General features: G+C 39.0%; 3 protein-coding genes across 4 annotated transcripts in view; all 3 read left to right on the plus strand.

The window, feature by feature from the left end:
• LOC136847438 (protein ILRUN) overlaps positions 1-1,897 on the plus strand; it is a 17,224-nt gene extending 15,327 nt beyond the window's left edge. Inside the window, exon 4 of the mRNA XM_067119132.1 lies at positions 221-1,897. Within this exon, the coding sequence (XP_066975233.1) occupies positions 221-546 (326 nt within the window). The 3' untranslated portion in view covers positions 547-1,897. The remainder of the gene's footprint in view (positions 1-220) is intronic.
• Positions 1,898-8,834: 6,937 nt separating this feature from the next.
• Positions 8,835-60,360, plus strand: FRG1 (FSHD region gene 1). The gene is made up of 6 exons (XM_067119133.1): positions 8,835-9,029; positions 27,802-27,934; positions 42,172-42,268; positions 47,014-47,180; positions 50,974-51,101; positions 59,901-60,360. Exons 1-6 carry the CDS (start codon positions 8,971-8,973, stop codon positions 60,118-60,120), a joined length of 804 nt encoding a protein of 267 aa, XP_066975234.1. The 5' UTR covers positions 8,835-8,970; the 3' UTR covers positions 60,121-60,360.
• A 9,058-nt stretch (positions 60,361-69,418) lies between these two features.
• The window catches only part of Sac1 (Sac1 phosphatase), a 13,054-nt gene continuing 10,383 nt past the window's right edge, over positions 69,419-72,089 (plus strand). The window contains exon 1 of one of the 2 annotated variants that reach the window (XM_067119135.1): positions 69,419-69,582. Coding sequence is in view for 1 of the 2 variants with exons in the window: in XM_067119134.1 (XP_066975235.1) it covers positions 71,589-71,597 (9 nt within the window). In the remaining variant the exon portion in view is untranslated. Of the gene's footprint in view, positions 69,583-71,533; positions 71,598-72,089 lie in introns of those variants that run through there. The other variant, XM_067119134.1, reaches the window with a different exon arrangement.

A 72,089-nucleotide genomic window follows, 5' to 3' on the forward strand; every position in this document is an offset into this window, starting at 1 on the left:
GTATTTAGTTTTTCTTTGATAGCAGATAATTGTGTATTGAAATGGGAAGATTCAGTGATTTTGTGTTGTTATTTATTGAGAAATATTCCTATGATTGTTCATTGTAAAAAATCCTCAAGAGTCCCATTTTAAAATTATGTAATTGAAGTGCTACATGCTTGTTTTGCTCTACTCTATTTAACCAGGTATTTTCCTTTAACTTTATTGCTTTTGTTTACAGATACAATATGGGTGATATTACCTGTTGATTCAGGTGGAACATTAGCTTTAATGCAGCAAATGGTAAACTTAAAAGAATTAGGTTCTCCCACTGCTATTACGCAGTGTGCGCCAGCAGAAAGACTCTCAAATCCATTTGCTCCTTTACATTTGAACCAACAGCACCCCCAACAGCAAGATTCACAGGAAGATCAACAGCAGCAGCCGCAGCAACAGCAACAGCACGTTAATGGAAACCTAAATAATCTAGTTAATGAAGTTCCTGCAGGTGGTCCGCCTACTCCAAAGTGTTTAGAGGATGGGGATGGTGATATAGGAATGAGCTAGTTCAAAAGTTTAGGGCTGAAATCTGTTTGTCCCTTTTCAAGTACAGTACATAAAAGTCCTGTTTGTATATTATACTCAATTTCTGAAGAAAGTGGTACTGTTGGTTCATATCAAATAGTCATAAACTCACTCATTCACAGAAAGAGATAGCATCAACAACTGAATACATTACCATACCATTAAACTTACTCACTTCAAGGTATTAATATCAGTACCTGTACTGCCTTCTGTGTTCTACACGCAGCAGTCCATGAATTGAATAGTATAGTACTTTCTTTAGCAAACTGACTGATATGTGATATTTTAATATTGATAAGAAAACTTTATACAGATTTTGAGTGAACAGCAGATAATAGTCAGTGTTCCTGAGTTGTTGTTTCATGAGGATTGAGTTGAATTGCATTCCAGATGTGAAAGCATATGCAGTCTCATGTCCTACCTCAGTTGCTTCAAATGGATTTTATTACTGAGTAGTGATACCCGTCGCCAAAAAACAATTGAAAAATATGAAACATACCTTTAGTGTGTTATTTTGGATTTGATGAACCACTTTGTGACCATAACTGGTTGCTGACTACTATAAATGAATTGCTGTTTCATTTTCAATTTGTATACTGTACTTATTTTTTATATGAAAACTTCGCCTAATTTTCATCCTTTATACAGGCATGATGTATTGAACTGTCAGTATTTTTGTCCTTAGGCATTTTTCAAAGTCACACCAGCTATGGTCCTGTCAGAGGTGGACCATTGAAGTTAGAGACAAGAAAAAGGTTCATTATGGCTTTGTACTGCTTTTGGTATGTTCAAGCATTTTATGAATAGATGACTCTAGCATAGCTGTGTTACATAGTAATGCACTTTGTTTCTTTTTATATATCATATGAGTATATATATAAAAATATAATTATATAGATATATTTCAAGTGAAAATGATATTGTCTTCTCTTCCATATAATATTTTAGATCAGACAAAGGTTATATTTCAGTGCCAAGGTTTTGTGGCAGTGTTGTAAAAGGGAATTTAGTGTGTATGCTTAGGATTTTTTAATAAAACGAAATTAATTTGTTTTTAATTTGTGAATACATATTTAAATATTTCATATTTATTGGGAAAGTTTTCTTTATGAACAGTATTACTTTAATAATTCTTTAAGTTCATTTTTCTGGCTTTTGTTTTTGGGATATATGCTGTTGACTTGAGAAAATGAATATTGATAACTTGCTGTACTTGAGATGGAGTTGTGAATTCAGAGTTTCTTGTTGCTTTATGGCTGTTCGTCTATTCTCAGTACTGTTATGCATATTTTACTGTGGAAGCAGATTTTAAATATACATGTTTTGAGAGAAATTTTTATATTTATTTAGTTCATTTAGATAATAAATAGGATGGGCGAGTTATGGAGCATGCTTCACCTGTCTTTTGTATTTCAAAAGTCTTCAAGGGATGATCCATTGAGGAACATTGTTATTATCCCTTTTTACCAAGCGTCTTCGAGTTTTTAATGTTTGCGAGTGAAGTTTGGACTCAATACATTATGGTGTGCTTCCTCAGCTGCAGGCATTAGACTAGCTGACTTGGCTCAATAAGGATAATTTTGGACTTGATCATTAGCATTGGGATTTTTTTGGTATTTGAGTCCTAAATGTGGAAACTTTGATCAATTCCTCCATTAACACCTTGTGTAATAAAGTTTCACATCATTTACTATGATGTTGAATGGTTGTCATTCCAAATTTATTTGTGTAAGCTAGGGACTGAAGAAATAACTCGCCATGCACCATAAAAATGCTATACAGGTACAGTAATCCTGCAGAACCATATTTTCAGACTCCATTATTACAAAAACCACTGAAACTCATGAGCATGCCCATATTCTGCAGTTCCTCCATTTAGGACTGAAAACTACAGTAGCATCTACTGGATTTAAGAATATTAACCTTTCCCATGTTCTGCAGGTAACTTTTTGGCTCTTGGCTCCTACATTCTCAGATGTGTTAATTAAAAACTAGCCAAATGTAACAAGTCAAATTGAAACTCGTGCATTGCTATGCCCTAAAAGTTCAGTATCATGAAATGATTTTTTTAATCTTGCTAATTGGCAAACAATTGGAATCTGTAGGGCAATTAATATAGTAATTAACAACAGTGAGTTAGTGTTCAACTTCTGTCAGTAGTTATCACAAAGCATACTGTAATCAGTGCAGTACTTAACATTTGTATGTCATACCAAGTGAAATGTGTGTCTGCTTCTGTTGAGGGATAACATAGCATCCAGCATTATTGTGGATTGCTAACGTTTTTGTTAATTTTGAAACTACCATTTGCTTTTTGTCAGGACAAATGACTTTCTATGGAAACCTGAATCACATTAGAATTAAGGCAGAAGATAGTGTGGAGAAAGGTCTGAGAGTGATCTCTGAACTGTGTACCAAATATAGATGTTACAAGAGATACTCTGGAATGCAAAATGTACATGGGGTAAGAGAATTTCAAAGACCAAATTGGATTACAAGAGCATGTGGGGAAGAGAGATTAATGATGCATAAAACAAACTGTGCTAGTCCAAAATAACAGCTATTCACAATGAACAAATGTTCCTATGGAACTACACTACTAGATCAGATACGTGGAAAGCAAGCATCCGAAGAACAGAACACTCATAAAAAAAATTATTCCTCAAAATACCAGACATTATACAGTGCATGAATATTTCACCCATTCCCAACAAGATCAATGGTCAATAGTGAACTAATAGAAGCTCAGCTCTGTTTAAGCAAATGAAGGAGACAAAATATGAATTTCTCATAATGCAATGAATACAGGTACTGGCATAACTAGCATTAGTGGCGCCCGGGACAGACTTTGAAAGTGCCGCCCCATTCCCGTGCTAAAAAGTATGTACTGTAAGTGATGAAAATTATATGCACATTTTAAACCTTAACATCTCGGTCATTTATTTTATTTCATAAAGCTGAAACAAAAACACAGCTGATTTACAACTGAACCCTACGAGCTATGTTGGAAGCAAATTTGCTAATAACAACATCAAAGTCCAATTGATTAGTAATTGCATGCTGTACTGAATACCTGCATAAAAGGTGCCAGAGTGTAACCCGGGCAGACCCCCGCCCAGGTTTCGCCACTGATTAGGGGTGTTTGCACAAGAAACGAGGTTGTTTTTGTCCACCTGGGTTGCTGACTGCTAAGCATTTTTAAAGTTAATACTTGCCTTGTTGAAATACAGAACAGACAATCTGCCACTCCAACTGGAACAATATGGTGAAAGGACTTTAATACAACGTTGAACATCGTGATAACATACTATGGCGGGGGTGTGTTTCGGGGTTGGGAGTCGGGTATGGAGTTGAATTTACACCGGTGAACTACCACAGGCTTGGGCTTGTTTGCTATCAGCAAATCATAGCACGTGTCGAATTATACGGTTAGGTTTTTTCCTCAGATCTCACTCATCCAAAAACTCAACTTGTCATATAAGCAATACTGTAAAGACATTTTGAGATTTTCAAGGAGTAATCCATCTTTATTGTCACATACACACAGTCACAACACTCGGAGAATATGAGTTTTCTATTTTTCCCTGAAAGGTTTAATATTTTCAGGCTTCGTGATTTCAAGTGGGAGTTTACTGTACAAAGTTGGAGCTGCAAATTTAAAGGCTCTAAAACCAAAACTCAAATCATATCTTGCCTCATAACTTGAAACAATCTGCAGCTAAACCTCAGTTAATCCATCCACTAGCTGTGTTATACATAGCAAGCCCTTAAAAATAATTTGGACACCCAGTCTTGATAGCTTGATGAGTCATTTACACATTTTAAACATCATTTTAGCTTTGACAAGGACGCAGTTCAACTCAACAAACGCAGGGATAATCCTGTCCCGAGGTGCCGCTATATGCTACATTATATATTTTGTAGTTCCTAAGTTGCATTTCATGTCGATTATGGTGGATCGAATTGCAATAGTCCACTGTCCCCATGATATAATCTCAAGCTTTTGTGTGTGTGTATGTATGTATGTATGTGTATGTATATATATATATATATATATATATATATATATATATATATATATATATATATATATATATATATATATATATATATAGCACACTCATCAAGATACAGTACTTTTAAAGAAATGCAGTATTACAAAGATGATGGCCAGAAACGTTTACGACATTACAAATTTCAGTACAGTACTCAGAAACAAATTAGAAGTCATTAGCTGCATCTAAGACACCACTTGAGCAGCAGGCAGAACTGAATTACTATTTATATTTTTCCCTCCTTCAAACTTTCAGTTTTATTTTATTTTAATTTTAATTAATTGAGTTTCATCCATTCCTTTACATTGGTAAGAATATAATTTAGTTTTTCGTTTGTATCTTTGATGTCATTCATGGGGCTGCCACTCGTAGGGGATATTAGCCAAAAGTAGGGGATAGGGAATAACTACGGGGAAAATGCAATATGTAGGGGGAAAGTAGGGGATTTTGATATCTAGTAAAATATATATATATATATATATATATATATATATATATATATATATATATATATATATATATATATATATATATATATATTTTTTTTTTTTCAAAAAACTTGTATTTCCCTTGCTGGCAAGAGAAACTAGAGTTGATGTCTTTGTTTTTCCTCATCAAACGCTTGAGGCGCCACCCCACCCGGCCCACCAGCACCATCGTATGTGGCTATAATGTGAGGTAAATGGTGAGAGACATGGTGACGATGATCATTGGTTTGTGAACAGTGACTTTGAAATTTGAAAATGTCTTTTCGTGACCGGTTGAAGAAGGGAGAAGGAAGTAAGTAGGCCTTACAAATAAGTGTACTATTTATTGTCATAGCATAGGCTACAAATAAAATTCATAGCTTACCCTAAGTAAATGATGAGTAATCACTTTGTTAGTAACAGTTGATTGGCATGAAGTGATAGCCTAGGCCAATATGCTTACTTCTATCAGGGAGAAGGCTACGCTATTAGAAGTGCAATTTGGTATTTTGAACCACTGAAACATTTCCCTCTCAAGTCGATGTGAACCCAAGGCTTGCTCACTTGTATAGGCTACCAGTTCAAGAAAAAGCTACATGGACAAGTATGGGCACACAGGAAATGATCAGATCCTTAATGATACAGAGGCTGAATATTTTGTTTGAATTAATCATATACATTATAATTGGTAAAATATACTTACTTTAACCAAGGATTTAGCAAAAAAAAAAAAAGGTGTTAAGAAATGACCATTGAAAAGAGTAGTACCAAGATTAATTTTTCCTTTACTTCTTACGCCAAAAAAAAAAGATACTTTTTATTTGCTTATTACATTTTGATTTATTACTTAGAAATAGCAAAGAATCGATTAAGTTTTCGTTTTCTTCTTTTGCCAAAAATATCCTTTATTTGCTTATCACATACATTCATTTTCTTAAGGAAAATATATTTTTCTCGACATTATTTTGCTATTAAAAATTAATAAAATTTAAATATATAAAAAGTACTTTTACTTAAATCATCCTTGTTAAAAAGCATTGGGAATTTGGGATAATTGGTCAAAGAACTCCAATATTTAGGCTGTATGGGGATATCTTATTATCAACTCGTGTAAATGAATAATATAAAAATCATAATTTTTGGGGTAGGCTGAGCTGTGGGATGGCCGTAGGGGGAAGTAGGGGAAAATGAGCATGCGTGGTAGGGGGAAATGAAATTTTAGAGTGGCAGCCCTGATATTACCCCCACGTACCTTTAGTACACCTGACAATCCAATCGTATTAACGTAAAATAGGATAAAACTTTATACATTTCCTTTGGGTTCTCCTTTTCTTAGTATTTCAGAAGATGACTATGAGTTTCCAATATGTAAACGGTATTTTCTGTAAGATACAGTCTTTCAGATACTCGAAGGTGTCTTCAATAATTACTTGGACTGTAAATGCAAACTAACGCAACGCTGAGATGTAGCAACCACATCAATCATCTCAAGGAGTAGGCTAAAGTCCTGTATAAAAACAATGAAAGTGAAAGTGCAAATTCCCCTGAACATAAAGTTTGGGCGGAAATTATGCATGAACTCCCTTACTTTGGGGCCGTTCAAAAATTACGTAACGCCTTAGTGGGGGAGGGGTGTATGGTGAAGTGTTATGAGTGTGACCTTGGGGGGGCGGGTGTCAGTGGAGGTAGGGGGTGTGTAGCCATAAGTTACATAATATTTTCAGATTATTTTCCTTTGTTTCTTTTCAAAAGATGAAAATGTAGAAGGACAAAAGAGAGACAGTAAAGATTCTGCAATATACTTCTATTATATTTTAGTAATACTGAGAATATGGTATTTATTTATTTTATTTTTTTTTTTTGCATAAATATACGTTTAAAAAAATATCATGACCTCAACCCTTTTCTGAGCTACGACGTTCTCTACTTAATGCGTCAATATGACTTAGTAAAATATCACAAATTAAATTAACCCTCTTCTAAACATTACATAAGAAAACATTTTCATTTCAAATTTATTTGTGATTCTTAAATATCATAACATAAAGGAATTAAGAAAAACCTAAAGGTAACAATTTCCAGGTATTAGGCTAGACTTTGATATATATTTGCGTTACAAAAGGGAAACATACTAATACAGGGGCGGGGGCTACTAGCTGGTGTTGCATAATTTTCTAGGGGGTGTCTGGACAATTGTTATGAAGCGTGACAAAGGGGAGGAGGGGGGGGGAGTAAAACATTAAAAAAAAAATTACGAAATTTATGAGCGGTCCTCAGCCTAGAACCCAAGTTTGGATCAAAGACCTTTATTGCAATGCATCACTGGAAATTTCCAGTTCTCATCCCTTACTGTCATAATAAGAGAGCTCGGCTTGCAGGCTGCAACCTTGCACTCATAGATTGACCGTTGTTCATCTTAGGTAAAATGGGTGTGTGTGCATTTTTCCTTATTCGTTTACCAAAAATTTTTACATCCCAAATAATTTTAAAAGCGAAGTATTTCAGTTAAACATTCAATTTTAGTTTCTTTTTCTTTGTTCTTCATGAATGTAACATAATGTCTGGCCTTCCCATTCAATCTTGCATTGAATGAATCCATCAAAATTAAACTGCCTTTTTAACTGCTGAAAATTCGGGAGACGTCACATACCATAAGTTACATAATATTTTCAGATTATTTTCCTTTGTTTCTTTTCAAAAGATGTAAATGCAGAAGGACAAAAGAGAGTCAGTAAAGATTCTGCAATATACTTTTATTATATTTTAGTAATACTGAGAATATGGTATTTAATTTTTTTGCATAATTAAAGTCCTTCAAAAGAAGGCATCACGGCAACCCCATATAAAAATGGGAACAAGCTGGGAAGAAGAAGATATGTTTAAAAAATATCATGACCTCAACCCTTGTTTGTGTACTTCAGCATTTTTTTACTTTATGTATTATACGACATAGACAGCATAATATCACAAACGCATCCCTTTTCTGAGCTCCGACATTCTCTGCTTAATGCGTTAATATGACTTAGAAAAATATCACAAATTAAATTAACACTCTTCTAAACATTACATAAGAGAACATTTTCATTTCAAATTTATTTGTGATTCTTAAATATCATGACATAAAAGAATTAAGAAAAACCTAAAGGTAATAATTTCCAGGTATTAGGCTAGACTTTAATATATTATTGCATTAAAAAAGGGAAACATACTAATACGGGGGGGGGCCTACTAGCTGGTGTTACATAATTTTCTAGGGGGTGTCTGGACAAGTGTTATGAGGCGTGACAAGGGGGAGGGGGTGGAGTAAAAAATTACCAAAAAAAGTGTTAGGTAATTTTTGAACGGTCCCTTTAGGCTATCCCAAGTTTGGATCAAAGACCTTTATTGCAATGCATAACGGGAAATTTCCAGTTCTCATCTCTTACTGTAATAATAAGACAGCTCGGCTTCCAGGGTGCAACCTTGCACTCATAGATTGACCGTTGCTCATTTGGTACAGTGTGTGTGTGTGTGTGTGTGTGTGTGTGTGTGTGTGTTTTGTGTGTTGTGTTTACCAAAATTTTCACTTCCCAAATAAATTTAAAAGAGAAGTATTTCAGTTAAACATTCAATTTTAGTTTCTTTTTCTTTAGTCTTCATGAATGTAACATAATGTCTGGCCTTCCCATTCAATCTTGCATTGAATGAGTACAGTACATCAAAATTAAACTGCATTTTTGACTGCTGAAAACTTGGGAGACATCACATGCCCTAAGAAAACATACACTAATAGAAAGAAGAAGGTCGGCCGTTTGTTTACATACGTATACCCTATAAATTTATCTTGTAACTTGACAAAGGCACAGAAACTTAGTGTACGATTGGGGAAGGTCATCTCTAAAGATATGTCGTCTGAATATAGTAAAGTGAAAATTGGGAAGCTCAAGCTCAAAGGTGAAAAAAGGTAAGCTAGCTGGTGATTAAGCTAGACAGGGGCCGGAAAATTGTACTTAGCTTATAATCATTGTACCTTTAGCCCATCCACTTTGGACTTGAAGAGTCATTTTCTTGTTTCGACGCTTCAGACGTTCGTTTCGTTAGCAAATGACCAAACCAACTAAACCTAACCAAACCTAGGGTTCTAAGTCCTTAGGCTACCCTGGTGCATGATATTCGGTATTTCTAAGTATTAGCTCCGCACAGACTGTATGGAATGGTTCCGGGAGTACGAGAGACATTAGGGAGCCATATGTTCCAGAAGGGATTCGCCAAGGAAATCTATTATAAAAGGAACCATACTAACCTAATGTACCCTACCTAACCTAGCAGGGTGTGTTACTTAGCTGGGGCTTCTCCCCAGGATGCCCCCCCTCCCCAGTGAAGGAAACTCTGCTTTTTATCAAAAGTTTCCCTATAACAATGCGCAGATGTGATAGCAAAAATATAATCAGTTCTGAGGTTAATTACAGGTGACCAACAAAAAATAACAGTAAAAATCTCTTAGTTTTACCCAGACCACTGAGCTGATTAACAGCTCTTAGCAAGGTAATATCTGACTTGGAGCTAGTACTTTTGTGGAATCCGAACCACATTATAGCGAGAAATGAATTTCTATACCTGATATTCTTTTGAAAACACTCCATGAGGAGCTAGTACTTAGTTCTACCTGATATTCTTTTGAAAATACTCCATGAACTTGACATTTTTATAAGCCTAAGCTAGGCTAATTTGAATGAGGGTAAAATTGCAGACTACTCCTGCAGCCAACTAGCTTGGCAACTACCAGCTGATGTGCAAAATGGGCTTCATGTTGAGTACCAGCTCCTTGGGGATGGATGAAAAACATAAACAAAAGATGGTAAATATCTCGGTTGGTGATGGGTGGGAATCAGACCGCAGTAGCAGTTTTGCCCTAAACGAGAAATGTCAGTGGGATTAAGGTCTTGGTATTTCACTTGTTTTGTGTTTTCCCCTAACTGAAAACATTTCTTTTTCACTGTTGTCCCCCAAATTGTAGGATATATGGGTGGAGTCCACTGTCTCTAAAAGTAGTGATTTTCTAACAAAATGAATATCAGAAATGTTCAAAGCACACATTAAAATAATAGGGATATATTTTCATGTCCAAAATGCAAATGTTATGGTTTGAAGTAAAATAATACCCAACTTGAGCATATCTTTGACAGATATTGATTTCATATTCTTCATCACAATATGTATAATGAAGCTTGGTTGCATGGACATGACCTTTCATGAGGGGATTTAGGAAAATTTGAAGACAACTGCTATGGCCCTGCAACATAAGAAAATGACTAAACAAACAAGAACATAAACAAAAGACCATAAATGTCAGTGGGCAATTGGTAGGAATCAGGTCACAGTAGTAGTCTTCAATTTAACTAGGCTTTATTTATGTAATACAGTACTATGATACTTCAGTTCCTAATAAATAAAACATACTTTTCTGATAGTTATTTTGTGTTTTAAGCACTTCTAATCATTATTGTAGTTGGAAACCACTTTTTTTTTCTTCTCCCATTACATCCAGAAAAGTATGGTGGACTTAGTGGTTGGGTGGGGGGGGACTTAAAACAAGTACCAGAGAGTGGGAAATACATTAATAAGGCAGGAAAAATACAGTTATGTGTATTACTAGTAAGAAGCACCAAAATATTTACTGTGAAAGCATAAAATATTCTTGGTCCTTCATTACCAGGGTAAGGGTGCTTTGTCCTTATGGACCCTGACCTAATCTAACATAGAGTGCCATGAACCTCGGGTGTCAAGCTCGTTTTTGGTTGGGTGTCCCGGAACACCCCCACTTCCCAACCTGACCTAAAGCACTGTAAATCATTAAAGTGAAATACAGAAATTCATCATTCTAACCTTGCACACTGGGTTCTAACTGGTACGGGGCCACCCCCTGTCTCCCCCATTAACATTTTATGGAGCATATTCCTTGAAATTGGGAGTCAATAGCTAGTAAGCACACATTTATTAGGAGTTGATAGCTTGAAAGTATACATTTATTCCTTGAAACTGGAGGTTAATAGATAGAAAGCCCACATTTATTCTATGAAATTGAGAGTTAATAGCTATTAAGCATGCATTCCTTGAAACTGGGAGTTATCAAGGGAGTTAATAGCTAGAAAGCAAACATTTATTCCTAGAAATTGGAAGTTAACATAGAAGGCCCACATTTTCTCTTGTCCCATCCCAAATCCTGGTTACTAACCCTCCCAGCCAAGGCTTGCTTTGTGGAAAGGAATTACTGTACTTCCAGATAGATACAGTTGTTTTAGATCTTTTATAATACTGTATAGAATATATCACTTGAGGTCTTTTATAATACTGTATAGAATATATCACTTGCGGTCTTTTATAATACTGTATAAAATATATCACTTTAGGTCTCAAACAGCACTTCTTTTGCATAAGGCAGCCAGTGTTGAATTGAAGAATCTGGTCCAAAAATTAGGAGTCAGAAAACATCCAGGTACTGTAGCGTAAGAACTTTTGGAGATTTAATGGCCATAAATATAAATGGAAGGTAATTATTATGTAACAGAGAAACAAAAAACTACCATTACAGTTCTGGAATAGTGCATGCTCTAAGTTAAGTATACCTTAGTTTAACCAGACCACTGAGCTGATTAACAGCTCTCCTAGGGCTGGCTGAAGGATTAGATTTATTTTACGTGGCTAAGAACCAACTGGTTACCTAGCAACAGGACCTACAGCTTATTGTGGAATCTGAACCACATTATAACGAGAAATGAATTTCTATCACCAGAAATAAATTTCTCTAATTCTTCATTGGCCAATCGGAGAATCGAATGCGGGCCCAGCAGGGTGCTAGCCGAGAACGATACCAACCTGTCCAATGAGGAACAGCGCATGCTTTAAAAGCACATATCTCCTCCAATTTGGAATGAATATCTTCAAAACAATAACAATGGTCTTGAAAAGTTATGCAATTCTTCATAGTTTTTTTTTTGGATAATGCTAACTCATTATTTACCTGCCTCTTGTAGTCCCTGGTTAACACAAAAATGACCATCATTTGATAATTTCTGATATAGTACATATTAAAGTCTTGCTGCCTAGATAGGAAAGTATTATAAAATTAAATGCTTGCAGATAACATTTTAGTAGTTTGGTACACCATCACAGAGGCTCTTAACAAAAGTTTAGCCTAGTTGTGGTATGTACAAACATATAATTTTTGTACTGTATTTAAAAATTTTTTGTAGAAGCAGAATTTTTGTGATCATATTGTGTTTTCCTTAGGTTAAAACTTCATGTGTCTTATGTAGATGTTCATTAAATATTTAAACATTTTTTGTAGAAGCATAATTTCTTGTGATCATATTGTGTTTCCCTTAGGTTAAAACTTGATGTATGTTATGTAGATGCTCATTAAATAGTACTCCTATGTTCCTCACTGTTTTTACTATTTGTACCTCTACTATTTATAGTTATTGAGTCAGTATTAAGCTATTTTAGGTTTCCTTTTAACTTTTCATGTAAACTGTTATATCTCCATAGTCCTGTTATCTTTTTCTCTTCATCTGCCTCTATATGTCTTCTGTTGTTCCATATTTTTGTTAAGGCTATAGTTTTATATATGTAACTTACCCAGTAATTACATAGCTATTAGTTTCTTTTAAACGGCAGCTTAAAATTTTGAAATTGCGGGTCATGCTAATTTGTTTTGGTTATGGCGAAGTGCCCCGCCCACTTTCGGGTGTAAGAGAAGGTACAACATAGCAAAGAGCTTCAATTTGTTTCTGCCAGCTATGGTTGAAGGACTGTGGTTGGCAGCAGCTTGAATTTTGAAATTTATACTTTGCTGGTTGTTTGCTCTATCTTCGATTGGTGAAATATTTATTTTCTGAGCCTTTCGGCATAATTAAGATATTGTTAGGCAAGTTTTGATCATTGGTTTACAACTCTGCCGTTTTTGGACTTTTATTAGAATTTTCCAGGATGTCTAACACTAGTAGTTCTAGTATAGGTATTGTAGCAAAGGCTGCAATACTAGACTGACTGAAGAATCTTACGACTCTCACACTGTGTTCAATGTAGGGGACAAACATGTTCAGTGGATATTCGTTGTGAGGAGTGTAGTGACTGGGATTTAAAGAAGTGGATGACTTTAGATTTACATCTTAAGAAACTAGGGAATCTAGTAAAGCTTTAGCTAGTCAGGATTCATCCGCTAAGTCAGATGCAATTGCACCTGTAATTTCTTCCGATCCCATTCCATCTCCTCCACCTGTGCAACCCTCTCCTTTACCTGGCTCTCACGATTCCAGCCCCAACACCATTGCCAGTCTGGAGTCGAAAATCGACACTCACGCTGAATTGATTGTGCAATCGATCGCTAAATTAGCGTCATCTGTGAAAGTGCTTATGGATAAAAGTGAGTCGGGGCGCCCCGTGGCGCCCAGTGGAAGTGCAGTGGTAGTGGAGGAGGTTGCTGTTCGGCCCGCCGATTCTCCTAGGCCAAGGTCCCTGACATACTCCCCAGCACCTGGGAGGAGTCAAACTGGCAGCCTAAGGGAGGTCGGTGGGGTCTGCCCCTGGGCAGTCGCCCTCTCGGTTCAGTCTGTTGAATCCCAGACTGCAACCAAAGGCCATTGGAAAGGTCTTCAAGTGAGTGCTCAATGTATGTCCTCCAGCTCCGAAGATTTTAGTCCCAGGCGCGCGTATGGCGCTATGCTGACAAGTCACGCCCACTGAAAAGGCTTGCAGTGGAGTTTGAGATTTCTTCCCCAGTTCCTTGTAAGAAGGGCAAGGATTCAGTGCACCCATTGTGTAGTCACTGGAATACCCCGGAACAATTCTCTTCTGCTTCTTCTGATGACGGTTGTAAGTTGGCATCTAAGAAATGCCATGTGGCGCAGAGACGTTCGTCATCGAATAAAGGAGCTACTGCATCAGGAGTTGCGCACCCAGCACCTTCATCCCTACAATCAGCACCAACAACTAGCATCTAAGCTCCCAAACTCCCGTTTGCGGTTGAGCACCCACTGGTGCCCTTTCACCAACAAGTTTTGCTACTGGCTCCCATCTCCACAGTGCCTCCGAGCGCCCACTGGCGCCCGCTCCTCCACCGCTTCTTAGTAGTGTTGTCTCAGACATTGTTCCTCCTCCAGTTGACCAGATTCAGAGCAAACTGGATAATATTCTCAGTTTGCTTCAGAAGGCTCCTCCTATAGCTCAGACGACGGTGGACTTATCGCTTTCTCCTGTCTCTTCTGAGGAATAGGTTGTTCCAGAGCAAGATGCTCCTTCGTCGGTGTACTCTGTGCTGTTAAGGTTCCTGCTAGCGACTTATCCAAGCTTCTTTTCGCCAGCTACTCCCTCCGTTCCTGCTTCGACTTTCTTTATGGAAGCCCCCTCAGTCAGTTCTTCGAAATTACCGAAATTGGTTCTTTCCTCTTCAGCAAAGAAGGCACTGGATGAAGTAGAAGGGTGGTTTTCTGAGAAGAGGAAACAAGGCAAAGCAGTTTTTTGTTTCCCACCTTCCAAGTTGTTTTGATTGAGCTAACAGGTTTTATATGATCGGAGAAGTTCCTTCCCTGGGAGTCTCTGCCTCCTCTCAGGGAGACTTCTCCGGCCTTATCGACTCGGCTAGGAGATCAGCATTCTCCTTAGCCAAAATTATGTTTTCAGCCTCAACTTGCACACCTTCTCAAGAATATTTTTAAGGTGTTTGAAGTGATGAGCTTCCTAGACTGGGTGGTGGGTGCTCTGGCGCGCAAACTTAGAGAGTGCTCCTTGTTACCTCAAGAAATCTTGTCGGATCTCTTAGAAGTACTTTTCTGTATTGACAGGGGCGTTCGCGATAGTACGCAGGAGTTAGCTAGTCTGTACACCATGGGGGTACTTGAGAAAAGAAAGCTTTTGTGTTCTTTTGCATCAAAAGGCATCACTCCGTCTCAGAGATAGGCCCTCCTATTCTCCCCCTTGGACAAGACGTATCTTTTTCCACAGGCTATAGTTCTGGACATCGCCTCTGACCTACAGAAGAAGAACACTCAGGACCTGCTCTCCCAATCTACAAGACGCCCCAAGGATTCTTCGACTCTTCCTCCCAGAGCGTTGTCTTCACTGCAACCTACTCCCTTTCGGAGCTCCCGTTCTAGATCTCAAACTAGATCAAGGTCATATACCTGTTTCCCACAGCATTCCATCAAGAAGTCCTCCTCCAAGTCTTACTCCAAGAAATGAAACCATAGTCCTCCGTACTCAGGTAGGAGTGGCTCCTCTACTTTTGGGAATGGTGGGACCAAAAGGGAGCAGAATCTTGGACAGTATCTGTCCTGAAGAGGGCTACACTATCCCCTTTTTGAACAATCCTCCTCTAATCCACAAGCTTGTTGAATTGACAGCTTACTTTCCAGGCTCAGGGAGATTTGCTGATCTCTTCCTAGAGGTCGAGTCCCTTGTTCAGAAAGAGGCTACAGAGGTAGTAGAGGACATTCATTCTCTGGGATTCTACAACCATCTTTTTGTAGTGCCCAAGTCATCGGGGGGCTGGAGACCCGTTTTGGACGTAAGTGCTCTAAATGTCTTTGTCCAAAAGACAACATTCAAGATGGAAACAAACCAATCTGTCCTTGCATCCACTCGCCAGGGAGAATGGATGGCGTCCATCGACATGCAGGACGCATACTTTCACATTCCAGTGCATCTGAATTCGAGAAAGTACCTCAGGTTTGTGTTTCAGAACAAGGTGTTCCAATTTCGGGTTCTGTGCTTCAGTCTCTTGACAGCGCTGCAAGTGTTTACCAGGGTATTGGCTCCCCTAGCAAAATGGCTTCATTTGAAGGAAGGGGATAAAGATCTTCCTATATCTAGATGATTGCCTACTGCGTTCCCACTCGAAAGCTCAATGTACGGAGGACCTTCGCACGACTCTTCTCTTGGCCCAAGAATTGGGCCTTCTCATCAATCGGAACAAGTCTCTCCTGACGCCTTCTCAGGAGATTCCTTATTTAGGAATGACGATCAACTCTCGGGATTTTCGGGTTTTTCCAGTCCCAAAGAGAACAGAAAAATGTCTCCAGACAGTGGAAGAATTTCTGGATCTAAACTTTTGCTTGGCCAATCAGTGGATGAGTCTTCTAGGCACCCTCTCATCCATGGAACAATTCGTCATTCTGGGAAGACTTCACCTGAGACCTCTCCAATTCTTCCTCAGAGCCAGCTGGAACAGGAAAAACTTTCTGGACTTGTTTGTGTTCCGGATAATGATAGAAATCAAGGAGGACCTTCATTGGTGGAATTCCAGGAAGAGACTATCGGAAGGGAAATCTCTTCAACCTCTGACCCCAACCTAGAGTTCTTTTCAGACATGTCGAACCTAGGTTGGGGAGCTCTTTTGGTGTTTAAAGAAGTGTCAGGGACCTGATCTCAGGAACAGCAAAACTGGCACATCAACATAAAAGAGTTACGGGCGATATTTCTGGGCCTACAGTGCTTCGTGTTAGAAATTCGTGGGAGGACAGTAGCAGTGCATTCAGACAGCACGACGGCATTGGCGTACATCAAGAAACAAGGGGGAATCCACCTTTTCTCCCTGTACGAAGTAGCAAGGGGTCTTCTTCTTTGGTTACACCAGAACAACACTCAAGTGATAACGTGTTTTTCCAGGGGAGACTCAGCGTTCTGGTGGATGAGTTGAGCCGTCAAAGACAGATCCTTCCCACAGAGTGGACAATAGACCCGTTGGTTTGTCTGGATCTGTGGAAGCTCTGGGGGAAACCCATGATAGATTTGTTTGTGTCCTCCAGGAATCACCGACTTCCTCTCTGCTCACCAGTACCAGATCCCTTGGCATGGGCGACCGATGCAGTGTTGCAGGATTGGTCGAACAAAGATCTGTATGCCTTTCCCCCATTCAGTTTAGTGAGACAAGTCATCAACAAATTCCGGTCAGACGAAGTAACGTGTCCTCTTCTGTTACCTTTGTAGCGAAAATAGCGGACTTTCTTCTGTTCCTACGCTCCACTAAAGGACTTTCCACCTCTACCATTAAAGTCTACAGAGGTATGCTTAGCTCAGTTTTTCGCCATAAAGGAATGGACTTATCGTCTAACCAGGATTTGTCCGACCTTAATAAGTCCTTCGATACCGCAAAGCTTAAAGAAAAACCTTTGCTGTCCTGGAACTTAAACGTGGTACTTAAGTGGCTGTCCAGTTCACGTTTTGAGCCCATGCAATCTATCTCTTCAAGGGATCTAACCAGGAAAACTCTTTTTCTGGTCGCCTTGGCCACTGCTAAGAGATCCAGTGAAATCCATGCTTTAGACAGAAACATCGGATTTTCTTAGGGGAATGCAGTTTGTTCCTTTTCCCTAGACTTTCAGGCTAAGAACGAATCGCCATCGAATCCATGGCCTCGTTCTTTTACAATCAAGGGCTTGTCTGAGATAGTAGGGCCGTCTGAAGAAGAAAGAAAACTCTGTCCAGTAAGGGCCCTTAAGTTTTATCTTCGCAGAACGAAGGACATTTGTGGCACTTTTAGGAATCTTGGTGTTCTGTGAAATATCCCTCCAGACCCTTGTTTAAGAATGCCCTGGCATTTTTTCTGAGGAATCTGATTTCAGAAGCACATTCCATGGTGAGCGAAGACTCTCTCTCTGCTTACGAGGTAAAACCCCATGAGATACGAGCGGTCGCTACGTCTTTGGCGTTTAAGCACAATTTATCGCTCACGTCAATTGTGCAAGTGACGTTTTGGAAGTGCAAGTCGGTGTTTGCATCGCATTATTTAAGGGATATCGAGACTATTTACGATCAGTGCAGTACCTTGGGTCCGTTTTGCGTGGCTGGTGTGGTGTTGGGTGAAGAAGCGTAGAAAGCAATGTCCTTTCTTTAATCTCTTCGCCTTGCTTAGGGCATTTAGTTTTTGGGGAGTACTATGTACTTGGAGTACCCTCCAGTCTTTTGGTTTTTATGGTTGGGTATTGGTATTTTTCATTTGGTTTTTGGTGGTTATGGTATTTACTCTGTTTACTTTGTGTGGTACTGCGCCCTGGGCAGGGGCATCTTGTTGTACTTTGCTAGCCCTCGGAAATTAGTCCATCGCTACAAAGCACCCACTGTAGTAGTAGGCCCTCAGGGCTTTACTGCCTCGCCTCTGTTGGATAAGATGAGCGCCAACCAGAGGCAGTAGCTACCTGTAGCAGCTCTCTTATCAGGTAAGGTTCAACAACATTGATTCTGTGTTATCAAATTTCTATTCTCAAACTCATTACTATTAATAATGTTTTGGGGTAGTATATATAAAACTTTATTTTATTATAAAAATGTCCAACATTCCCTAACTTCCATTCAAGCTCTTTGCTATGTTGGAAAGTGGGCAGGGCATGTTGCCATAACCAAAACAAATTGGTGTGTAATTTTTAAGCTGCTGGTTAAAAGAAACTTACTATATAATTAAGTAAATAAAACTTTATTACAAAAATGTAATTTTAGTTGATAACCGGACAAAATTGTGAATTTCTTAAAAAAATTTACAATGCATATTTTATCACAATCCTTGATAGTTTGATTGTGCATACAGTAAATGTTGTTGTTCTTAGGATAGTATTTTGGGCAGTTTGTGACAGTTTTTGCAAGGTTATAATTGTCTATTTATCTTTTAAAGAATCTACAAGCTACTCATCTCTTAAACCATTCTAGTGTATTCTCTTCAGTGAATTTCAATTTAATATCTAGCATCATAAGCTCGTGTACAACTTTACAGCTGCTGTACTAAGTTCTAGTCGTATTTATATTACATTTTTACATAGGTAACTTACCAAGTAATTACATTGCTATTATTTCCACTTGTGCGGTAGTTCAACAATTTAAAAGTTGCACCAGTGCTTCTATTGTTTTTGTGTTGGCGACAGCTCCACCCACTATTGGGGAAAGATAGGGAACAACTCAACGAAAGAGCTCAATTCATTTCTGCCGGCGCTCAAGTTAACATCGATGGTTTGCAGCAGCTCTGTCTTGAATTCTTTCATCAGTCTTTTGGTTGTACCTCAGGATCTGGTGAAGTATTCTTACTTTTGCGTAGCTTCTATTACTAGTGCTAGCTTAAGTTTTTATAACCAACTTAATAGTGACTTATCTGTGAATTCATTATGTCTAATTCCATTTCCTCTAGTGTTAGGTACTGTTGGGAACACTAGACTGACCAAATCCACTTACGACTCCCACATGATTTGTGATAGTTGTAGGGGACGTTCATGTTCAAAAGAGAATACATGTGATGAAAGCAAAGACTGGAGTGAAAAGCAATGGAAGGTTTTGCAGTCCCTTCTTGATAAACTCAATAGGGATAGGAAGCGGAAGTTGGCAGTTAGAGCAGCAAGCAGGACACGTAGTATTGATTCTACTCTAACCCTAGTGCTGAAAATGTTCCTTCCATTCCTCCTTCCCCCTTTTCAGCATTGTCTCTTATCTCCAGTCCTCCTACCTTTGTACCACCTACTCCTGTATCTGGCTCCCATGCTTCTGACCCTAATGCCATTGCCAGTCTCGAAGGTGGAATCGATTGCAAGTTCGAACTTAAGGTAAGTTCTATGGCAGAATTAGGAGCATCCATCAAAGTGCTTATGGAGACGTTTTTAGCGAGAAAACGAAAAGTGAAGGTGTAGTGCCAGTGGAGGAGGTGCTGCCCGTCCCGTTGGCTCTCCTAGATGAAGGTCACTATCACACTTCCCTGAACCTAAGAGAAGACATACCAGAGGTCCAAGGGAGGCCGGTGGGGTTTGCTCATGGGTAGTCGCCCCCTCAGTTGGGGCTGTGACTCAGGCTACAACTTCAGACAGGCATTGGAAAGGCATCTCAGTGAATGTGAGTGAGTTGTCTTCCTGGTCATTGCTTATTTCCTGCAAGCAGTCTAAGGAGACACCCTGCAATCCTCAACCCTCCTGCAGCACCTGGCCTAGTCCACAGTATCACTCTCCCGAGCGCTCGACCTCTCATCAGTATTTGACGCCGCGCCACCAGAGCTCCAAGAAGCGCTTCTCTTCCAGGTGCCACTCGCCTTCCAGGTGCCCAGTGTCTTCATCCAAGTGCTCAGTACCAGTGGTCTCTTCAGAGCACCCATTGTTCGCTCCCGAGTGCCCTCTGTCTCCCTCACTCTTGATGCCAGCTGACAAGTGCTTGGCCACCAGACGCATGTTCGGCACCAACCGAGCGCCTTACTTCAGCTCTTCCTTTGAGTTATTTTTCAACAGAGACTATAGATGCTTCCTTGGAGCCCATCAAGCAGCAATTGGCAGATATGGGTTTTTTGCAGAAGGCTCCAGCGCATTATCTAAACCTCCTCAAGACCTTCAGTTGTCTCCAATTTCTTCAGATGAAGAGGAAGTGGATCAAGAACCTTCTTCATCGGCATATGCAGCTCTTTTGAGGTTTTTCTTGACCAGTTATTGAACCTTCTTTGCCCTAGCTGCTCCAGTTTCTCCTTCCTCAACTTTTCTCATGAGAAATCAGCCTGATGTCAGCTCTCGTCTGCCTAAGGTGGTTCTGTCCTTTTCCTCTAAGAAGGCCTTAAGGGAAGTCGATGACCGGCTTTCTCAGAAGAGGTATCCCAGGGGGACTTCTCACGCTTAATTGACTCGGCTCGTCGTTCGTCCTTCTCTTCTGCTAAGGTTGTTTTCTACAGCAGAATTAGACCAACTTGTTAAAAACATTTTCAAGGTATTTGAAGTCCTAAGTTTTCTTGACTGGACAGTTGGAGTGTTGGCCAAGAAGATTGAAGACTGCCTTGGGCTTGCCGAAGACTTTGCCACAGATTGGTTAGAAGTGTTGTCCTGTGTGGACAAGGCAGTTAGAGACAGATCCCTTGAACTAGCTGCACTTTTCTCGATGGGAGTACTGAAGAAGAGGGAGTTCACAACAAAGGGAGTTACTTTAGTGCAGAAATTGGCCTTACTCTTTTCTTCCCTGGACCACTCTTACCTATTTCCTCAGACCACGGCCAAGGAAATAGCCATGGACCTCCAAAAGAAGTCCACTCAGGACCTTCTTCCTCGGTCTTCAAAGTGCCCCAAGGAACCTACTTAGTTTTGCACTAAGATGACCTCACCTCTTCAACCTCAGCCCTTTTGTGGGGGTGGCCAGAAGTCCCGTGCGACAGTACAATTCTCAGCGGGATCAGTTAAGAAGTCCTTCTCCAGACCCTCAACCAAGAAGTGATATGTATGTCCTTCGTGCGCCTGCAGGAGCCAGACTTCACTTTTTTGGGAAAGGTGTAGCATCAGAGGAGCAGAGCCATGGATTGTACAAGTTTTGAAAGAAGGGTATGCCATCCCCTTCAGGGAGTCTTCTCCCTTAGTTACGTTTGGTATGCCATCCCCTTCTGGGAGCCTCCTTCCTTAGTTACGTTTCAAATCGCACTGACTGCATATTCAAAAGGCTCCACAAGGTATCTATTCCTTTCAGAAGAAGTCGCTTCCCTGCTCCGGAAGGAATCCATAGAGGAGGTAGAGGATAGCTCCTCGAAGGGTTATACGACTGCCTTTTTGTGGTCCCCAAGTCATAGGGGGGTTGGAGGCCTGTCCTGGATGTCAGCACCCTGAACTTCTTCATCCAGAAGATGAAGTTCAGGTTGGAGATGACCCACTCTGTGATATCATCCATTCATCAGGGTGACTGGATGACAACACTAAACATGCAGGATGCGTACTTGTGTACTCCATGTTCCAGTACACCCAAATTCCAGGAAGCTTCTGAGGTTTGTCTTCAAGGACAGGATTTTACAGTTTTGGGCCTTATGCTTCAGCCTATCCATCGCTTCACAATTGTTCATGAGGGTTATAGCCCCTCTTGCGAAATGGCTTCATCTTCTAGGCATCAACATCTGCCTCTACCTCGATGATTGGCTCCTTCACTCATCATCGAGGGAGAAGTGCATGAAGGACGACCAAAAGACCCTTCTCCTTGCCCAAGAGCTAAGAATCCTTATCAGTCACCAGAAGTCCCAAATGTCTCAAACTCAGGAGATTCTACTGTATATTTGGGCATGAAGATAAACTCTCAGACTTTTCGGGTTTCTCTGTCTCCAAAGAAGATAGAATCTTGCCAGGCCTGCAGACAGTCTGCAGTTTCCTCACTTTTCTGTTCTGCTTGGCCAATCGGTGGATGAGCCTGTTAGGGACATTGGCCTCCATCGAACAGTTTATAAGATTAGGCAGACTCCACATGAGAGTCCTGCAGTTTTTTCTCAGGGCCAGCTGGAACCGAAGAACACATCCCAACTACTTTGTATTCCCCATCACGACGGAGATCAAGTCGGACCTGCATTGGTGGATGTCTGCAGAAAGACTTTCGGAAGGGAAGTCTCTTCCACCTGTGAACCCAGACCTAAGCTTATTCTCAGATGCCTCAGATTTAGGTTGGGGAGCCCCCCTGGGGGACAGAGAGGTTTCTGCGACATGGTCCCCAAGTCAGAGGAACCTTCACGTAAACGTCAAGGAACTAAAAGCCATCCACAAACACCTTTTAGCCTTCTTGGACTCAGTCATCGGCAAGACTATTGTAGTGAACTATGGCTCTTGCCTACATCAAGAAACAGGGCAGGACTCTCTCCTTTTCGTTTATGAGGCAATGAGGGATCTCCTACTCTGGGCAGACTAGAATTGATTGGGATTAGTGACTTGCTTCATCCCAGGGAAGATGAACGTCCTAGCAGACAAACTCAGTCGTCAGAGACAAGTCCTCCCTACAGAGTGAACACTAGACTTGCAGGTCTGCAACGACCTTTGGAAGCTGCTGGATCTGTTCGCCACATCGAGGAATCACCGTCTATGTCTATTCTGCTCTCCGACCCTGGACCCCTCTGGCTTGGGTGACAGATGCCATGTTACAGAATTGTTAGGATCTGGACCTCTATGCCTTCCTGCCATTCAGCATGGTCAGAAAAGTGATAAACAAGTTACACTTGCACTCCAATGCGACAATGACCCTGATAGCTCCATTCTGGCTGCTAAAGGAATGGTTTCCAGATCTTCTGAGTCTTCTAGTGGACTTCCCCAGGCTACTACTGCAAAGTCCGCATTTACTCAGACAACTGCACTTCAGGAGGTTCCACCAGGGATTATCCGCTCTTGCTCTGACAGGCTTCAGACTGTCTGGAGACTTGTCAGAGCAAAGGGCTTTTCAAGAGCAGCTGCAGACGCTATCGCTAAATGCAGACTGATGTCAGTGCTCCTCCAAACTTTACCAGTTTAAGTGGACAGTCTTTTGCAGATGGTGTGCCAGATGTAACATAGAGGATACAGAGCCATGCTCAGTTCTGTCTTCAGATGTAGAGACCCTGCATCTTGGAATATCAGTGTAGTGCTTAAATGGCTAATGGCCCCTCCCTTCGAGCCTCTCCATTCCACCTCTCTTAAGAACCTTACCAGGAAGACCCTTTTCCTAGTTGCTTTGGCCACAGCCAAGCTTATTAGCGAACTCCAGGCCATCGACAAACGAGTAGGTTTTGCTCAAGGAGATGCTGTTTGCACTTTTACTCTTGGCTTCCTGGCTAAGAATGAGGATCCTTTTAAGCCCTGGCCTCGCTCATTCTTAATCAAGAATCTTACGGATATCCTTGGATCTGAAGAGGAAGAAAGAGTTCTCTGCCCAGTTAGGCTTCGAGAAGTTACTTGGACAGGACAGCCAAAATCAGAGGACCGTCCAATAACCTTTGGTGCTTGGTCAAAAAACCTTCCTGTGCACTGTTCTTCCTTCAAGACCTCATTATGGAGGCACATGCTGGGATTCGAGAAGACATTCTGCTGTCCTTTAAGGTCAAAGCACACAACATCAGGACAGTTGCCACCTCTTATGCTTTTGAACACAATATGTCTCTTCTCAAATATACAGGCGACTTATTGGAAGTGTAAGTCTATTTTTGCTTCGCATTATTTACATGACATTGAAACAGTGTATGATAATTGCAGTACCCTGGGACCATTATTGGTGGCTGGCATGGTACTGTGGGAGGGATAGGGAGCATTCCTCCCTATCCTTAACCTCTTTACCTTGCTGTGGGTGTTGAGTTTCTGGGGAGTCTGTGGGTACGATGTACCTGAAGTGCCCACCAGATTTTAGTGGATGGGTGGTGATTTTTAATTTTCAGTGTAGGTGACAGCATTTTCTGGTCATTGTTTTTATGGTACTGCCCCCAGGGCAAGGGGACCTGTCTTTATGTATCTGCCAACCATTGGACTCTTTCCTCTGCTGCAAAGCCCCACTTTAAGTAGAGGCACCCCATGGCTCTTATGCCACGCCACTACGGATTAGGAGAGCACCAACCAGAGGCAGTAATCACCTGCAGTAGCTCCCTAATCAGGTAAAGAAACAACAAGCATTGTACCAATGTTAGTGAAATTTTTCTATTTCAAATTCATTACCATTACTGAATGTTTTGGAGTAGAATGTGTCCATGTGTCCCACCTCCTGTCAATGTGGGATTCAGTAATGTAATTACTTGGCAAGTTACTTTTTACTGTGCAAGTTACTTATGTAAAAATGACATTTTTATAATAAAATAGTTTTATATGTACTTACCAAGTAATTACATGACCAGAGCCCTCCCTCCTCCCCTCTCATGGACATAAAGGGCATAAATGAATTGAGATCTTTCAGCCAACACAAAACAATAGAAGTAGCCACGACTTTTAAATTTTTGAGCTGCCGCACGAGTGGAAATAATAGCAATGTAATTATTGGTAAGTGTACATAAAACTTAATTTGATTATAAAAATGTCATATTTATTATTATATATGTTTTTCAGGAGGTTGTTTTATCTCAATTTAATTTTTCAGTGAAGTTTTTTTGTGAAAGCTGACAGGTATTTTGTAAGAAATTGGTACATGTAATTGTCTTTTTTAGGTTCAACAAGCTGCTAATGAACCAATTATTCTGTAATTTTCACAAGTAATGACAAGTTAGGGAGTTCTAGATCCAAATTTTTTTGCAAATGTTGCATTGTGGAGAAACTTTGATCATTTAGGGAAACTTTAATCACTTAGGGTAACATTGCAAGCTGCCTACACAATACTAATGGAAAAATTTTTGGAGTAATATTATGCGTGTCTGTGCCTGATACTGCCCAACTTGCCTCCCTAGCTCACCAAGTTCCTTATGGCTAAAGGTGTACTTGTGTGTGCACAACAGATTACAGTATTTGGTTGGACTTCAAGCAGATTGTTTTAAAATACTGAAGTCAAGTGATCTAATTAGCTGATGAATATTGCAAAGAAATAAAAGTACTGTACAGTAAATCCCCGTATTCGTGGGGGATGTGTATCGCACCCCCTCCCCCCCTCGAATAGCTAAAATCCATGAATACTTAAAACCCCTCTAAAAACACTTAGAACTGCCTATTTTGATAGTTTAGACAAAAAACCCTTTAAAAATGCTTATACCTGAGTATTTTAATAGTTTTATCACAAAAAGTGCATTTAATCATGAAACTATGAAAATACAGTAATTAGTGGATATTGCTCAGTGAAAAATACAGTGAATGGGCGAATTTTCAGTGAATAATGGGTAGATACGTTCCACAGAGAAATCCGCGAATACGTGAGTCCGCGAATAGTGAGACTGCGAATTTTTGGATAACTGAAAGTTCCATTCCTTCTCAAAAGATTACAGTAGAGAAGGACTGGCCATTTAAGGTAGGTCTAGGATGTAGGAGAACAGTACAGTGGGTAATGGGAAAGATGTGTCAGTGTGGCATATAGGATAATTTTTTTGGGTATGGGAAATGAAGTACAGATATGAGGAAGTGGGATTGGAAGGGAGGGTTTACACAATGAAGGATGTACTTGTACAGTACATGTAGGTAGCAAATTCATGAAAAATACTGGTCAAAGAAATGGATCATCTAAAACCTCTCTTAGATACTGATTGATAAAATCTCAAGATTATTTACTCCTTTATTCTTGAGAGAAGTACACACCACTTTTGCACTAAGTTTGTGGTCACAGTACACATGCCAACTTTTTATTGTCTTGATGGTCATTGTACACATGCCATTTTGTTACTTGGTGGTTGTTGTACATATGCCCTTTTTCACTGTCTTGGTAGTCATTGTACACACGCAACAGTATTACTGTCCTGGTGGTTGTTGTACAGATGCCACTTTTCACTTTCTTGGTGATTATTGTACATAGGCCACTTTTTCACTCTTTTGGGTGTTGTACACATGCCTCTTTTTCACTGCCTTGGTAGTCATTGTACACTATTTTGGTGGTTGTTTTACACATGCCACTTTTTCACTTTCATGGTGGTCGTTGTACACGTGCCACTTTTTCACATGGTAATCATTGAATACATACCACTTTTTCACTGTCATGGTGGTCTGGTCTTTGTACATACTGTATGTGACTTTTTCACTGTCTTATTGTGTTTTATACATTCGACTTTTTCATTGTCTTGGTGGTTGCTGTAAATATGCAACTTTTTAACTGTCTTGGTAGTTATTGAATACATGCCACTTTTTCACTCTTGTGGTGGTTGGTTGTATATATGCTACTTTTTCACATATCTTGGTGGTATAGAAGTGCTGTTCTATGCTCATGTTTATTATTTGGTGATAGAACATGTCAACTTCATGAAAATGGTCTGCCATTTCAGTATTTTTTTGGCCAGTTTAATTTTTTTTTATTTTTCATTTCAGTCATTTTTGTAGTCTCTTTTAACTTTCTGGAGGATTGTCTTATCTTTTCTTGTAAGGTCACTAATTTTACAACATGACTTAGCTTCATATCTCTACATCCTGGTTTGCTGCAGTACAGTGGACCCCCGTATTCGTGAGGGTTAGGTACCACAACCACCCACAAATACTGAAAATCCACAATATATTGGAAACCCTCTAAAAACACTTATAACTGCCTGTTTTCATGGTATTTTTTATGATAAAAAAATAATTTAGTCACAAAAATAACATGAAAATACAGTAATCAGGGAATATTTTCTGACGGAAAAATCTGCAATTACTGAATTTTTCGAGATACATTGAAAAATGTGTTCCACAGAACAATCTGCGAATGTCTGAATCCACAGTTGCTGAACAAGTGGGGTCCACTGTACTGCAATGCTTTCTCTCTGTCAAGTCAGTCGTCCGTTTTCTTGACATTAAATATTACTCTCATGTATAGTTTTATTTTTACTCCATTGTTTCTGCTGCCATATTTTTTCTTTCCTAGACAGCCCTATTTCATTGTTATACCATGGCCAGTTTCCTTTATTTTTTATTTTAATTCAAAAGACAAAACTTATTGATTGAATTTTGATTAAACACCAAAACATAAGGCAAAAAAAAAAAGCTTATGCATTCAGTTCATAAGCATTTGTATTTATATATTTTTGATGTCACAAATGTCACAAGATATCTTGTGAATATAATGGGTGGTTCTCTCTCTCTATAAATCTAATCCTTTGGGCCAGCCCTAGGAGAGCTGTTAATCAGCTCAGTGGTCTGGTTAAACTAAGGTATACTTAACTTTTCTCTCTCTCTCCTGCTCCTTTAAGGTACCTTTTGGCTTTTTCATATATACTACATGTTAAAAGTAAACATTTTATGATGATACTGCACTATAAGTAATAGTCACCAGTACTGTATCTGCTGTAGCATTTTCACTAGTTCATTATTACTATCACTTACAGGTCCTCTATTTTGTTATTGAACACTGTTTTGATATTTTAGTTTTTGTTTCTGTTACAGCTCACACAAGAAACATAAGTCAAAGAAAAGGAAAGCTGGTGATGAGGGTAGCAGCAGCAGCAGCAGCAGCAAAAATATAAACGAAGACACAATTGACCATGGAGGTTGGTGGCATGCAACATCATTCCGGCAGGTAAATTAGGAAGGATTTTTGCATAAATTAACTAAACATTGTGCAATTGTTGCAAAAAAAATGTTCTATTCTGGTTCATATGTACCATTGTCAAGTACTCTTAATGTACTAGTAAATTGACATCGTTGTCCATTGGATATTTCAAAACAGAAGGAGTTTTCTTCAGTGCAATGCCAACTGGCTTTAGTAGAATCATGTCTTTATCTTGGGTTATAGTGGTAAGAAACCTATTCAGATAGAATTATGCATTAACTGCCATCCTGGAATTACATTGTTATGAACAAACATTTGTAACCATTGTCCATATGGACAGGAAATTGGGTTTTTGTACATGCAACTTACCCGTCAGATATATACTTAGCTATAGTCTCCGGCGTTCGACAAATTTCAAAACTACGCTGACTGCGCACGGGTAGGTCAGGTGATCATGTACCGCTTCGCTGGGTGGCGGGGCGAACCATTCCGTTTTCTGTCAGATTTTCTCTGTGGCTGGTTCGGCAACATCTGTTGTTGGTTCCTCCTGCTTTGATTTTCGTTTTCTCGCTTGCTGAGGATCTTTTTAGCCTGATTTTGGTGATATTGGATCTTTGGTTTGGCATACGCTGTGTGGACTGTTTTTTTGGATTTGCTTTTGAATTGTTCTTTAAGATGTCACAGCGTTAATGTTTCGCCTGTGTTCCGGTAGTGGCGTACTAGGCAAGAATGTAAGGTGAGGTTGCAGCTTCAGTGGAGCCTCACACTGTATGTGTAATCCACTCCTGAGTGAAATTGTCTGATCCAGAATGGAAGGTTTTGTCTTCTTATCTGAAGAAGCTTGAAAAGGATAGAGTTAGGAAGGCTTCCTCCAGAAGCTCGAGTAGGTCTCGCTCTGCTGAGCATGATTTTGAAATCAGCAGTAGACTCTCCTAATCCTTTGGTTTCAGCCCCTTCTCATGTCAGACCTGTGGATTCGTCCTCTGAAATGGCGCGATGAAGCGGAACTTCTTCGTGTGGTAGAGGAAATGCATGGCTGCGGCATGATGAAGGAGGAGTACAGAGTGACAGTGATGTGTGTAGTGTCCCCAGTGTTGTGGAGGGGGCGTCTGATCATTCGCATTGCTCTAGGCTGGAGCCTCTTCCAAGCTCCAGGACCAGTGGAGGAGGAAGATATGTCGAAAGCACGCGGGGAGGATGTAAACATCCCCAACGATCAGGCGTCCGCCGGCAGATCTGTTGTTCGTCCCCAGGCTGCCTTGGATCGCCATAGAAAAACGTCCTGAAAAAGTGTTTCTCGTCGTCTGGCGTCTTCTCGAGGCGTGGTTTAGATTCCCCGGCTGAAATTCGCCCTTTGAAGAGATCTTGGAAGGCTCCTAGAGTAAGCGTTTGGACTCGAGGAGCCCTGGCGCTTCCCGGGAGGATCTCTCTTGTCCCGGAAGAAGCTCGTAGATCCCCCTCCTCCTCTCCATCAGGGTGAAAGTTCAGCGAAGAAGATTTTGATCGACCTCAGGAGCAGTTATCGTGCTTGTTGGATCTCTTGCTAAGGATCGCTACTCGTAGGAAGGATGACTTTTTCTTCCTGTCAAGAAGTTCAAGGCTTTAGTCTTCATCCTAGTCGCTCTTCTCTGCCAAGCTTCCTTCGTCCAGCAAGTTTTCTTCGTCTCGTAGACGCTCTTCGCCGAACAGGCGCCAGTCTCCCAGCAGGCGCACTTCTTCCAGGCGCTCGTCATCGGAGAGAAGCGCCTCTCCTTCCAGGCGCACTTCGCCTCACTGTTGCTACTCCTTTGGGCGAGCGCTCGTCGTCTTCCAAGCTCCCCTCCTTCCGGCAGGCGCCCGTTCTCCTACCAGCGCCCTCGTTTTGGAGGCCTCCTCTCTGGAAGACTCTCATCCAGTGGACAGGACCCCTCTCTGACAGCGCCCGTCCGGGGTCAGCGCCATTCTCCTGTTAGGCGCCATTCTCCTGGTAGGCGCTCTTCGTTCGGACAATTGCTTCTCCTTCCAGGCTCAACTTCCTGATAAGCTCTTCTTCTCTTAAGCCTTCTCTCCTTCTGCTGCTTTGGAGGAAGTTTCCAGAGGATTCTCCTAAAGCTGGAGTTCCCGGATTACAAGAAGTTGGCCAGGTTTTAATTCAGGAGTTTGGAGATTTCTCTTTGTCATACTGCCCTCCTTCTCCGGGATCTTTGTGGGACAACGCCAAGTCAACCTAGACCCTCTTCGTTTGTCAAGATCAGCCTACGATTTCGATGAAGGAAGGCCTTTAAAGGAGTAGGGAGTGGATGCAGTCTAGAAGGATGCAAGTAAGGCGGTTTCTCTTTCCCTCCTTTGACTTCTGGGAAAATCAGGAATGTGGTATGAGACCAAGGAGCCTGTAGAGGGTTAGGGCTCCCCACATCTGCTGGCTTGTAATTTCTCTGTCTAGTTGACTCACTCCAGAGTTTCCCTTGCTTCATGAAAGACGACTTGAGAATAAGGTGAAATGGATCATCTCCTCAAGGGTCTTTTAGAGTTGTGGAGGTCTTCAACTTTATGGATTGGTCTCTTGGAGCTTTGGCCAGCAGGACTCAGGATCGAATTCCACTGTGTTTGGATGACACGGTGAGTGTTTTGTCTTTGTGGACAAAGCAGTGAGGGACGGTTCATGAGAAGTCACTGCCTTATTCGGGCTGCTAGTATCTGGAAGAGAGATCAGTATTCAGCTCTTTCCTTACAGAAGTCTGTGTCTCTCTTCAGAAGTCCTCTCTTTGTTTGCTCCTTTTTCTCTCACCTTTTCCTCAAAACTTGGTGAAGGAGATTTCGCCCCTCTTTATCTGAAGGCGACTAAGACCTTTTGGCCAGTCTTGAAGAGGGTCAGACCTGCCGTCCTTTAAGCCAAAGGAGAGAGCTCACTTTCAGGAGCCTTTCGAGGTGGTCCTTCGTCAGACCCTCCTTCAGGGCAAAAGACCAGAGAGAGAGAAGGTCTTCCTCTCGTTCTATCAGAAGGACAAATGAAGAGCAGAGTACTCCCAGACGACAGTGGGTGCCAGACTGCTGGTCGCCGAGGTCTGGGCACAGAGAGAGGCGGACAGCTGAGTCCCTCTCCATTTAGAAGAAGCTACCTTATCCCCTTCAGGAAAGTCCTCCTTAACCTCAACTCCCAGAGGTTATCCGCCCCTTCTGAGGATCCCATCAAAGAACAGGCTTTCTGGCGGTGGAACAAATGTTAGAAAAGGCTTAATAGAGAGCAGTTAGACCTCCATTCCCGGGGTTTTACAACCCCGTCTTTTTCTGGTCCCGAAATCCCTCCCGGGGGTTGGGGCCGGGTTCTGGATGTGCGCCCTGAATTTCTTCATAATCAGACGAAATTCAAAATGAAACTACCTCTCGGTTCTTGCAACTCCTTCGTCCAGAAATTGGATGGTCTCCCTGGACCTGCAGGGCCCGCTTACTTCCACATTCCCATTCATCCCTCGTCCAAAGAAAGTTCACGAGGTTGGTGATTCGGAAAAGTTTTTCAATTCAGGTCCCACAATATGCTTCCCGGTCTTTCAGCGGCCCCACAAGTGTTCCACGGGCATCTTAAGGAAGCATTAACGCGCTGACTTCATAGAGGAGTGAGGATATCAATGTGTCTAAAGCGTTAGCTGATTCGAGCTCAATCAAAGGACAGTTGTCTGGAGTACTTGTCGATCACCTAAATATGGCCGAAGTCCCTTGGACTATTAGCCAAACCACCAGAAATCCCAGGTTGTTCGCGGCAGAGCATTGTTTACCTGGGGATGATGGATTCTCGGGTTTTCTGGCCTTTCCATCCCAGAGAGAATAGATAAGCTGCATGAAAAGTGTGTTTTTCTAAGGAAAACATTGTTCAAGCGAGTGGATGAGTTTGCTGGGGACCATTTCCTCGCTGGAACAGTTCGTCTCCTTAGGAAAACTTCCATCCTGAACCTCTTCAGTTTTTCTAAAGAGAGAGTTGGGACAGAAGTCTCTCAGGACTTATGACTTTGTTCCAAATTTGGGACAAAATGAAGGATCTCAACTGGTAGTTTAGACCCTCGAAGTATACCAAGGACTGTCTCTTCAGTTACCGAGCCCTACCCTGGTGTTGTTCTCAGGCATACCGGAGTCGGGATGAGAGCCAACACTGAAGATTAAAGATGTCAGGCACCTGGGGAGGAAGACCAGGTGACTGGCACACATCAACAGAAAGAGCTATCCAGCAATTCATTTGGCTCTCATCAAGTTCGAGTTCCTTGTCATGGGACAAGTAGTCCAAGTGAACTCAGACAACACGACTGCCCACAGCATATAGGAAACAGGGGAGGAACACACTCCTTCTCCCGCTGCGAAGCAGCCGCGAATTGCTGTTATGGGCTCAGGAGAGGAGGATCAGACTCTCTGGGTGTACGGGAGAGGAATGTGGTGTGCGACCTTCTCCAGCAGGAAGGACCAGGTCCTTCCACAGGTGAACTCTCATTCAGAAGTCTGCGAAAGACTGTGGAACCTGTGGAAGGCGAATATGGAAACCTTTGCAACCACTGGAGTCTGAGCTGACACTGCTCTCGATATCGGACCGAGAGCAGTTGCAATAATTTCCCAGTCTTCTCCCTAGATTGGACAGGTTAGACGGATATGCCTTTCCCCATTCAAGATCTAGGAGAAGTGGTGAGAAAGTTTGCATCATGGAGAAGCCTTGGGATGACACTGGTAGCTCGTTTTGTGACTCAAGACTGAACCACAGAGGTACTGGAATGGATAGTGATTTTCCAGATACGGCTTCCACAGGAACATTCTTCTCAAACAACCCCACTTCAACAAGATTCTAAAGAATCTCCCCGCTCTCAGTCTAACTGCCTTCAGACTATCGGTGTGAGAGTCAGAAGCGAAGGGTTTTCGCACAAAGCTGCGAAGGCTATTGCAAAACCAGAAGATCCTCAACCCTTAACGTCTACCAGTCGAAGTCGGAGAGTCTTTAGAAAGATGGTGCAGGACCAATGAATGTCCTCTTCCAGTACCTCTGTGACAAACATTGCTGATTTCTTTATCTTCTGAGGGGAACATTGCAACCTGCTGTATCACAGTCAAAAAGGGATACAGGAGTATGTTATCTTCGGTTTTCAGACACAGAGATCTGAATATCTCGGAAAACAGAGACCTTCATGACCTTATAAGGTCTTTTGAAACGTCAAAATTCAGGACTTCGAAACCTCCCAGTTGGAATCTAGACATAGTTTTGAAATTCTTAATGTCTAAAAAATTCGAACCTCCTCATCAAGCTTCCTTCAGGGACCTCACCAGGAAGTCACTTTTCCTCTTTGCCCTTGCCTCGGCATGAGGAAGGCAAATACAAGCCTTGAAACGACAAAAGTTGGTTTAAGGAGGTTGTTTATATGCTCCTTTTAAACCACCATTATTTCTAGCGAAGAATGAGAATCCTTCTAAACCTTGGCAAGAACCTTTGAATTAAAAGGTCTTTCTTCTGTGACAGGACATGAGTTGGAGAGAGGACTCTATGCCTAATCAGGAGCCTTAAATTCTCATAGAAAAGAAGGGAATCTCTGGGAGGATCGGTTGAAAGTCTTTGGTGCTCTGTCAGGAATCCTTCAGTCTCAAAAGAATGTGTCATTTTTATTAAGGACGTCATCAAGGAAGCGCATATCTCATGTGAGGATGAGCACTTTAAGCTCCTTAGAGTGAAAGCACACGAAGTGAGAGCCATTGCTACTTCCTTGGCTTTTCACAAGACGTTGTCTCTCCAGTCTATTTTAGAGGCAACCTATTGGAGGTGTAATTCAGATTACGCATCTCGTACTTGCGAATATTAGAGTAGCATTATGATAAGTGCTTCTCTCTAGGAAGCGTCGTATCTGCGATTCGATTGCTGGGACAGGAGCTGAATCAATCTATTTAGTTTAGTTAATTTAGTTGTTTTTTTAAGCTTGGTGGTGTGTGTTTTTATGGTTGGTTGAAGAGGGTGATGGGTCTGCTTCCCCTTTCCAATTCTATCACTAACAAGGTTAGTTGATCAGGTAGTCGGGATTGGTTGTCTTCATGTAATTTGTATGGACACCTAGCTCTGTCATGTAAAGAGGATAGCCCCCCCATTGATACGATTCAGGTGTAGGCTGGGTCATGTAAGTGGTCAACCCCCTTTGACACGATCGCTATAGGCTCGTATGTTAGTGGGTCATCCCCATTGTACGATCCAGAAGGGCTGTCAGTCACAGGTCACATCTCGCTGAAGCTCCTGAGGCAAGCAGACTCATGAGCAGTATCCATAAAGTCTTCTGCCCAATCAGGTAAGAACCATGGTTTTGTTTATCCTACAACATATATTTGTTTCCCGTTTTAGTTATTTCTGTCTCTTACCTCACCAAGAAGTTGCCATTCAGCTAAAGTATATATCTGACGGGTAAGTTGCATGTACAAAAATGATATTTTATGATAAAATAAAGTTTTGTACATACTTCCGGCGAATATACTCGATGATAACCCGCCAGCCTCCCCCTCAGGAGACGGGTGGAAGAAAATCTGATTAGAAAACGGGAATGGTTCATCCCGCCACCCAGCGGCAGGTATGGTTGATCACCTGTTTCCACCTGTTAGTGTGCGCGGTTTTGAAATTCTGTGGGAGCATTAGGAGACTATAGCTAAGTATATCTGCGGGTAGTATGTACAAAGCTTTATTTTTATCATAAAAATATCATTTTTGATGAATTCTATTAATAAACAGTAGCAATATTGTATTTGATGTTGTCTAGATATCCTAGAGTTCTCATTGAGGTCTTTTACCACTATCAAGGACACACCAAGTATAATCATTATAAGGTATTATTAAAGTTAATTTCCAACTAAAATGTATGAATAAGGAATTTTGATTTTTATGTACTTTATAGTACTGTAACATTTAGCTTTTTCTTATAATATACAAGCAGCTACAAATTTTGGAGTTATCAGTGCACAAATTAGCAGTTAATAATATTTGTACAGAGGGATGTGACTACAATTAAAGGGTAAGCATAGCACTTTGCTAATAGGGTTTTCAAGCATTATACAGAATCCGTAAAAAAATTATATGAATAGGTTTCTAACTTTTGTTTAGAATTAAAAATACAAAAACTGTAGTTCAGGGAGTCAAAGTACATAAACAGTTCCATTTTTTAGACAAATGGGCCACATTTTGACATTAAAAGTGTTTTCCCTACTGCCTGAGAGAGAGAGAGAGAGTTTTGTATTATTTGGAATTTTGTATTATTTGGGACGAACCTTACCTACTGTTAAATTAGCTTATATCTCCTGCATCGATAGGCTTGGCACTCAAACAAAAAAGAAGATCGCTTTTAAACCGTTTTAAGGTCTAGTCAGAATTCTCCTAGCTGCCATTGCACATAGGCAATTGTTGGTATTCTGTGAAGTTTGGCTGTTTTGCACCTGTTTACGGTATTGTCATTTGATTTTCCTAGGGTGTCTTCCACCAGAAGCAAAACCAATAACATCAGGCTATGCAGGAATGATTTTTATGTAAGCAGGATGTTGAATTTGAAGTAGATCAACATTCGGTTTGTACTGGCCACAGGGGTACAGAGTGTGATCTTGAAACTAAATGTGAGGAATGCAAGGATTGGTCTGAGGACTTTATGCTTAAATATGTCAGATATAGGGAAAGAAGGGAAGCTGACAGATTGCGAAAGCAGTTAGTTAGGTCAGGACTTGAACCTGTCAGTTCTTCCCTACCTAATGTCCCTTCATCTGTAGCTATCCCTACTCAGGCTAGGCATTTTGATAATGCTAGTATTTTGTAGCTCCACCTTCTGCTCCCCTTTCGGTTTAGGAAAAGCGTATTAAGAAGTTAGAACAAGACGTTAACCTTATTTCAAGTTTGATTACAAGTTTAACTGAGTTCGTGACAGGAACTGTTCCAAATCCCCCCATAGTGTGTGTTCTTTGTCACGTTCCGATAGAAGTAAGGTGTTGGGCCCTCGCCTGTTCATAGCCTGAGCCTTGGACTGCCCTGTGATAGTGGGACTTTGCGAAAGAGTCAGCTACCAGGGAACCAGGTCGGTTCCTGGGGTGATGGGCTTCTGTGCTTTCCAATACCTACTTTTCCCTTTTCATGGTCTAAATCTCATTTAACGTGTTCGCCTAAGGACCGCATTGGTAAACGTAAATCATTGCATAAAATTTCAACCTCGTCATCTTTAGTGGATAGTTTTGAAATTGTTTACACAGATAAGAGTAAGAAGGTAGATCTAGACATTGTTAGTGATAGTATTCCTGTAGCGAGTTGTCAAAACTTGGTTATGTTGACTCTTTTGTTAATCCTATTTTGTCTTTTGCTACATCTTGGTGTAAGTTTTTCATAACTATTCTTCTAACTGCTCCTGTTTGCTCTTTACATGCTGTTTCTTCAGCTTATGGTGAATTATCTTCCTCTGGCTTTGTTAATGTTTCTTCTTCTCATCAGACTATGGTTTTGATTCTTTGGTGGTTTCCAAGCTAGATGCTATTCTGGTTGCCTTAGTACTAATGACATGTCAGTTAGGAATGTTCTGCAACCCATCAAGTCACTTTGGGGAGTAGGTGGGGTGAGTGTAGCCCCTTCTTCTCCCTATGATCCCCATTTTCTTTGATGAATGGTAGCGCTGCTTGTGCCTTGTCTTCGGCTTTGCTGCCTTGTGTCTTCTCTGGGGAACAGCGGCAGTTTAATGTTCCCGCAGTTTCCTTTTCCTTTGGGTCAGATTTGCATGGCGAGGAGTCAGCTCCTGTCGCCATGTCTCCTTAGTTAGAGGAAGAAGATCTTGTTTGGAAGAATCTCCTTTGGTCTTTTGGCATTTGCTGGAGCATTGCGCTTTGCTGTATCCTCATTTAGTTGAGGAAAGAGACCATCCAGAGAATAGGTCTCGGTTGTCTTCGTGTATTTTGGGGCCCTTTAAGTATTTGGAGAAGAATACCCAAGCTTTCTCCTTCATTAGACTGCGTTTAGTAAGTTTTCTCATACTCTAGTGCACAAAGCTCGCTTTAGTCCTGCTGTGGCTTGTCTTCTGGTTATTTATGAAGTCGCAAAGCACCGCCTCTTGTGATGCAGGTGCATCGGCGCTTAAACAGTCTTTGGTTGAAGATTTGGTTTTCTTTTATCTTTCCTGTGAAGAGATGAACTCGAGACTGACAAGTGCTGTAGACTTGCTTGAACAGTCTCAGTTTAGATTGTTGAAGTTTTCATCTTTTATTGAACTTTTGTTCAGTATTTTGCCTCTTCTCTGCATCAGCTTAGATAGGTTGAGATGCCAAACTAGTGCAGTTTACGTTTTGGTGCCAGCTTAGAGAGTTTGTGGAGTTGGCTGGAGTTTAGTGAGGAAGAGCATTAGTTTTTAACTCGTTTCTGATAGTGCAGGCTAGTGTTCTCATGCCTATACTAACTCGGTTTGGAAGAAGTGAGAACACTTATGCTTCTATCTGTAGTAAAGGCTTATGCTGCACAGGTGAAGGCGATAAGAGAGGATATATTAGTACAAGTCTTGTTTTATACCTTTCAGGGATAAGTTCAGCCCTCAGGTTCTGGTAGATGGCCAGTTGCAAGCCTCTTGGCATCCTTGGAGAGACTTAGGAACAGAACCACACTTGGTGGAGGCAGTGAAGGAAAGTTATGATTCCTTTTAGGTTACCTTCCACTGGTTTAGTCTCCTATAGCTGTTCCTTTGTCTTCTCCAGCAGAAGTTTCACGTTCTTTAGTAGGAGGTTGTAAATTAGAGTGAATGAAATGGACCAGGAGGAAATGCGCTGGATTTTTACCTCTGACTTTTTTCCTAGCTCTATAAACAATTGAAGATTGGCAACCATTAGTGGACACATTGAGACTGAATAACTTTATGTATCTGTCCCTATGCTTTTGGTTTTTCCACCATGGTTTTAGTGACTTTCCAAAAAGAATGATAAGATGCTTTGGTTGGCTTGCAGGAGACATTTTCTCATATCAGTACATCCTCAGTCATGCAAGTTCCTTCAAGGTGTCTTTACAGGAGTTATTGCTGGTTAGGGCGCTTTGTTTGGGCTCGTGTAAAGCACCTCTATAGTATTCATAGGAAATTCGTTGCCCATAGGTGGATGATGTCGATTTTTAGGAACTAGAAATCTTTTCTACAGAGTCACTGGTCCCAGTAGGCCAATTCTGTTGACAGTATTCCAAAGGCAAGGATCTGTTGTCTCACCTGGCTCAGTCTCTGTGCATTATGATTTTCATTCGACTTCCCTAACTCCTCCTCATTCTTATCTAGTGATGTGGTGATGATACTTGAATATGCAGGCTTGTCTGTCAGAAGATGTATAGGCTTGCCTCTTGAATTTTAGCCCTGAAGGAAGCTTCCTAAGTGGTAAGGACTTTCTTTGTTAGGAAACATGGCCTCACTGGGGATTTTGTCAGAATAATCAGGCTCAATGACAGTGCAATCTCAGCATAAGAGTTTATGACTTGCAGCTATGTTTATTAAATTTGTAAGTAATCCAGGACCACCATTGTCACCAGGTTCTATATTTCGTAAACCTTCATCCAGGTTTTTTCCATCGTCATGTAACATGAAACAAAGAATTTTGACTAGTGTTGTTACGCTTACATACAACATAGAATGGTCAACACTACACCTGGTAAACTTACTAGATGTCAGGGCAATGGAAAGACCATTGAAGATGCCTAGCAGGTTTATCCCTGGTCAGAAACAAACTCATAGTGGAAAGTCTGCTTCTTTGAGTGAAATGAACGACATGATATTGGTTTGATAATTCATTCTGCGGAAGGATAGTGTTTTTTGGCGATTGGGGATTCAGAAAGAACAAACTACCTACAGAGTGGCCATTACATCCGCAAGTTTGACAGTTGCTGTGGGATTAGAGGAGCGCTCAAATGTAGACTTATTAGTATGCAGATGAACAGTAACCACCAGTCAATTACTACTCCTTTGAGGGCCCTCAGGCTTGAGCAGTGGATGTGTTTCTTTAAGTTTGGCCTGATTCAGACTCATAGGCTTTCCCCCCTCCATCTACTCTAAGGAAGTATTGAGCAATTTATAGTTCAAGAATTGCTTGGGGGCTCTTGTAGAGCCCTAGTAACCTCAGAGCAAATGTTTTTTGAACTTTTTAGCTCTCTCGGTCGATGTCTCTCTTACTTTCCCGTTAAGGGGAAATCAACTCAAACTACGGAACTCCATGCACTTCCACTAACTTCTGTATCTCACTCTTAACTGCTTGTAGATGCTCGACTGTCTCCTCCCAGTAAGGGGATTTTCAAAGGTATCATGGCCTTGTGTCAGAAGCAGCGGTTTGTGTATTGCTCAGGGTGCCCGTTCTAGAGGAATTTTCAGCACCTGAAACCTTGTAGACATCAAATTTTCTCTGCTTTCTTAGAAATAATAAGACTTTTTTCGCTGTCTGTTTTCATGGTTGCTATTCCATACTTTCCTTGGTATTATGTCATGTGCAATTAGATCTGGTTGATGATGAGCACCTTAAGGTGTTGAGATCAGTTAAGATGGAAGCCCCTTCAACTCAGTATCAGTCTTTCTGTGGAATTTAGATGCAGGTCTAAATTTTATCTGCAGATTCTTTTGGGCCTCTGGGATGAGTTCCATTGATTTATTTACTATGAAACCTCCTTTTATTCAGTATTATATTATGAAATCTCCTTTTATTTGGTACTATCGGCAGTTAAAGAGTAAATTTATTGCAAGCTTTCTCCTTAAGGCTGGTGTAAAGGGAATGTTATTTTATCATTTTGCCTTCAGAGCTGAGAATGACGTTAATGCTAAGTTTTTCAGAGAACTGTAAGAATTCAATTCAACCTCTTTGGTTGGGATGAAGAGGAAACACTTCTCTCTCCTGTTGGGCAGTTAAAACTTACTTAGATAGGTTAAGCCTGGAAGAGGCAGTTATCCTTTTGTTTTTGTGATTTTAGAAACCTAGAACATCTTGGTCAAAGGTTAAGCCTGGACGAGGCAAAGTTAACCATTTGTTTTGTGGTTTTAGAAAACCTAGTTGTCTTTGTCAAAGGTTAAGCCTAGAAGAGGCAAAGTTAACCTTTTGTTTTGTTGTTTTAGAAAACCTAGAATGTCTTTGTCAATGGTTAAGCCTGGAAGAAGCAAAGTTAACCTTTTCTTTTGTGGTTTTAGACACCTAGAACGTCTTTGTCAAAGAACATGAGGTTGATTAGGCTAGTGCATGAGAACTAGCTCCATATCTATTACCTTTATTGAAGGTAAACATTCATAATGTGAGAGCTTTTGCAACTTCATTTAGTGTTATGACAATTTGTTGCTTGAGGGTGGGATTAATGCAGCTAAGCAGAAGTGCAATTTGGTTTTGCCCACTCACTACCTTAAGTGTGCAGAATCTTGTTTAAAAACAGTAAAGCCCTTAGTCTGCTACTAGTAGCGGGTAGTCTTTTTCCTGAACCGAAGAAAAGCAATCTTTTAGGTTCTTTGTTTTAAATCCTGGATTTTAATATTTTGGGGAGCATGAAGGTACATACTGTATTTTGTGTAGGAGCATACCTTTGTATCATAAAGGTACTGTATTTATTTTTAGTGACTCATTTTATAGGGCCTTTGGACCCAGGCACAGGGGTCCAGTCACGTTCACTTCTTCCTTGCTGGCTGAAGAAGAAGTGGTTTTCTCCACAAGGCTACTCTTAGCTGCACACACATGAAGGTTTTGCACCCCGAATGGAGTCCACCTTCTGATGGCATTACCCAGAGAGGATTCCAGATCAAGTAAGAATGTTTTTGAGTGGAATTTTGTCTAGCTGCAGTACCCACTGTCCTTTTCTCAATGTGGGAATCAGTTAATTTAACAGTAGGGAAGGTTCATCCCAAGTAATATAAATTTTCATAATAAAAATTTTTATTTGGATACTTACCTACTGTTAAATTGACATTCTGCTCAGCCTCCCCACCTCTTAGTAGGCTGTTAAGGAGAATTCTGACTAGAGCTTAATACATTTGAATGCACCTGATGATGGAACTGGTGAACTAGACAGTCTTCCAGGTCAGCCAAGCGATCTTCTTTTTTGTTTGAATGCCGACTCGCCTATCAACGCAGGAGATATAAGTTAATTTATCAGTACATAAGTATCCAAATAAGAAATTTTATTATGAAAATGTATATTATTTTGTTTCTTATCCTATGTGTATGTGTTTACATGTATTAGCAAGTGCATTCTCTGGGAACTGTCACCAGTTACATTTAAATGGTATGTAGGCAATGTCCTACATAAATGGATAATGCTTATGGATATAAGAAAGGAAACCATTTACAGTAGTTGAATATGACTCCCTTGTAGGAAAGCAAAACCTTAAACAAGTTTGGATAGTTATGCTAGGCAGTATTGATTCAGATGATAGGAATACTATTAAAACTAATAAGATAGCATTAAAAAGATCTTTATAAATATGTGGACTGAATAAATTTAGAATGGTAACCTAAAGTAAATTTGCACATACTCTTAGGCTACCTTAATTCTGCTTAGGCTAAGAAGGTAGTCTCTGGAACTTAACCAGGTTGATAAGCAAGGTTTGGATTCAGTTAGTTTTCAACATCTCACATGAAGTTGCATCTTTGCAATAAGCCATATTACTTTTATTTTTCTGTATGTGACCCGATGTCGTACAGATGGTCCCAGTATTTGTGTTTATAGCAGATGTCAGACAAATGCATGCAAAAACACACACAAAATCAATGGTAATATAAGAGGATGTGTTTGGAAGATGGATACAAATTTTTTTTATAATAAAACAATAAAAAAAGTGCTGAGTACCCTAGGTTCATTGTGCTTACCTTTAACTGTCACGCTGTGTCAGTGACCATAGTAGTTTGAACACCAGGTAACATATAATCTGACAATTTAACTCATGTTTTTGTTTTTGTTAAGAAATTACTTTACAGTATGTAACCATCCCCCTCCCTCCAGTTGCTTCGTAAATTTATAAATAAATTCACATAATGCAAAAGGAAATAAAAATCCTGTCGAAACCTCGTAGACATCTAAGAGGGATTTTCCTGTTTTCTCCTTACTGACTTAAGGAGATGCAAAAAATAATATGTTAATTTTGGGGAGTTAATCAGAGTTACTTCAGTATTTGTAATATCTTTATTAGTTATACTTTTGTAATTTCTACTGCTATGTTGTGAGGATAAAAATGAGTTAATGCACACTATTTTTAAGTCGTTCATTCAAGTCAACTATTTTATTTACCCTGCTATGCATTTCAGTTATTTAGCATTCTTTTTTTTTTTATGAACAGATTACTGGATCAATTGCAATCCAGCTTGGAGACAAACCAATGTATGTAAGAGCATTAGACAATGGACTTTTTACTGCTGGAGCACCACATGATCAAGGTAAAAGCACTGTAATGTTCAAGATTTCCATTTACTTGTACTGTGGTAGGTAAGTCATTTGATTTTGGCTTTTTGTGAGTAACTATGTATCCCATTAAAGAGGAATGCTTGCAAGGACTGAGATGACTGGCCTGTTCAACTTAAAATTTTCTAGATTTTATTTATCTCACAGAGCATAATATTAAAGCATCCGTGCATAAGCATGTACGTGCAACAATTATTCATTCTTGAAGTATAATTCCACAAGAGAATAGCAGACCCATGGATGTTAACACTGTAGGTTGTGACATAAGGTGAAACACTGTAGGTTGTGACATAAGTGAAACACTGATGTAGGTGGCAGAGCCACATGACAATAAAAGTTTTCCCTTTAACACTTATATCACAATAACTAGGGAAGGGGTCTTAGGATAGTGATTTTCATCATCATCATATTATTATTACTACTACTATTACTATTATTATTATTATTATACATAAATAGTTTAACCTAACCATTGAGTTAATATTCTTAACTCTCTAGGGCTGGCTTGAAGGGTTTGTTCTTACTGATGGATCTTTTTTGATAAAAGCCAATGAAGTGCCCACCTTCTAGATGTCATGTGACTTAGGGAAGGATTGGGGTCTGCATTTTCTTTTTAATTAGGGGAAACTAAGATAATTCTCAGCCGTTGTAGTGAGAGTGGCATGTAATACTGGTTTGCGCAGAACAATAGGAGTTTTCCTCTTCAACAGGTCCTCATTCTTGGTCAGGAATGATGGGCCAGGAAACAATAGTGTGGGTGAAGAAGTGTTGTCCCCATCTAAGATAGTCAAGTTCCTGATCCAGGCTCCTGACACCAAGGCACTCAAGAAGACCACCTTATGGAGTACTGTATTTGGGTTGTGGTCATATTAGGACCACTGAATTGAGGAGAGGACAGGAGTTGAAGAACTTTACTCAAATATCAGGTAATAAAGGCCTTCACAGGAGGAGGACTTTGCAGTGCAGAGGACCTGAGGAGGATGGAACTATGGAACTGAAGACTTTAGTATTGCAGTCTATGCTAAATCCTTAGAGCAAGGTGCATGTCCTCGAGCATGCTTCAGTCAATTTCAACTGAGCTGTCTGTGATCCCCACAGGGGGTTAGTGCCGTCAGTGCACTGTTGGCATTACTTAAGGTTCTTTGCAGCATCTCCTTGACCCTTAGCTACAACCCCTTTCATTCCTTTTACTGTACCTCTGTTCATATTCTCTTTTTTCCATCTTACTTTCTACCCTCTCCTAACAATTAATTCATAGTGCAATTGCAAGGTTTTCCTCCTGTTACACCTTTCAAACCTTTTTACAGTCAATTTCCATTTCAGCACTACATGACCTCATAGAATCAGTGCTTGGCATTTGGTCTAAATTCTATATTCCAATCTACATGTATTCTTTGCGAGGTAGTCAATGACACTTGACATACAGACTGGTATTGATGGATAGATGAAGTTCTTGGCTTCTGCACCAGGTAACTAGCAATGTTAGATGCATAATTTTCACAGTAGACTAGATTTAAAAAATCCATATATGAAGGTCATGGCTCAGAAAGAAGGATGTATAGACTACTTTCCCTCCTACTGGCTGGAATAAAACAACGAATAGCAAAGAGATTAATTTCCTCACCCATTGTTTTAGCAGCATGAATGAATAACTGTTGGCCCACTTTTGGAGCCACTAGGTATTTGGTTCAATTGGAGGTCAACACCTTCAAAGTCTGTGACAATGGAGAATAGAGGTAGATTGCCCTCCATTTCTTCCAGTCCTGTAGGAATGCATCTCTTCCTTGAAAGTCCAGGTTTGGAGACAAACACTGAAGTTGATGGTTCGCCCATGTAGCAAACAAGCCTGCTTCTTGATATGGAAGTAGATTGGCAATCACTTGAAAGGAGGGTTTGTCCAACATCCACTCAGTCAAAGCCACTTTCTGCTTGACAAGGAGTCTGATGTCACATCGAGTGACCCTTTGAGGTGGATTGCTGACAGCTGCTGCTTTCTTGTCTAAGCCATCTACAGTCAACCCCTGCCTATTTGCAGTTCCAGATTCGCAGACTCACCTATATGCAGATTTAATTTTAGCAAAACTGTTGTTTTATGTACTGTATGCATTGATATATCACACATCATTGTCATATTATTGTGTTATAATGTATGAGCATAGTAAATGCAAGCCATTTGCATTCTGCTAATGTTTACATTCTTAAAATCATCGGCTGATTGCTTTTTACTGATATCATCGCAGCCATTAGTTGCAAAATGAAACGCATTTCGGAGATTCATTTTATATGTAAATTATCAAAGGAGAGTTTAAAAATGCATCTTACTTTACTTATTAATGCAGTAAATTAAATGAATTAAAGCTGAGATTTTGCCAGTATCGGGTGTTGCTTTTGGCTCTTCCAAAACATTTTGTGGCCTGCACATTATTCGTTTCTTCAGCCACAGCTACAACCGTAAATTTAGTGGCATACTGTACTCTCTTAACACTTTCCTCTCCATTGAGTGAAGGATGAATAAAGATTTATTTTATTATTTATGGAAGTCACATTGAAAATTAGCATATTTTTAACAAGCCAACAACTGTAACACAACCCTTAATAAGCTTGTGTTAGTTATGGTAACTGACATTGACAAATGGTTTTTCTCAATTCAGTTGTTTATGTCAGTACTTGCTGTTGTTTATGCCCATGTCATGCACCAGGAGTAAATGGTTGTTAATTATAAGAAATAGTGATGAATTCTTAGACAAGTCACAATGTTGGTAAGCCTGATTTAATGTATGAAGACTTGCATTTAACCAAATAAACTTTGGCTTCTATGTCTGTTTATTAAGTTAAAAGCTAACTTTTAACTTAATGCAAGATGTATTTTCAGTAGTGTAATCTACTGAAAATACATCTTGCACTATACTTAATGTATATGATGAAGCCATGTTTTTGGACAGAATGCTGGATTTTCAAGGTTGGACTGTATAACTATGTTGTGTGGTGGCAAGATGCTTTTTGTGCCGTATAAAACCAAATTTTTTGTAGGGTTAACGTATTTCTTGACAATGTAGCTTTCTTGTGGAAGGGAAGGTTTATTTACATTTGTTAGACATAATAAAGCGTAGCCTACCTGTCGAACAACAGGCTTTGTTTATTGATGAAAATTGAAATTAATTTTTATGTACAGGCAGTCCCCGGTTAACGGCGGGCTCGGTTAACAGCGATCCGGTTTTATGGCGCTTGTCTAGCGACGAAAATTGTCAATTTTCGGCGCCGAAAATCGCCGATTTACGCTTATCGGTGCCGATAATTGGGTATTGGTGCTGATACATACCTAACAGAGGCACTGATAACTGAAAATCGGCACTTTTCGGCGCCGATAACCCCCGAAAATCACCGAAATCGCTGATTTTCCGTTATCATCACACCCTCAGAAACAGAACCCCGCCAATAACCAGGAACTGCCTGTATAATTAAGATTGCAGTATCACAGTATATTTCTTTAGTATATAAAGCAATTATTTTCGATTTCACGTTATTCTCAGCAAAGGAGTTTCAGTTACAGAGAACAAATGATTATGTTCGTCAGGTGATCACTGGCCTTTTAAAACTTTCCCTCTCAAACCCTATGGGTGCAAGACTAAATGAGAGGCATTTTCAATCACTATAAGGGGACAGAAATCACAACAGTGTTTAGTGTGTTCCATTCTGCCAAAAGTAAATGTCAAAAAAAGTAAAGGAAAGCGTAGAAGGAAGCAAACCATATATTACTGTGAACAATATTTGGAGAAGCCAACTTTGTGTATCATCCCTTGGTTTGAGGTATACCACACATATAAAAGTACACAAGAAGCTTTTTCAGAGTTAAATATGATAAATATGAATATAGTACTCTATAAGTATTGATGGTGAGCAATAAGAATGCTTAGGGTCCCTACTGCAGATATGAAAAAATACTGTATTTTGTATTTTGCCATTTCCACAATTTTTTTTTGTAACCACTTGGTATAGAAATCACATTTATCTTACATTTTGATGTATTTTGATGTATACTCACATAATCTTATAAAATATTGTTTATTGTCACTAAGAAAGATATAAGAATCCTGCATACATGATTTTTATTTTTCTCCCATTTTTACACCACTTTCTTCTGATTTTCCCACCTTTTCATAATCTTTAAAGACAGAATGGCTTACTTCCAAGTGAAAATAATGCTCAGTCCTAAAAAAGAATGCTTGAAGATGTTATAAAAAATATTTTTATTTAAAAGAGAGCATTTTTACTTTTTGGTGCTAAAATTACACATAGCTGGAATTGAGAGTCAGAATTAATTCTGCAGTGCAAGGGTTAACAGAATGCAACCATAAAGGTGAACTTTTAACACAATAGCTTTTATTGCAAGGAGTTGTGTAGGATAGCCACTGTGCTGTTACAATAGATTTGAAGGCCACTTCAAGTAAAAAACTACAGGCACTGTGACCATAAAGTGGCATAAAATTGTCACGAAATTTTTTAAATCATTGCACAAAGAAAAATTCAGTCTCCTGCTTTCCATTATAAATTTATTTTGTGAATAGTGAAAAATTATTTTAAATGTTATTTCTAAAGAAAAAACACTACATAAAAAGGCTAATTTTGGTCTGGTTAAAAATTTACCATTTATGCAAGTCAAGCACTGTTTATATTCATTTGTTCATATAAATTTTTTGTCATGAATATTTTTTGCATGTAGGAGATGGACCAGCACCAGAAGAAGTCCTGACAGCAGTACCAGCTGGAGATGACCGCATTGCATTCAAATCAGGATATAACAAGTATATTGGAGTTGATGGATCAGGTCGTGTTGTTGGACGAGCTGATGCTATTGGGCCAAGAGAAATGTGGCAACCAATATTCCAGGTATAAATCTGTGTTTACATATGTGAGCTTTACAGTGAAAAATAGTGAAGTACTTTATTTTTGAGTTATCTGACAAGAGTTAGTTGGCATGATTTTTGGTTGTACCAAACAGTAACTAGATTGTTGTTGTTACATGACTAAATATTTGGCCAGTGGAAGTAAGTGTTGATGTTGGTGTCTGAAGGGGAAGCAATGTTATGTTAGTTTTTATAAAAGTGTCATAAATCTATTTCATGGGTCTTTTTCAATCTTGAACATCTTTTGTGACACTATTTGTTACATTTGAGATTCAATATTGAACTCACCCCAATTCGTTTCCCATAGCATCCACAGGGCCACTTCCCCAAAATTATTTTTTTTGCTTCCATTCAGTGACCACAAGTTTTGTTTTGCTTTTGTTTATTTTCAGTTCTCTTCTCTTGACTCCACTCATCCATTCTTTCAAGTATTTCTTCAACCTCTTCCTCTTATACTGCTGTTAACAAAAGGTCATCTGTACACAGGAGTGTTCAGCCTCCCTTTCTGTACTCCATTTTAGTTTCTGCCATTAGTATGATAAACAGCAAAGACTCTTGGCTGATCTTTAACGGACAGGTACATTTGTCTCAGTTTTTTTCTGGGGTAGCTGTCACTGTCTTCACTGTATTTTGTGTCATGGTTTTTTAAAATCATTAGCTTTTTTTGTAATGGACTTCATTGCAAAGACTGCCTGTGTTGTTGATTTATCTAGCATGATGCCATACTGACAATCATCAGCTTTAACAGATTTTCTTGGTCTTACTTTGAGCACCTTCAGTATTTTCATGGCATGCCCAAGCTTATTCATCTGTAATTTCCAATATTTGTGTATTGTTGTGCTTTTCCCACTCTTCTGGTTCTATCCCTTTCTTCGTCAGTTTTCTACTGTATTCTGGGCAGTTCGTTCATGGCAGGGTTTCCAGCTCCTTCCAGGAAGTAAAGTTTGACTGTGATATTGTCTTCTGCAGTTGTGCTGTAGTCATGTTATGACTACTTTCATGAGGGTTATGTTTGTTTGTCCCTCCCTTTAAGAGGTGCTGTGTACAGTTGGATGGGCAGTTCACTGTAGACCATACTAAAATTTCTTTGCAATACCCTTCAGTCCACAGCTGTTCAACCCCCCCTTTTTATTTTAATCTTCACCTATCATTTAAAAAGAAATCCTTAGTGCAAACCTTGACTTAGAAATATGACTCAAGTTGTTTAAATAAATAACTCATTATTAATATTATTATCTTTGCGGATGAGCGCAAGCTTAGCAATATAGTGCCTGTTCCAAAGAATGACATATCTGCAGACTGCAGCAACTGCAGACCAATTTCAATTCTGTCTGTGCTCTCCAATTTCTCCAAAGGCAGAAAACCTTATTTTAAAGCCACTATATGAGTAAAGAATCTATAGGATTGTTTGCTGATAGTCAATATGTATATAGGAAGCAGTTGGGTATCTGTGATGGTTTTTTAGATTTGACATGCCATTTGCAAGAGAACCTTGATAAGGGTTATGAGTGTAGAGTAATTCAAACAGATTTTAGTGCTGCTTTCGATTTAGTAAATCACAAGGCAGTTATTTATAAATTTAAGAATCTTGGAGTGGGTGGATATAGCTTAGGTTTACTTTGAGATTTCCTTACAACTAGGCAACGACGAGTTGCTGTTGATGGGATCTTTAGTGAACCAAGACCTATTTCTAGTGTATACAAGAGATAGCTTATGGTTGTTGGCCTGGAAAACAAGATTGTTCAGTATGCTGATGATGCAATACTTGTGGGTGTAGTAGTCTCCACTTATGAGAAATGAAGCTGTCCTCAGTCTCAGTCATGACATGGAGCAAATTAGTGAATGGTGTAGATGGTGGGTATTAGGCTGAATTCCAGTAAAACAAAAACACTGTTGATTAGCAGATCGTATACTGTACAGATTTTCCATCCCAGTCTCCCCCTCTGGTGGATGGGACTCTGTAGAATGAGTCTGAAGCTTTAACTATTCTAGGCATAACTTTTGACTCGCATCTTGCTTTTGAGAAACATCTAATGAAAGTGCCAGCAAATGCTGCACGAAAGGTAGGTATTGTACTTAAGACCTCATATATTAATTACAGTGATAAAATCAGTGCAACCTGTTTTAGGTCATTTGTCCTTCCTTTACTAGAATAATGTTCAGTGGTATGGATGTCTGCTTCTGCCAGAGGTTTATCTCTTAGATAGAGTGGGTCATGGTGGTAGGTTTCTGCTTTCTAATATTAGCAGTTAAAATGTGGGCTGTCGACAGACGGGCCCATTTGTTAATTTTTCACAAGTTGTGTTTTAACACAGATCTTTCACATTCACAATTGATCCCTAATCTCCTTTTCCTTTTGAGAGAAACCAGATTTGCTGAACAGTGGCATTGGTATGCAGTAAACATGCCTTCAATGAATTTCTCAGTTCCAGAGTTCCTTTATTCCTCACACCGTTGGACTGTGGAACAGTCTCCTAGAGGATGTCATACATGGGACTTCAAAAGTTCAATCAAAGATGCAATGCATGACTACCCTAATAGAATTCTCCTTGCATTTCAATAATTTACTGACATTTATCTATTTATGAATTTGTTATTTTTTTTTAATAGGTGAGATCTCTTCTTTCTGTATTTCCCTTTACCTCCTCTTTTTTCCATATGAATGGGAGTTCATCTTCTGAATAATAATGATGATAATTGTAAAGATGGAATGGGTACTATTCCAACTGACTTAAATCTTAGACACTTATCTTTCTAAATTATGGTACTCTCTTAGAACTGCTAAAAGGACAAGGACCAAGCTATTGTATGTCTTCTCAAGGATCTGTCTTATGTGGGCAGTGGTTGTCTGAGTGTAGGCCAGGCTTTGATTTTTTTTTAATACTGAGTGGTTGTGAAGGACTTCTTTATGTCTGTTTTGAGGGACATCTACCATGTTACTCAGAAAAGGCAGGATAGCACTTATATGTAAATCTTTTGCCTTTTGTTGCTGATACCAGTATTTTTAGTGCTAAGAGCATCAATATTGTTTTCATGTGCTCAGTCAGGAAATGGTAGGAAAGATATAGTCCTCTATTTTTGCTGCTGAGAGCATTGGTGGTTTTTTCATATAGTCAGGAAGTGTTAGGAAAGACATTGTCCTACAAGTATGAAACTGTTTTTCGTATTACTGCCATTATGAACACAGCTAAAATTATGAAAATTATATAAGGCCATTAGGGTTGGTGACAATATTTTCTAGTTTCTAAAACTTATGCCCGTTCTTTGTTATATATGGACAAGAAATGTTATATTTATCCTTCTTTCATTCCCAAGGAAAGTTTATTGGTATATAAAAGAAATCTTAGATTTAGAGTTCATTCAAAATATTTGTTATTGTTTACTATTTTTAATTATTGTTTTAAATAGTTTGCTGGAATATGCATATTCATTATGTGTCAGTCCAGAAATAACAAAATAAGGTAATGATAGGTTAATACACTTGCAATTTAGGACTGTGATTAGGAAAAATACCTTAAAATGTTTTTATCAACTCTCACATTGTTGTCCTTCTTTTAAAATAACCTCTTATTTTGCTATCAAAACACCTCTTAATAAAAAGACTTGTTTTACCTGGAATACTAACTTCATATTCCCTCACAGTGAACAAACTTACCATGAATGGCCACTTGGCACAAATTAGATAATCAGTAAAGGAGAACATGCAGAGAAATATAGTATACTGTATTTAAGTTAATGTAAAAAGTTTTATTCTTAGCCTTGTTTCATTTTTCCAGGATGGCAAGACAGGGCTGTTAGCTGTGAATGACTGTTTCCTTGGCATTGATGAGGATGACAATGTCATTGCCAAGAGTCCCACTGCAGGAAATTATGAGATGGTTACTATTCGCTCAAATACTGTCAGGTGAGAATTTCGTTCCTCTACAGTTGCACCTCAGCTTAACACACTTCTGTACTTTTGGTTATAATTACGTAGAATGATTATCTTGGCTACCTTTTTAGATCTGATGGATTTTTGGATAATCTCCTGAACTGAATGTTGTGTGAAGAACCGTCAGTTTAGGCTAAAAACTATTAAGAGTTGATGCTTACTGTGGGATAACTTGAAAATTATCAATTGTTGGTTATACAGTATTGTAGGGTCTTTGTTGTTCATCATACTTTGTGAAATTTGTGGACTCTCCACCTGTGCCTTGCAAGAAGAGCAAGGCATCAAGTGGCTCATAAATGCTCTTCTTTGTCCAAGAGAACCTCTTCAACTGTATCGAGTCTGCCTTCAGGAATTGAACATCCAGTAGTTTCAGCACTCCAGCTAGCGCCTGAGCACCCACCAGCTACCGTTGGCATGGCAGCACCCGATCCTCCAGTTGCAGACGAGCGCCCTTTGGCGTCCGAACTTCGTAGCTTTTTGTCTCTGGTGCCCCTTCCTCCAGAGCGCCTGTTGACGCCTACTTCTCTTCCTTCGCATGTTGGTGTTTCTTCAGTTGCCTCATCCAGTATGCCTCCTCCTGCAGTTGACCCAATCCAGAGTAAACTGGACAGCATTTTAATTTACTCAAGAAGGCTCCTCCAGCTACCCAGACTCCAGCTGGTTAATCATTGTCTCCTGTTTCTTCTTATGAAGAAGTTGTAATAGAACAGGATGTTCCTTCGTCAGCTTATTCTTCCCCGCAGATTCCTTTTAGCCAGCTTTCTGAGTTTCTTTTCTCCAGCAACTCCCTCTTCTCCTGCATCAACCTTTTTTATGGAGGCTCCATCGACTGCTTCTTCCAAGTTACCTAAGCTGGTTCTCTCCTCTTCAGCAAAGAAGGTGCTGAGTGAAGTACATGGGTGGCTTGTGGAAAAGAGGGACTTTGGTAAAGCTACCTTTTGTTTTCCGCCTTCCAGACTTTCTAGAATGAGTTATCGTTTCTATGCTACGGGCAAGCTCCTTCCCTGGGAGTCTCTGCCTCCTCCCAGGGGGACTTCTCCAGTCTTATAGACTCAGCCAGGAGATCAGCGTTCATGTGTGAGAAGATAATGTTTTTGGCCTCATAACTAGCCCATCTGTTGAAAAATATTTTTAAGGTATTTGAAATAATGAGCTTCCCAGACTGGGTGGTAAGTGCTCCAGCACGCAAGATTAGAGATTGCACCTTGGTGCCGCAAGATTTCTCTTCAGATTTACTAGGAGTGCTGTCTTGTATAGACGGGGAATTCGAGACAGCTCTCAGGAGCTAGCTGGTCTGTACACCATGGGTGTATTAAAGAAAAGGGAACTATGGTGTTCTTTTACTTCTAAGGGGGTCACTCCCTCTCAGCGGTCAGCGCTCCTTTTTGCTCCCTTGGATAAGATGTACCTTTTTCCTCAGCCTACCATCCTAGATATAGCTTCGGTCCTGCAGAAAAAGAGTACACAGGACCATCTCTCTCAATCCTCAAGACGTCCTAAGGATTCTTCGGCTCCCCCTTCTAGAACTTCGACGCCTGTGCAGACGCTTCCCTTTTGGAGCTCCCGATCCAGACTGTACTCTAGGCCAAGATCAAGCACCCGTTTTCCACAGCGTTCCGTCAAGAAACCTTCCTCTAAATCCTCCACCAAGAAGTGAGGATGTAGTCCTCCATACACAGGTAGGAAGGAGCAAGAAGGGAGCAGAATCCTGGATAGTATCTTTCCTGAAGGAAGACTACATCATTCCCTTTGTGGACAGACCTCCTCTATACTCCACCAAGCACGAAGAGACCTCTCTGCCATGGCATTTAAAGATCTGCCTTGTTGCCAGTTTTACAAAACAACATCTTGACAGACCTTTGAATGTCTTTGAGACAAACCCTGAGGCTATAATTATAAGATTGTAGGGGTTGTTTTTCATTTCCAGTTATTTTAATCTCCTTCCTATTCTGCCCTGCTTAGGATTTGTCTTCAGTCCATTTCTTCTCCACAACCTATAAACAATAACATATTTTTCTTTTTTTTTTACAAAGATATACCATTGTATATATAACACATTTATAAATATTTAACATTTTTGTCTAGACAAGAAACATCATACAGTATTTACATGGCTGTTTGTATACAGTAATGAATTGGTACTCTCTCTAAGATCCCGTGCTGGCACAAGGCCACCCTGATCTTAACTATTTTGTCAGTACTTGTAGATGTACATTTATCATTGTTATCTGTTTGCATAAGATTGTTTATTTTCTCACTCGTCCAACAAGACAAGAAACATCATACAGTATTTACATGGCTGTTTGTATACAGTAATGAATTGGCACTCTCTCTAAGATCCCGTGCTGGCACAAGGCCACCCTGTTTATTTTCTCACTCGTCCAACAAGAGAAGAAACATCATGGCTGTTTGTATACAGTAATGAATTGGCACTCTCTCTAAGATCCCGTGCTGGCACAAGGCCACCCTGATCTTAACTATTTTGTCAGTACTTGTAGATGTACATTTATCATTGTTATCTGTTTGCATAAGATTGTTTATTGTCTCACTCGTCCAACTTACTCTGTGTTATGCTTTACTTCATATTTCCTTGCTTACTAATTTATTCTTTACCTATGATATTAAGAAATCAAGATAACTGTAAAAAGGGGAAATGCCTCCAAACATACTGTGACCACTGAAAGTGCCCAATGGAGACAGTCTTAAGCTGCTTATCCGTGGATTTAAACGCACATGGAGCTGTGTAAAATATTGGCAACAGTGCCAAAATGAGATGCCATGTTGATAGAAAATCTGATTCTGTTTCTTGTTATTGTATAAAAAACTTTATCAATCATGAACCTATGTAATTGACTTAGAATTCTGCGTAACAAAAAAGATATTTGATATCTGTAATGGGAGAAATGGTTTTATCTCTCTGTTGTTGTTATAGATTTGGCATATGTGCGGAGATTAAACACACGTGGAGAGGACCCAAACAGCCCCACCAGAGAGCTCATTTAATTTTGGTTTTAGTATAGTTCACATGCCTGTCGCATTGACAGCTTACTTGCCAGGCTCAGGGAGGTTTGCAGCTCTCTCGCAAGAAGTCAAGAGAGTCACAAAGAGGCTATAGAGGTAGTAGAGGACATTTATTCTCCGGGATTCTACAACTGTCTCTTCATAGTACCCAAGTCGTCAGGAGGCTGGAGGCCTGTTTTTGATGTAAGCGCTCTGAATGCCTTTGTACAACAGACAGCCTTCAAGATGGAAACAAACCAGACAATTCTAGCATCCATTCGCCAGGGAGAATGGATGGCGTCCATAGACATGCAGAACGCACTCTTTCACATTCCGATCCATCCTGCTTCAAGGAAGTATCTCAAGTTTGTTTTCAAGGGCAAGGTATTCCAGTTTCGGGCCCTATGTTTCGGACTATCGATGGCTCCTCAAGTTTTTACCAGAGTACTGGCTCCCCTCGCGAAGTGGCTTCATCTGATGTACAGAGGACCTCCGAAGAACTCTTCTCATAGCCCAGGACTTGGGTCTTCTCATCAATCAAGACAAATCTCTCAGGAGATTCCTTATTTAGGGATGATGATAAACTCTCGGGCTTTTCGAGTTTTTCCAGTCCCGAAGAGGGTAGAAAATTGTCTGGAAACAGTAAACAAATTATTGGAGCTGGACTTTTGTTCGGACACAGTAAACAAATTATTGGAGCTGGACTTTTGTTCGGCCAACAAATGGAAGAGTCTTAAAGGCATCCTATCATCCATGGAGCAGTTCGTCTCTCTGGGGAGGCTCCACATGAGACCTCTTCAGTATTACCTGAGAGCCAACTGGAACAGGAAAAAGTTCCCAGATACGTTTGTATTTCCAGTAACAGCGGAAATCAAAGATCTACACTGGTGTAGTTGTAAGAGGGAATCATCGGAAGGCAAGTCTCTTCTCCCTCTGAACCCCAACCTAGAGTTCTTCTCTCATGCATCAAATCTAGGTTGGGGAGCTCTTTTAGGGAACAAAGAAGTGTCAGGAACTTGGTCCCTAGAACAGAGATCTTGGCACATCAGTGTGAAAGAGCTAAAGGTGATCCATCTGGGCCTCCAATTTTTTGCCTCGGAGGTGTTCAGCAAGACAACAGCAGTGCATTCGGACAGTACTACTGCACTGGCGTACATCAAGAAACAGGGGGTGACCCACTCTTTCTCTCTGTACGAAGCAGCAAAAGACCTCCTCCCCTGGTTGGACCAAAACAACACTCAAGTGGTAACCCGTTTCATCCAGGGGAAACTAAATGTTCTGCTGGACAAATTGAGCTGCCAGAAACAATCCTTTCCATGGAGTGGACTTTAGACCCGTTGCTTTGCCAGGATCTGTGGAAGCTCTGGGGGGAACCAATGACAGACCTTTTCGCATCCTCCAAGAATCCTTGGCTTCCTCCCTTCTGCTCACCAGTCCCAGATCCTTTAGCATGAGCGACCGATGCAGTGTTGCAAGACTGGTCGGACAAAGAACTGTATGCCTTTCCCCCATTCAGTATGGTGAAGCAGGTACTGAACAAGTTCAGGTTCCACCAAAGCGTATCCATGATATTGATAGCTCCCTTTTGGCCAGCAAAAGAGTGGTTTCCAGACCTCCTAGAACTTCTTGCGGATTTCCCGAGGCTGCTACCGCAAAAACAGCAACTACTCGGACAACCACGCTTCCGACGGTTCCGCCAAAACCTGTCTTCTCTGACCCTAACAGGATACAAACTGTTAAGCGACTGCTCCGAAAGAAGGGCTTTTCAAGAGCAGCTGCAAATGTGATTGCCAAGTGTAGAAGGCAGTCTTCAGGTAAAGCCTACCAGGCTAAGTGGTCTATCTTCAGGTCATGGTGTAAACGACACAGTTTCCTCTACTAGTACCACTATAACTGAAATAGATTTTCTGCTATTCTTATGCTCTTCCAAAGGACTCTCTACTTCCACAGTTAAAGGCTACAGAGCCATGCTTAGCTCTGTTTTCCGTCACAGAGGTACGGACTTATCATCCAACCCGGATTTGTCAGACCTTATAAAATCCTTTGATTCGGTTAAGCAAAAGGAAAAGCCTTTGGTGTCGTGGAATCTAGACATAGTGCTTAGATAGCTAGTCAGTTCACGATTTGAACCCATGTCCATCTTCCTAAGAGACCTTACCAGGAAGACACTTCTAGTCGCTTTGGCAACTGCCAAAAGATCCAGTGAAATCAATGCCTTGGACAAAAGTGGGCTTTTCCTAAGGAAATGCAGTTTGTTCCTTTTCCTTGGGATTCCTGGCTAAGAATGAATCACCATCGAATCCATGGCCTCGCTCTTTTACTATTAAGAGCCTGTGTGAAGTAGTAGGCCGATCAGAAGAAGAGAGGACCCTCTGTCTGGTTAGAGCTCTTAAATATTACCTTCATAGAACGAAGTCTATTCGTGGTACTTCGAACAGTCTTTGGTGTTCTGTAAAAAATCCTTCATGGCCTCTGTCTAAGAATGCCCAGGCATTCTTTCTCAGAGACCTCATTTCTGAAGCACATTTCATGGTTAGTGAAGGCACTTTTTCCTCATGCAAGGTAAAAGCCCATGAGATAGGAGCTGTCGCTACGTCATTAGTGTTTAAGCGTAATTTATCCCTCTTTTCTATTGTGCAATCGACATTTTGTAAATGCAAGTCGGTTTTTGTGTCTCACTATTTGAGGGATATTGAAACAGTATATGATCAGTGCAGTACCTTGGGTCCATTTTATGCAGTTGAAGTGGTATTGGGGGAGGAAACATAGAAAGAAATATTCTTTCTTTTATCTCTTCGCCTTGCATAGGGTGTTGAGTCATAGGAGAGCCTAGGAATACTGTGTACTTGGAGCACACCCAGTCCTTTATTTTTAATGATTGGGTATTGGTGTTTTTAATATGCATCAGTGGTTTGTGGTCACTGTAATTTTTGCTCTGGTTATTTTGTATGGTACTGTGCCATGGGCAGGGGCATATGTTTTCTTTGTTAGTCATCGGAATTGGTCCATTGCTGTAAAGCATCCACTGTAGTAGTAGGTTCTCCAGGCTATGTCGCCTCACTTCTGCAATATAAGATAAGCGCCATCCAGAGGCAGTATCTACCTGCAGCAGCTCTCTTATCAGGCAAGGATCAACAAACATTGACTCAGTGTTAGCTATCTTCTATTTTCAAATTCATTACAGTAATAATGTTTTGGGGTAGATATGTCCAAGCTATCCCACCTCCTTTCAATGTGGGAATCAGCCATGTAATTACTAGGTAAGTTACTTATATAAAAATAAAATTTTTATAATAAAGTTTTATATATACTTACCCAGTAATTACATGATTGGAGCCCACCCGCCTCCCCTCGCTTGGACACAAGGGCATAAACAAATTGAAGCTCTTTGCTAAGTTGTTCCTTGCCTTCCCCCCAAAAGTGGGCAGGCACATCACCAAAACCCAAAACAAACTAGTGCGACCCGTGAATTTCAAAATTCTAAGCTGCTGATAATAGAAACTAAAAGCTATGTAATTACTGGGTAAATATATATAAAACTTTATTTTATTAAAAAATTGTCATGTTTATATCACTCTGTATTTTAGGGACTTACCCTCCATTATTGAGATCCCTCCCCACCTCCCCTCTTAAAAGACTAAGAGAAGAATGGCAAACAAAGCAGTTGCTGTCTTACCCCGACCCTCCAAAGAGTGGGAGCATTAGTTAACAATTGTTTCAATTTTAACACTTGTCAAACTGTGCAAACTGTGCCAAGTAGTCACAGATAAAGCAAATGATACAGAATAAGTACCTAAAAAATTTATATTATCATAAAAATCATTATATTTATGGCAGTTGTATGCTTGCTATTATTGTTTGTTTAAGTATTCATGTGTATTTATAAGGTATGCAATGCCTTATAAATAAACAGCAAGTTTATCCTGCATATATGAACAGTATATACATGCACACATACTTCGTGTGTGTATACATATGAACACAGATTGAGAGACTGATAGAGAAGAAAAGTTGACTTAATATGGCTTGGCAGTTCATACTGATACTATTTTGTTCAAGCTTTTCAGTTTGATGTATTTAAAGTTCAGAAAATCTTATTTAATACTGCAGTCAGTGATTATACAAAAAAAAACATAAAACAAAGTACAGTACATACTGTATTTTAAAATAAATGAAGTGAAAAAATTGTATGAGACAGTTGATACTGATGAACAGCCACCCAACCCTCCCCACTCAGTTCTCTTGGCTCTCCCACCCTGTAAGTGCTTATCCTTGTCTACCCCTCACAATGCATAGCCACTCAAAAGCGATAAATAAAATGATGTTTAAGTGAGGCCTTAAATAAAATGATGTTTAAGTGAGGCCTTAAATAAAATGATGTTTAAGTGAGGCCTTTAAGTCATTAACAGTTGCAAAAGCTCTCAGGAAATCAAATGCCTGCCTACCCCTCCCTTCCCAAACTCTTTCCTCAGCCTACCATCCCCATCATAACCCTTTCCCAGTTACAAATTGTATATATACATTTTACATATATATTGTGTTGCTAGGGACACTCGGGATAACACTGAGTTCTGGATAGGTGAAACCAGATAATTTATATTTATATATATATATATATATATATATATATATATATATATATATATATATATATATATATATATATATATATATATATATATATATATATATATATATATATATATATATATATATATATATATATATATATATATATATATATATATATATATATATATATATATATATATATATATATATATATATATATATATATATATATATATATATATATATATATATATATATATATATATATATATATATATATATATATATATATATATATATATATATATATATATATATATATATAATATATATATATATATATATATATATATATATATATATATATATATATATATATATATATATATATATATATATATATATATATATATATATATATATATATATATATATATATATATATATATATATATATATATATATATATATATATATATATATATATATATATATATATATATATATATATATATATATATATATATATATATATATATATATATATATATATATATATATATATATATATATATATATATATATATATATATATATATATATATATATATATATATATATATATATATATATATATATATATATATATATATATATATATATATATATATATATATATATATATATATATATATATATATATATATATATATATATATATATATATATATATATATATATATATATATATATATATATATATATATATATATATATATATATATATATATATATATATATATATATATATATATATATATATATATATACCCTATATATAGCCAATTAATATAATTGATAAATTGTATATTTTAAGACACAAAATATACAAAAAGGGGATAAAAACGGAGCTTTTCGACCGTTTAATGTCCTCTTCAGCCAGCTTTTATCCTTGTTTTTATTTTTATATTTTTGTGTCTTAAAATATGCAATTTATCAATTATATTATTGTGGCTTTTTAATCATTATTTTCGATCACAATATAGTGATGTCCACAATATATATATATATATATATATATATATATATATATATATATATATATATATATATATATATATATATGTATATGTATATGTATATATTGCATACAGTAAATATATTTTGCAGAGACTAATTTGCTTTTGTGTTTTTTAACAGGGAATGTGATAAACCTAAGGAAATACCTGAGGAAGAACGAGGGAAATTAAAAGACGTAGAAGTGAATTATGTGAAAAAATTCCAGAAATTTCAAGACAAACGTTTACGGATTAATGAAGAAGGCATAGCAGTGTTAAAAGAAGCACGTTCAGAGGGTTATTTACATGAAGCTTTGCTTGACAGACGCTCAAAAATGAAAGCTGATAGATACTGTAAATAAACCTCATTTTAGCTTTTATGAAAAGATTTTTATATATTTTTTTAAAACCATTATAATAATAATACTGGTTCTTAAAGAACGTATCTTTGTATACCTTCATACCAGTTACAATCTACCCTCATTTCAGTAAAACAGATTACAGTTAGAATCTTCACTTTGTATAATTTCAGACATAGCCAATTTTGTAGGGCTGTAGTTTAGTACATATTGCTGTTATAATAAAGTAATCAGTGAAACTAAGTCACATTTTTAGACTCCTGTAGGGCTCACCTGAAGGATTCAATTTTTGAATTACAAATGAAAAGGGGAGCAGGGTAAAGTTAAGTAAGTTGCACATCGAAATAATATTAAAAGCAAGAAGCAATGCTGAAGGGATACATACTGCAAAGAACCTTTAGTACTATGACAGTTTGGCATGCAAGGCAGACTGTAAGCTGTACCCCACAATAAGGAGGCATATTGCTGTATGGAAAGCTAAGACAACATGGGAATTCATGATCTGGTAGAGGAAGAAATAATAAATTTACACAGGAAACAACTACTCTTCCTAAAGTAATGTTGTCAGATGTTTAATGAATGGAGTTGCACTATATTACTGTATGTGGCCGTGGAGCTCTTACAGAAATATTTTTCTTATTGAAGTATTTTATCTGAAGGCAAAAAAAAAAAAAAAAAAAAAGTAATTGCCAGGTGTCAGTGATAAAAGAGAAGTTTATATTTCCTTAGCAGAACCAGGGTGAAGAAGGAAAATCCAAGTAAGGGTTAAAACAAACATTTGTGTAGTGTAATATCTCCAGAAAAGAGATTTAATGAATGCAACTACCATAATAACAAGTTTAAAATTTAATTTTTGATAGCGTAGTCGCTGTTTCGTCCTCAAGGGGCTACCCCCCCATGGTGTGCCAGTGCTCCATGGTGACTAGACTAGTAAAGAAATATTTTTTCAGCCAGGTCATGTAGCCGGGTATTGTGTCGTAATGAAAACATTATGACGTGATAGAGTATAGGGACTCAAAGATAAGGGCATTTTCCCTTATCTTCAGTGAAGCTGAACCCAGTTTTTTCAATGTCAAAAAATGCAAGAAGTGACTATTGCATATGCGGTCTCCCATCTTATTTATGACCAGGGCAGGCAAAAGACCAGCTCCATTACCCTCTGCTGGTGCAAGTTACACGCACAACGCTTCAGTGCTCCTTAATGTTTTCAGGAGAGTGTAAACCAGCAAGAATTATGGAAACACCCAAACACAAAAGTTTAAGCTTGAGTTTAAAAATTGTTAATTTTAACAGTGGAACAAATGTGTTTTGTGTACGGAATCCCGGAAACCGGACTTTGTTTTCAGAGCTCATGGTCGGTGCTCTCTCATGATCTCTGTTATTTGTGAAAGCCCCAGAAATTTGAGTTTTTGATCATTCAATTTAAAATGTGTAACTAAAGAAATATTCCACAATTTATTATTAATTAATCCTTTCAGTTAACAATGTCCACAATAGCCTAGGCGGTAGCCTACATGAGATGGTAGCCTAACAAATTCAATGTGAATAATGTAAATATAGAAGATGTTGTCCGTAGCCTATATCCTAGGATTACATATCTTGAAGGTGATTTAAATAACCTGGATTAGGTAGTAACCCAATTTAAGGTAAGAACCTTTTAAGACATATTCTTTTATGGACCTGGGCAACAGCCTAGTTTACACCAAAGATCCTAGAATTCGATAAACAGGAAACTAAAATTTTCCCTCTATATAGCCTCTATACTTGCGTATGATCTAAAATAATCCAGGACTAGGCAGTAGCTATATTAGTTTGTGTTCAATTTTACGAAGCATCCCATTATTGGGCAATCACTTTCCTAGATGGTAATCTAGAGCGAGGTGAAAATAGTAACCTGTGCCAGATGAGATGGTAGCCTAGCCTCAAGGCTACAAACTAAGGCAATTGTGTTTTATGTAACCATACCCTTGTGAAATAATTAGTCCAGATTAGGCAGTATCCTAGTTTAGAGTAAGTGATAACCTAGCTATGAGTGATCCTCGACCTATCAACATTGAACAAGTACATTTTTTACCAAATGTTTCGGATGACTACCGTTGCCCAAGTATGTTCAGTCATTCCAAAAGGGAATTATAGTTTCTGTAGATCTGAAAGACGCATACTGGCACGTCCCTATTGCTGCTCCCTTTCGCCCCTTCCTAGGGTTCCAGATAGGGAAAGAGACGTACAGGTTAAGTTATGCCTTTTGGACTAAACATTGCCCCAAGAATTTTTTAAAAATTAGCAACGGTAGTTGTCCAGGAACTCAGGAAAGAAAAAATACAACTAATAACTTACCTAGACGACTGGTTAATCTGGGGTGCCACAAGAAAAGAATGCTTGAAAAACCTAAGAGCAGTGCTCAACAGACTCCAGTCAAAAGGTTTTATAATAAATTGGGAAAAATCCCGCCTCACTCCCAGCAGACGTTTTCAGTGGTTGAGACTGCGTTGGGATACTCTTCAGGGCCTGTTGTCTCTCCCCATCAAAACTCAGAACAGAATAAGGAAAAATCTCAAAAGGTTCCTAGAGCAGCCCAGACTTTCCAGACAGCAATTAGAATGCATGATGGGTCTACTGCAGTTTGCATCAGTAATACTCAGACTGCAACTGAAAAACGTGAACAAATTTTGGCCGTCGCACGCAAGACAAAAGCTGCGAGACAGATCTCGCCAAAAGAATAAAAAAGCCGGGGAGATACTTCAGCCTTGGACCCGGAAGGAATCTCTGGCGAAACAGGTCACCCTGACTCCTCCATCTGTTAGAGTGACAATACACACAGATGCCTCGTTGGCAGGTTGGGGAGGGCACTGGGAAGATCGTCAGGTGGCAGGGAGGTGGTCAGCTACTCTGAGGAAGTGTCATATCAATTTCCTGGAACTGATGGCTGTCTTTTTGCCTCTCGAAAAACTCAAACCTCCAGAAGAGACACACATTCTGTTGGTTCTAGACTACACGACTGCAATGTTCTGCATCAAGAGATCGGGATCACATTCACCTTCTCTCAACATGGTAATGCTAGCAATCCTTCAGATGGCACAAGTAAAGAAGTGGCACCTATCTGCAATTCACCTCAGAGGGTCTCTCAACATAATAGCACTCTCTATTGAGGAAAATGACAGCCTCAACAGAGTCTTTTGCTCTACAAAGACCCGCTCCCGAAAGACTCCCAATTTCTTGGTCCCTGAACAAGGTACTTGGACTTCTAGCTACCCCTCAGTTCAGCGGACCCAATACAATCGCAACTCACAAGCTACAGAAGGCGATCTTCCTGATTGCATTAGCATCAGGAGCCCGTATTAGTGAACTGGGCTCTCTTAGACGGGGACAATATATCACACAAACTGCTGATAATCAATTATTATTGTCCCCAGGCCCATCATTCCTGGCTGACAATTTAGCAGACAAACATTATGACCAGCTCAAACACTTAAGGTTTACCTAGAGGTCACAGCAAACATCCCAGAAGGTCCGATTTTCCTACACCCTAGCACGAATAAACCACTCTTTCTACAAGGGCTAAGAATAATTTTAGTGTCCTTAATTAAAAAAGCAAACCCCCACACTTTTCCTAGGTCACATGACATAAGGAAAGTAAGTATGTCATTGGCTTTCTTCAGAAATGTCTCTTTTGAAGAAGTCTCCGAAAGTACAGGGTGGGCATCAGAGACAGTGTTCTTAAAACATTACTGCCATGAACTCGAACAAATTCGTCTGCGCTGCATGTCAGTAGGTGGTATGGTTAGTCCTGACCCCATAGGCTCTACAGTAGAAAACCAGGGGTCTTCCTAACAGCATACTTAGGTAAGTCACTACAGAACTTCACCCTCAAAATGCAAGTTCTTGTTTAGTTTCTCGTTTCTTGTTTCCAAAACCCCAAAAGGTTTTTTAGAAAAAGGAATGGGGCTTGAAACTTGTGGCTTGACCTCGGACCATAAATGTTTTTTATGTGGGTTGTTTGGGATTAAAATTTTGAGAGCTTAAGCCTTTTGTCACCTGTCAATTTCTTTTGTAAAGCTCCTTGGGGACGAAACAGCGACTACGCTATCAAAAAACAGGTTTTGACGTAGGAAAAACCTATTTTTGGTAGTCGCTGTTGAGTCCTCAAAACCCCCCACTTCCCTGACAAAAGGCGTGGGATTTGGGCAAGGGATAATCCTACATTGACCAGCAGAGAGTAATAGAGCTGGTCTTTTGCCTGCCCTGGTCATAAACAAGATGGCAGATGTGCATGCGCAATAGTCAGTTCTTGCATTTTTTGATGTAGGAAAAACTGGGTTCAGCTTCGCTGAAGATAAGGGAAAATGCCCTCTTATCTTTGACTCCATTATACTCTTATCATGTGTCACAGTGTTTCATTATGACACAATACCCAGCTACAAGACCAGACTAGAAAAATATTTCTTTGATACTAGTCTAGTCACCATGGGGTGCTGGCACACCATGGGGGTTAACTCCTTGAGGACTCAACAGCGACTACAAAAAATAGGTTTTTCCTACGTCAAAACCTGTTTTTTACACGCTACAGTGTCTTAGATTAACTGACAGTAGCAGAGACAAGTAAAATGCAGTTCAACTGAGGTTATCAGTAGTACAGGACAGTATAAGCATATCTGCTGGTATTAAAATATCGTGGTAGATCAAATTATATGAAGTAAGTCTTATATCCCTTATGACATTGGTCTGCAAAATTTAACTGACCAGTGAAAATCACATACTGGTACATTACACAAGGATAGCCAAAGGAAACAAGCGTAACTATGAACGTACTCATATCACTAAATGAGAATAAAGACAAAAACTTGAAAATCTCAATAACAGATAAAAGAATAATTAGTGGTTTGCACAGATTTTAACATCATATACCCATTTTCAAGCTGAAGGATTTGGGAGCTTGCACTGTGTTACAAAACTTTTGACAGATATTAGCAGACTGGTGGAAGCAGCCATATACAGTTTATATTGAGCCCAGAAGGCAAGGGCATTTAAAGCAGGATGACAGAAAATACTGTTGCATATCTACATAATGGGGGTAACAAAATCTAGATTTCCACTACAAAATGCCAGGTCCTTTTCAAAGTTTACTGCCTTGCTGAAGCCAAGGCATTTTTGACTGCCTGCAGTTATTTTTTGGGTTCATGTCCACAAAACCCTCACATTCTTGTTTAATAGTTTAAATATGTGAAGTTTCCCATCAACAAATTTTCTGACAGTAAATAGAAAGGGGCCTTAGTTAGGCTTCAGAGTTCATATTTAAAGGTTTGTTACTAATAATAGGGGTTGCGGTGGGTTTGTTAACCATCTGAAAATGTTCAGATTTAAGACTCAATACGAAATTTAAATTGACCTTGAAGGTAGAAGGCCTTCAGAGCTGGCCTGTGGTTTCATTGGGTGGGCCAGTTTCTTTAAAAGGCCATGTTATATTCTCCCCAGTTTGCCTGTCAACATATAAGTATGGAGATATTTTTGAAATGGTACCAATCCCATGAAGTGGGCCTGGCCTACACATGCTGATTATTTTGTTGCCACTGTCTAGTGGTACACTATGTCAAAATAATGTGAAGATGATATTTTTGTAATGGTACCATTCCCACCAGGTGTGTGTGGCCTACACTTTGGATGCAATAATTATGTTGCCATCCTCATGTAGTAGAGTTCTTAACATAATTAATGTGAAGGTGATATTTTTGTAATGGTACCATTTCCATCAAGTGGGTCTTACCTACACTTGGGACACTAATTACTCTGTCACCATCCTGTGGTGGCAGAGTTTGGAGTGGACATTTAAATCTCAACATTTTTCTTATAGAAAAGATGCCATCAGAGCAATTGTGAAACCACTGCTAGTGCATTTGGTAGGCTGGTTTAGGTTAAGCTGGCTTTTGCCCAAAGGTGGCCTATAAAGTGATTCTTAGGAATGGTGTTGAACTCCAGGCTCTGGTAAAACAACATAGGTATAGTAGGCTATCACAAGCGGGATACCTAGATTTAATTTGCTAACCATTAAGAAAGATGTGAAGTCACCAGCAATCTCAATTGTTTTCATGGTAATAAATTCAAAGTAAAGAAAGTTTTATGTGAAAAACTTAACAAAATTGGATGGCATCCACAGAAACCAAATAGATCACAGCCATTACTGTAATCAAAAGGAAAAAGAACACTAAGGAATATTAAGAGCCACAGAGGAGCAAATGCCATTGCTACAATGATGTTGAAACTATAAATACCATAATAAAAAAGCTGACTTAATATCTAGGTATGTTACAGTAATGATGAACATTGAGAGGCTTTTGCAACTGGATGTTGAAATAGATTTGCAATTAGAACCCATCTCTGAGGAGGAGCAGACAATGTTTGAGGGCTGGTTTGACATTCAGAATGTATTTCAATCTGCTGGGAAAGAAGTAGTACCTGGAAATGAGGTAACAAGACAGACACCTTAGATACTGGATGATACCTGGGATACTATAAAGGATACAGAAGGAAAACGTACATGTACATAAATTTCAGGGAGAAGATGAAGAATGCAAATTAGAACATACCATGTACTCAAGTTTAGATAGTACGTTACCAGAGATCATGAGGAGATATGAGCGAATATTTTGAACTGACTCATGATGTTCACAAGCCACTTATTCATGAAGTGACACTTGTGTTAGAGTAGCCCAAAGAATTATTTATGAAATATCCAGTGGTAAAAAAAAAAAGGAAAATACCTTTCAAAAGAAGGGATGGGTCAATAATAACAGCAGAAGAAGGAAGACAACATTTTTGGGAAGTCATGAGTAAAAGATATGACAGGAATAAATTTTGTTGTTGAAGAATACCTGAATGTAATTATTAAGAAATTCACAGTCTTGAGGAACTAAGAGGCCGGACAACACCAAGTTAAGCTGGACTCACTAAAAGGATGATTTTAGTGTAAAAAAAGGATGATTTTAATTGAAACTCGAATGGCACCTTGTAGGCCTATTACTTACAAGACTGCTTTGCAGAACATGGGAAGAAGGGAAAAAAAGCCTGTTGATTGAGAATTGGAAGTTATAACTAATGTACCAAAGAAATGTGACCTGACTGAATGTGGTAATTATGTAGGTATTATACTTATGTCATTTGTAATAAAAATATCCTGTATGCTTATTCGCAATAGGTTTAAAACAATAAAAAACGTAGAGATGAACTATCCGGTTTTAGAAAATGTATGAGTTGCGAAGATCAAATAAATATTTGTGTAAAGATACGTTGTGCAGTAGTTTATGGAATTTAAAAATCCCCTTCTAATGGCTTTTGTTGATTAAAATTAAATAATTATGCAAGGGAGATGGAGATGGCTTCAACATAGAGAAAATGGGAGGCGCTAAAAAAAGGGATCTTTCTTAATTTCGTGTGGAATGTCTTTATGTAAAGTCAGACAATCAACTTATACTTTTGAAGAACGATTAAATAGGGAAGCATAAAAGCCAACCCTAAGAGAGCTGTTAATCAGCTCAGTGGTCTGGTTAAAATATTTTTAATAATAATAATAATAATAATAATAATAATAATAATAATAATAATAATAATAATAATAATAATAATACACAGTAATAAAGTGACTTATGAAGAGCCGTTGAAGGTGGTAAAATCCAACCTAAACGCTCGGTTTGGTAGAGATGTAATATTCGAGCATGTCATGAATGACTTTGCAGAGAAAGGATGCTCGGCATGTGTCCTGGGAATGTTAAGGAAAGACATGAAGTTCGTAGAATCAAAATAAGTCAGGCATTTGAGGGTAATGATTTACCTCCCATGTTTGCACTTAAAGCTAATTGCTAAGAGTTCATGTATTTAGGAGCATACATGCACTGTTAAAATAGCAGCAGTTTGCATTAGACTAGTTTAGAAATGAAACAAAAGGGTATTAATTGTTTTACACCAAAACATAACAAATTTGTCAAATGTATAGCCTAAAGTGCATAAAGCAAATAACATTAATTACGGTGCGCTTTTAAATCTCAATTACCATCTTCAATCTTACATTTCATGAAAAAGACAATATCGATAACAAAATAAAATAATGTTAAAAAATCAAGGGATTGCTCCCATACGGATAAAACCAAGGAAGTTAGATTTATGGAGATGGTCTGACCCGGATTAAGTAAAGCCACCACTGACTATCATTTTGACATTTCTGACTCACGTGTTTGTGAGTTGGCTACGATCAGAACTTTGTTGTGAGAATAATTTTTTATTTGCATTTAGGTAACTGACTGATATTCAAGTATGTTGTAAGGATTAAAAAAAATAATTGTAAAACTAGCAGCTCAGCTCGGGTGAATCATTAGCAAAATCTTTGCAGTTTTGTCTCGATCGTATAAATCAGTAATTTCAAGGAAATTACATTTCTTATGGTGTTTAGTAATTTGAAATGACTCACGAAATCTTTGTTCTTGGGACAACTTATGTCCAATTCACAGGAAAACTACTCTGCTAATTATATTTTTGGTATTGTGAACGAAGCACGCAGTGATGCTCTCACATATGAACCTAATAACACGGCGAAGTACTTGATTAAGTTGAAAAGTAAGGGGGATCTAATTCACCCATCAGAAAATAAACAATGTACACGGTTCAGAAAGAGTTTTTGTGTCTTCCTTGAATAAACAAATACAAGGAAAGAAAGAAAAAAATAAACGACGAAGAGTTCATTTATTCCCATAAGCACCAACGCTTTCCGAAGGTGTTTCTTGTTCACCAACTTTTGGGAGTGCTCGCTGACTGACCTGGCCCCATGGATTAGTGAAGGGTTTGTAAGGTCAGGGCATCTCCAATCCAACCTCCTTGGATAAAACATGAGATGGGGTAACATGATCGAGTGGGTCACTCGCTGATCAAGCTGTCATTCCAGTCACTTAACGTCACATTATATCAAGCTTACATTATGAAGCTTACAAAAGACATTGAAAAGTAAAAGAACAACAAATTACCCAACTCACTTAGAATTTTCTTGATATGTCTTGTTTTGTAAAAACAGAATTGTTTATAACTGAAAAGGAAGCATTTCTCCACAGAAACTGATAGTCTTGAGCAATTATAAAAAAGTTGTTTCTCATAGAGAAACTAGAAATGAATAACCAGCCCACTAAAATACGCAATCGAAAGTAATGTTTCTGTTGAAAATAGTAAAATAAAATATCGGATTGCTGTTAATTTTTAGCATGTACAATAATAAGATAACTTTGATCATCAGTTGTAAACAAGGAAAGCTTTATACAGGGGTTTTCACGTATCTTCTAAAGATGCGCTACGCAAATTGACAGATTTGCTTTTGGCGAGCTGAATATTTCCGTCTACCATCTCGACATCACAACCCGGATAAGTGGTTGTGATGAAACAGCTGATTTCGTTCACTTCTGTTGTTTACGCCCAATTTTATGTTATTTAAAGGTATTGCATTACTATTCAGTTTTGTTAATAGTGGTTAAATGAACTCTCAGGCAGTGCTGTTGATTGTAGTTTAATATTAAGGTCACTGAATGTATAAATTAGTGCCGGTAGGTAGGCAATGGTGGCGTATGTCATAGCCAAGGTACTGTCAGACTATGTTAATGCCAGACGAAATTGGCCTACGCTATTTACGCTATTCATGTCCAGCTTGTCTTACGGTTAGAAATTAATGACGGTTATACGGCCGTACATGTTGGAACCCCTCATCGGTAATCGGATACTCAGTACTTATAACTCTTAGCCAAATAGGTTCCATGACCCATAGGCTATTTTTTCCAACTGGTTGCTTTTAATGCATTTAGGCCTATAACCATTGTCGGTGCAAACTACTCGTTTTCTTGTTTAACCTTCTCATATATGCCACAATTTTAGGGGACCCCAGTGGGAACTGGATTTCCTGAGTAAGGGATAAAACCCCGGTGGGAACTGGATTTTCTGAGTAAGGGATAAACCAAAATTGAGTGAAATTTAGGTTAGGCTAGCACCTGCCAGGCAGAAAGTTACCATAGCAAGTGCATGAATCACAACATAGGCTAATCAGTCAGAAAAAATGCACAGTTCATGCACATCAGCATCAACAACTACGGAAAAGGTTATAAAACAAGAAATGTAACAAAGACAATGGTAGGGAGGCATCCTAGCCTAATGTAACGTAGGGTGCCAAGTCCTTGTCAACAAATATTACCAGAAATATTCTTTATTCCACAATGGAGAATGTAACTCTTGATTTCTTGTCACAAGTGTTAAATGTTCTGGACATGTGCACCTGTAACAGGGGCCATAAACTGCTGCTAATGATAATATACCTCTCACTGGCTAAATTCATATAGCCTCTCCATTTGTCACTGCAGATAACATCCTCTGCCTTGATAAAATGGTTCGTTGTGGGCACACAAGAGTATCAACATTCTTGGTTGTGTTCACGTGGGGAATGACAAAACGCTCTTTTCCGCTCTAATTTATATCACCCGCCCCAACACACACACATCAGTGGCCTAGCTAGGAGTCTGTCAGTGGGTGAGCACCTGGGGGCACAGCTGAATATAGGGGGACACTGGAGGAATAATAAGATTATTTCTCCAAGCAGCTGGGGGGTTCAGGGGGGCGCTGTAAGTCCCCACAAGAAAATTTTGAAATGTGACCAATTTCAGAGGTATTCTGAAGCCATATGAGAAGGTATTAGGGCATATTCTGAGACCAGCGATGGATATTCAGGCATACAGGTATCTGTGATTCTGTTATACTGTATTAAGTAAAACAGAGATGTACAGAAATCAGGTACATTATAACTATACTTAATTACAGAATAGGAATTATAGATATGAAACTGAAAAACTTAAAGTGAGCTATGCAAAAACATTAATTCCTGTGCATATAGAAATTGTAAAACATAATCATGGAAATACAAGAATAAAAAAATAGACTTTTTATAAGTCTATTATGTAATAGGTACTCTTGATCAAAAATTAAATGGATGAACGAAATAATATATATATATATATTATATATATATATATATATATATATATATTTATATATTTATATATATATATATATATATTTATATATATATATATATATATATATATATATATATATATATATATATATATATATATATATATATATATATATATATATATATATATATATATATATATATATATATATATATATATTTTGAAAGTAACAAAATTTGAAAAAATTGCTTGCCATACATTATATGTGATAAGCAGCAGACTACGACATGACTCATTTTAACAATATTTTCCTATTCCTGTGATTTTCTACAAACCTATCTACAAATTCCTCTAAATCTAATCTTTTAACTCACATACTTTCAATTGATAACACAGCAAGATTACTTAATCTGTCATTGCCCATTGCATTTCTGAGAGTAGTCTTAATTAATTTCACAGCAGAGAAGCTTCTCTCTGCTGAAGCTGATGATACAGGTAACACTACAGAAATTTTGGCTAGCCTGCAGAGTTCAGGAAATGCCTCCTCATATGGATTAAGAATTTTCAATAAGTCTAACAATGATTTAGGCCTTTCAGTGTCACTTACGTCCTTGTAGCGTCTCTCTAACATGCGTTTTGCAGAGTACAGCTCATGTTTGAGATCTTCAGTGTTAGCATTATAGGCGTGGATAAGTCCACACATTTTCTCGAAAGATAAGAATTCCTTACACTGTGGGTTAAGTGAATGTAATGCTTTCATAAGTGTGCAGGTTTCATTACTGAACCGCCTTTTCATTTCTGACAACATATGGTCTACAATAGGGTAAAAAAAAGTGAATTCGTGCTGAATCCTTAACACTGAGTTCAAAGTGTGTGCCTCCTGACTGTTTTCCAGTAGAATCAACAACAACAAACTCCTGTAGTTTTGTAGAAATTGTATGTTTCCTTGATGGTCTATACTCTGAAGTATCGAAACCATTAGCTGTT

Source organism: Macrobrachium rosenbergii, chromosome 16, assembly GCF_040412425.1.
Source record: "Macrobrachium rosenbergii isolate ZJJX-2024 chromosome 16, ASM4041242v1, whole genome shotgun sequence".
Taxonomy (NCBI): domain Eukaryota; kingdom Metazoa; phylum Arthropoda; class Malacostraca; order Decapoda; family Palaemonidae; genus Macrobrachium; species Macrobrachium rosenbergii.

What these genes read in the sequence shown, in the direction of transcription:
- FRG1 (XM_067119133.1), top strand. Translation starts at nt 8,971, where the DNA reads ATGTCGTCTGAATATAGTAAAGTGAAAATTGGGAAGCTCAAGCTCAAA. An exon ending in AAGCTCAAAGGTGAAAAAAG is followed by an intron (nt 9,030 to 27,801) that starts GTAAGCTAGCTG and finishes TTTCTGTTACAG; the next exon opens with CTCACACAAGAAACATAAGT. An exon ending in TGTGGCAACCAATATTCCAG is followed by an intron (nt 47,181 to 50,973) that starts GTATAAATCTGT and finishes TCATTTTTCCAG; the next exon opens with GATGGCAAGACAGGGCTGTT.